Source organism: Colias philodice, chromosome 23 (genome assembly GCF_061535455.1).
Source record: "Colias philodice isolate Cphi_HAF_F1 chromosome 23, ilColPhil1 Martin Lab GWU primary, whole genome shotgun sequence".
NCBI lineage: Eukaryota > Metazoa > Arthropoda > Insecta > Lepidoptera > Pieridae > Colias > Colias philodice.
The window spans coordinates 4,189,982-4,262,070 of NC_143108.1; the positions used below are offsets into that span (position 1 = coordinate 4,189,982).

At 31.7% G+C, this 72,089-nt stretch overlaps 1 protein-coding gene and 1 long non-coding RNA gene across 2 annotated transcripts; both read left to right on the top strand.

The window, feature by feature from the left end:
* The first annotated feature begins 47,028 nt into the window (after positions 1 to 47,028).
* LOC149477988 (5-hydroxytryptamine receptor 1-like) lies at positions 47,029 to 51,112 on the top strand. The gene is made up of 2 exons (XM_089709975.1): positions 47,029 to 48,345; positions 48,583 to 51,112. Exons 1-2 carry the CDS (start codon positions 47,386 to 47,388, stop codon positions 49,321 to 49,323), a joined length of 1,701 nt encoding a protein of 566 aa, XP_089566101.1. The 5' UTR covers positions 47,029 to 47,385; the 3' UTR covers positions 49,324 to 51,112.
* Positions 51,113 to 68,514: 17,402 nt separating this feature from the next.
* On the top strand, positions 68,515 to 69,521 carry LOC149477989 (uncharacterized). Its single transcript, XR_016317503.1, has 2 exons — positions 68,515 to 68,783; positions 69,368 to 69,521. It is a non-coding gene; the product is annotated as an uncharacterized LOC149477989 (long non-coding RNA).
* Positions 69,522 to 72,089: the final 2,568 nt, after the last annotated feature.

Genomic DNA, 72,089 nt, shown 5'->3' on the forward strand with positions numbered 1-72,089 from the left:
GTATTTCGAATGTGAAAGTATTAATTGAACACTTTTAAATCGCATACTAACTAGTAAGGAAAATAAATACTAAAACATCTTATAATTTAAGTCGTTATTATTCACAAATGTAAATACGTTCAAGACTTTTGAACTGTAGACATTGTGCGTCAATTGTTGTTATTAAGGTGCCTCTATATTATTTTAATTTTAAATACTACTTTTTTTATTTCAAACATCAATATAATTTGATGACGTCAAATAATAAACACTTGATAAATATATTTATATATAGTTTATCACAACAGTAATCATAAAAATGAGTCGATAATTCTATTTCATAAGAACTCTACTATTTGTACAAACTGTATTTCATTCTAAGAACAGTATTATAAGTACTATCACTATTGAAGTAAAAAGTAACCATTTGTATGATATTTAATGACCCACACTCCCTATAAACAAGTAAAAAAGTACCTTAGCTTTTCCTTCGATTTGAAACCTGCAACCGAAGTTCAAGACTAGATAAGTTTGAAAAAGGATAACTTTCTTCCATTACAGTCTTTCGATTTAAAACCAAAAGTATAATATTTCAAGACGAAAAATCTTTAATCGTGTAGAAACCAGCATGTCCAAAAAACAAAAGTTTGACGACATGCCCTTAGAGTTTTAACTCCGATAGGAAAACTTCCTTGGAAATATTAATATAATAATCGAGTTTGTGACAAAAAACAATAAACAAAGTATAATAGAAGTTAATTACACAGTACAACAGAATACCAGATAGCTAAGGATTAACGTCCACTGTACATCCATTAGCAAATCACTGCGTCACATTACATTACTGTATTATTCTTTCAACGCGATTGTCCCGCGGGAAACGTGTTCGTTTTTCCGACACATTTCAGCTTTTTTGTTGTACTTGTACAAATCAGAAGTAAGACTGGACATTGGCTGTAAAACTACATAGTTAAATGTCAATTATATAAGTATAATTTTATTAATGTGTGACGTCATACATTAAACAAACAAAAAAAGCATTAAAAATTCGTAATATTTAAAATAAAAAGTTTGTAAAAATTTGGATATCAGCTCTACGTAAACTATTTTATACTTCGACAAGAATCAGTCGTTGAACACTAATTCTTCTTTTCGATATCATAAGTTTACAATTTATGTTTCAAACAGACGTTTATATTAATTTATTTCAAAAGATATTGCAGATTTTCATAAAGCTTTCGAAACTCATAAAATAATTGAATTTCACAAAGCTGCCATAGTTTATATCATTTTATTTATTAGCTCACTGTGGTTCAACTGTCGAGTTCTTGAGAAATATGAAACGTTTCGTGTTTCAATATTATCTCTTTATATAAGTTGAAATAAATAAAGTTAAACCTTTTTCTATTCGATATATAGCTTTTGAACTCGAATATATAAAATTATATTACTACATATTTTTACGAATTTACGTGATTTTAATTACCTTAACTTGACCCATGCACTCCATACGCAATAATTACAAGACATGACGTTATTACTACCTGTAGTTCATTTTACGCTCAAATACATCTACAATGAGTTCGCAATCCTATACAAGTATATACAGACACAGACCACAGTCTACAATACATTCCAGCTCCATATCTCATATCAAAAGGGGACCATTAATTGACCCATCTACTTATTCCATGAGACTAAACGAATCGCTCCGTCATGGAGCGCGATCAATCACACTGTGACACTATAACTGGCGGTGATGGATCCGACCTGTATATATTATCTTATAGCAGTATTATTTCCAGTGTGGATAAAGGACAGCGCTACATAGGTCGTCTAGCGCCATCACTTTCTCGCACTGGTAATAATGCTGCTATAAGACGTTGTTCGTTATACTTGTGGTACCGACTGCAGTGTTTGTGTCTGAATAATAGAACGAATGTATGTATTTTTGAGTGGAACTTTATCCATATAAAGTTCCACTTTAACCGCATATAGGTACCTATATGTACCTACATCCATATGTAGATATATATAGGTATATGCTGTTAAAGAATGTGTCAATTAAAGAGTGTAAGGTCAAGGTATATACAAAAAATTATGCACAATTATAAATCATGAAAATTATGGGAAAAATCTAAAACCTTGTAATCGCAGGATATACCGTTTATGCTTTTAAAAAAGCTTCTTGCTTTGATACAAAATGAAATCGGAACTGATATTACTGTTACTGGTTAGTGGTTATAGATTCTGGGCGTACTATGGAAAATAAAAATTAAATTAATAAGCACACACAAACTGTGTCAATCTGTACAAAACAAAATATTTTCAAAGTTAATAAATATCCTTAAATTTGAAAAATGACGTCCATTAAATATTTTAATTAAATAAGGTATAATAAATCTAGTAGCTATGCGAGTAGATTCCGTTTTGATTGGCCCTTTTATTAAAATTCTACTAACGAGTGACTGACGTTTGAAGGGCTAACAAGGATTCTCAATTTATTACCCTTGTATTTATTATAATAAATTCATTTTCTTGGTTTTCTATTCAAAGTGGATGATTACTTTGAGGAATAGTGGTGATAAAACTTGTATGTACAATATTATTATATGATTTCAATTTTGCTTTTCTGTAGTGACCAAGCATTAAGGAAATAATTGATAAATACATATTTTTTTTGTTCGTGAATTCGTCGTAAAAACGTAGAAGGTATTCTAATTTGAGTATCTGTGATAATTGACAACATTTCAAAATTTTAACCTACTTATTTTTTTATTTTAATCAAAACTAGATCAAAAATTATTATACACGTATTTTTTGCTTTTTCAAAATATTAAAGTTTTCATTCATCTTTTTGAGTTTGAAAATCATCTCATTCTAAAATGTCGTAAACGTCAAATGACGTCATACATACGGAGGAATAGATTTTTTCCTTTGCGACGTAATTTAGATTAAAAAAAAAAAACTCGACAGTTGACATTTAACATTTTATCACTCTTGACAGTTGACACTAAAATAAACCGCCATTCGCCAAGCTTTGTAATTAACTACACACCGTTATTTGCAAGTCTTTTCGAGTATCTTAAATTTTGATAGCTAACATAGATTGTTGTAATTTTATACTACACAATGAAAGTTTCCGAAGGATTTCAGTCTGCTGATAATAGAAACCTACCTTCAGTTAGTTATCTGATGATAATGGAATATATGTATGAAAACGATTGCTACAATGCTGCGGAAACTCGTAGTGCTAAAGCATTACTTGCATCTCGAGAATCTTACGTCGAAACAGCAGTAGGATACGTCGAAGTTAAGCGGGAAGGAAATTTGTGTATAATTAAATGCCGTGTAACACCAGAACACAAAGTTAAAGGGAAACTATACGTCGTGTCTGCTACAATAGATGAGACTGCAGAAAAAATCATAAAAGTTGAATGTAACGACTGCGCAGCAGCAGCAGGAGGGTGCAAACACGCCATTTGTTTTGTAATTTGGCTTGTTAAACGATCAGATGAGCCATCGGTTACATCAACTGTTTGCTATTGGACTAAACCCAGACTTGCCGCAGCTGTTACAGATAAGCAGTTTGTTTTGGCTAAAAATTTGGGAAGAAAAAGGAAAGTTCCTGAAGATATAAATGTGAATGTAACATTATCCACATTTACTAATGAGTGTAATCTGCGCAATATATCTGAAGGAATGATTTTAAAATATTGCCAAGAACAGCAGCCTGCACTGATTGATTTAACCGTTTTTAATTTAATGCTCCAGTTTATTCAAGATGTCCAATATGATCACAGTTACATGGCATTTAAATCATGGTATGCAAACATCATTACAGACAACCTCAAAAACCAAATAGCTGAAAAAACTAAAAAACAGGCTGACTCTAAATTGTGGCATGCAATGCGTCAGGGAAATGCAAAACTACAGATGGTGCATTAGTCAACAGTATTTTAGGGGGATATAAAGTGCCAGAGACTCAAGCTATTAAAAGAGGCAAAACATTAGAAAATCTAGTTATTCAGGAGCTTGAAATACAACTAAATATCCACATCGAAAAACAAGGCTTAATTTTACTATCCCCTATAATTGGAGTATCCCCAGATGGCATTTGCAAGGACTTTGTCATTGAAGTAAAAAGTCCAATGAGTCAAAAAGCAATGAAAAGGTACATAAACGAAAATGAAATAAAAGAAAAGTTTAAAGCACAAATTATGCTTCAGATGTTTGCTGCTAAAAAGAAAAAAGGATTATTTTGTGTAGCTGATCCACATTTTGAACAAAACAAAATCATCCACAAATACTGGATCCTTTATGATGATGATTATATGCAACATTTGTTAAGGGGTGCTGAAAATTTCTGGGAAACATATATTTTCCCAAAAATGTTGGAAAGTGTTAAATAAATAGAACTTTATAAAAAACAGTCTTTTATTTATAGGAAATTATGAAAATCATAGGCATATTAAGATTAAATAAAATAAGTATTTTACAAAACTACATACATATACATAAGTTTAAGTTTGAACTTAATAATTTCTTAGTAAATTTAACCTAAATGTCCTTACATACAGAAATGACACTGTTTAAAATTATTTTTACAGAATATTCATTATTTATATTTACTATAGAACTTTATAAATTAATCAAACCACATACTATGGTCACCACTTCATCTATCTGTTGAATTAACTTATTTTAACAATTTTTCACTATGGAACTTTGTAAATTAATCAAACCACATGCTATTGTTACCACTTCATCGATGTATTGAATTAACTTATTATTAATAACAGAATGTGGTTTTAACAATTTAAATAATCTTATTCTCCTAATAACCCTCTCTATATGAATGCGTAGACTGGCAATAACTTTACTTTGAATGGCTTCTTTTTTTGTTAATTTTACATTTTTTGCAACACTTGGTGGACGAAGAAGCTTTATGCCTTTTTTAGTCAATAAAGTATCAATATGTTTGAATCCCCGATCTGCTAATATTGAGCAGTTAGGTGGTAACACATCTAAAAATCTAGATACTTCCACTATGTTTGTATCAGATATCCTACCACCATGGCCAGCTGATACAAAAACAATGAAACCATCAGGTGTTGAAGCCAATAAATATTTTAGTGTGTTAGCATTTTTATACTGAGACCAGGTCAGTAATTGCTCTATGGGTTTGGATGGTTTTTCTATTTCTATTTCAAAACAATCTATTATGCAATATATATTTGAGTATTCTTTATTTTTTTTTAAAAGAAGATGGTAAGTTTCGTTTTACAGTCAAAATAGGGGGACAAAAAATCAATTGTTTAAAAAAATTAGATAGTACATAAAGAGCTTTATAAAATATACGCCATAAAGTGCTTAGAGATATACAAAACATGTCTGATATTTGCCTGAATGATAAATTATTTTTAATTTTGTATAATGTTATTATAATATGTATAGATTTTAATTTTAAATGAGACACAAAAAAGTTTATTAACCAATAATAATTTTGTGGTAATCCTATGTAATCTAATGGCCTTTTTTCAATTATTTCTAGCATGAAGGATTTTTGTATGTTTTCGTTTGTAATGTCAGAAACATCTACAGAAGTTGTAGTAGTAGTGCTACCCTGTGTTGATGGTATGGCATCATCAATATCAATTTGTTCACTATTAAAGTCATCATCATCTTGACAAAAAGATAATGGAGCTGTCTTAATTTTACTCAAAGAACAGTTAGTGGTGCGATCTGCCATTTTTGGTTTCACTTGCACACCTTTATTACAAAATAAAATCATCTTATTTTCTGTGACACTATCTATCTCCATTGGAATTGCTGCTGATGATGTGCTAGGCTGAGGTTCCCTTAATGGAGATATATTAGGTAGGAGGGACTGCGGTAAAGAAGCTTTGAGTTTGGGTCGTCCTCTCATAGTTGACCAATACATGTAGTTAGTTATATCTTCTTTTAACTGCAACAAATATTGATGTAAATAATGGATTGAAAGAAATCTAAGTTTGTAAATATATTGCCAGAAAAATATTCAAGTATACTATAATAGTTTTAATTAGTTTAATGAGAACACAAATATTGATTTGAGAATCAAAATCTATGTAAACAAATTTATTCAAAAAAACAATTCTGCTATTCTAAAATCTGAATAATGTTACATTGAGATGATCTTCACATATGTAAAGGCTACGCTTAGGGCAATCAACACCCACTGCTTTACACCAGTCTTGCTTGACGCACTGGGCACCACAAAAAACATTTTTTCTTTATGTTTAATAGAATTGTTCTTGCAGGAAGGAACAAAACAATATTTGGCCTCTTTAAAAGGTGTATATTTTTGATTTAGATTCATCGTGAGATTAAAATCCAAAACAAAAACAAAATAACACGTTCTAACAATACTTCGTTAGCTTGAAATTTGAATAATCACAAACAGTAAACAGTAAACACTACAACTATTGATATTAGAAATATGACACAGGTGACAGGACATGCCATTGCCATGTTAACGTCAAATTGATAGTTTTTTTTTTTTTAACATAGAAAATTAGGCTAGGGCGCGTTTTTATTCCTCCGTATGTATGACGTCATCATAACATTTTTCGTTTTTATTTAATTTCTCCTAAAATATGCGATAAAAAAATTAAATAAATTTTTTTCTGTAATCGCAATAGCAAAATAAAGAAACGGTTTTTTTCTTTCATGGCCTTATAAAAAATGAAATGTTGTCAATTATGCCATATTGAAGTGGATGACCTACATTAGCTGTTATTATAAATATGTATTTTTCTTACATACTTCATGTCATGTCTACTACCTACTATTAAAAGAAAATTTAATTCATAGAATACAATACACACTGCGGTATCTTTAATACAAGTACAACATCAGAATATGGACTACTTATACTTACATTTCATCATATCATACAATTAAATATAAATGATATAGAATTTAGCTCTTTATAGTCCAAATCTCTTCTTCTTCTCTCAGGAAATCTTACACTACAAATATAATATCGACCTTAAGTACAATAAAGATTATACTTGTATATTAGTGTTTGTTCGTGCAGCTTTTTATAACAGTTGTAGGATCTTTATTTTGCCCAAGATACAAAATTCATAAAGTTTAGTATAGCTCTAAAAAGAACACGACTTCGTAAAAGTTTTTTACAAGCGTTTCTTTAGTATCTTGTTCGGATATCTTCATAGGAGTAAAACCACTTTATATTGGCGTTGAAAGTTTGGCCGTAAATTACAAAATATTATGTTTTTTTTTTTCTGTTAGGACATGGGCTGTGGAGCAAGTTATAAATAGGAGCATTCATTCATAATGTTTCTGCATAGACAATCAGTCCTTTTTCTATGCATTTCCATTTTTTAAGCCGAATCTGACCATATCGTTTGAATAGGATACGCAATAGTATATGAATTTTAAAATGATTTGGCCAAATAATGGCTTGGGTACCTACAATAACGGATGGTCCACATAATATAACTATTCACGTCCTGCAAATCATTTTGCTCGAGATATCTTATTCCACAGGCTGTTAAGAATAATGCTCCTACTTGGCAACTGGTTCATGAGTCATGACATATACGTTGAACAATGCTTTTATAAAGTTTGTCCAAATTTTCATTTGGATTTGGAGACATATTATTTAAATATATCTACAGGAAAATAACAGACGTGAGATCTCGGTTTAAAAATAAAAAACCGGCCAAGTGCGAGTCGGGCTCGCGCACAAAGGGTTCCGTAGCAGCAAATATAATAAATTACAGTTAAATCAACCTATCTCAAAAACTATAAGAGATACTTTGATCAAACCAAAAATCGTTGAAAGAGTTAATTAGCATGCATCACCTCTATTTTTTTTAGAATTTTATACCCCGTAGTTATAAAAATAGAGGGGGGGGGACATACTTTTTACGACTTTGAGAGCTGATATCTCAAAAACCGTTCACTTTAAGAAAAATGTTTTTTAGAAAACTTTATATCATTTTAAAAGACCTTTCCATTGATACCCCACACGGGTATGTACATCGAAAAAAAAAATTTCATCCCTCAGTTACATGTATGGGGGGCCCCACCCCCAATTCTTTTTTTTACTATTTAGTGTCATATTTTTGTAGCGGTTCATACAACACATATTCCCATCAAATTTCATCACTGTAGTACTTATAGTTTCCGAGTAAATCGGCTGTGACAGACGGACAGACGGACAGACGGACAGACGGACATGACGAAACTATAAGGGTTCCGTTTTTGCCATTTTGGCTACGGAACCCTAAAAAGTAATAAATGAACATTAATAGGTCTCAGCGATTCAATTAATCGTTAATTTAATATTCTAGTTAATAAAATTACCAGATAATTAAAATTATTTACATTCCCTTCGAATAGAAAATAATTTTGAATAAACCTAAATGGTAGGTACGTCAATAAGGTGTTATAATTATTGCGTGGGTAGCGGATTTGGTATAAAATCGGTGAAATTCGAGGAATCGTTAATATATTTTCAGATAATTTACTACAAAACCAAACTAATCCAATCATTTAACTAGAATGAGGATAAATTTTTATTTTTTATGCTTCTTTAATTTAAACTTAACTTTTTTGTTAAAAATTTTAATGATTGTTTGCTACATAATAATAGAACTATTGTAAACCTATAAACTTAAAAATGGTTTAATTCATCAAAAAACAGCTCTGCGGAGTGAAACCAGCTCTCTAATTAAAAACAAATCGATATAATATCAACAATTTGGTAGTCTTTATTAAGAGTAATGATAATTTTATAACATGTAAAGACACAATAATACTACCTATACCTAAACAACAAGAAAATATATAAATTAAACATCAACACCATCCAATTATATATTATTTAAACCAACCAAACAAAAATCAACATAATTTCACGAGTACATAAAAAACCGCCCCTGGGTAAAAATGTAGCGGTCACGGTTACAATGTCCGGAAGAGTCGTGGTTACGACTGCTACAATGCGGGAACGTGTTGTGAATTTGTGCGTTGAATTTTATGAAAATGCCTATAGAGTTACGTAATAAAATAAATTTAAACGGAGTTTATATGTTTCTGTTGACTATATAAGTCACTTCCATGTTGTGTGAAATAAACGTAGGTAGTTGACGGAAAATTTTAAATAAATCAGAAGAAGAAGAAAAATACTATATCCACACCTAATTACTTATTTTTCTTTTTATATTGTTATAAAGCTGAAGATTTTATTGCTTTTTTTGTTTGTTTGAACGCGCTCATCTCAGGAACTACTGGTTCGATTTGAAAAATTATTTCGGTGTAGTGCCCATTTATCGAAGAAGGCTATTAAGGCTATTTATCATCAGGCTAAGACCAACAGGAGTGGAGCTCTGCAGGTAAAACCGCGCGGTAGTTTGAGAAATATAAGCTGTAGATGTACTCTTTTTTTTAACTTGCAATATTCAACTTAAGAAATAATAGAATAAACATTAGAAAGAAACGTAGTATTTTTATATTAACTTATAAAATAATACTTTCAAAACATTATCGAAATGCCAGTCGAGTAAACACTTTCACGTTTATCAATGTTCGTATTCTGTTTGTTAAATATGAACCTTGATATTTACTTAAATAATAAAGAAAATAAATGTATTTGCTTTTATTTATAGGCACTAGTTATTCATATTTGATTCATGCCTTAAAATAAATTGAAATAGAATTGTTGAAAGTGGCGATGGAGGTTTTTTTTTTTTAATTGTTAAACACAGCACAGCACAGCTAGTAAAATATATGTCTGGTCCAATTCGTGCCATGTTTTATACATAGGGTCTAAACTAAGCTACAGTCCTTATTTCTACGGTGAATGCTACGAGGTAAGCTGAATAACAGAAAAATTGTAATCTGAGTCATCATTATTTTTAATAGACACGCTAAAGACGATCTGTACTATCCTTATAACTACCTGTAATATTTTCATATAAAATAAAATACAAAAAAATCAAAAACGTATACGGAAAAAAAATTCTCAAACTAAAAATCTTGTACCACACTACAAAATAAAGGCGATGACAGCATAGTACTTAGTGCTATCAGTACCTTCCGCTCCTAATGGACTATTGCATTTTATTTGTCTACTAAAAATAACTAACCATTTTCTTGAACAAACTGAATTTTAGTCATTTTAAAATTGAGCATTTTTTTTTGTGTGAACGAAAGTAACGGTCCCTTTTCATCGACTGATTTTTTGCTAATTGAGAATTTTGTATTATGTAGTATGCATTATGTAAACGTTACGTATTGTATTTTATAATAACGTTGGTTTATAAAATAATATAATGAGAAGAAAAGATATTTCATCTCTGAAATGGAATAGAAAATATCAGAAGAAATGTCACAAATAAGAAATGTGTGACACACATTTCATAAATCACAGAAATACAAGTTTATTGAAGTGACAGTTTATATTATTTTGAGGTTATTTCAAGGAATAGGAAATCGATCACTACTTGTAGTAGGTACTTAGACGAAATAAAGTGACACAACTACTAGAACACATAGAATACATAACAATATATACTAGAATCTTTATAGTTTTAAGTTTAGTTTAGTTTTTGGATATTAATATATATATATATATATATATATATATATATATATATATATATATATATATATATATATATGTGTATATTTATCCATAACATCCACATAAAAACCACTAAAACTTACTGGATTGTCTCAACATAATTAGACCAACAATTACCTTCTAAATTTCATAACAAACTAAACACTACGGTCAATTTACCCTTCGTTTCTGGCTTAACGCGAGAATAAACTTGTGAATACAAGAGTAAGCTAAAAAGCATTATCAAGAACAATTTCCGTTAACGCCCTTTTAATAAATAACGAAGTCGGCTTAAAAGCTTCGCTTCTAGGTGCCAGATAAAGAGTTATTATAAAATACTGAACCACTTTAGGAAATAGTTACATTATTATCTCTAGCAAGTTCTTCATAATATTTTCAACGAATAGGGAATCATTTTCTTGAAAAGCGTAATAATGACTACGGAAATTCAAAACGATGTAACGTGAAGCGTAAAAAAGGATATGCTATTTTTAAAATGTCGAAAAAGTAAACTGAATTTCACGAAGTAGAATTTATTTCGAAAAATTAGATTGTTTCTCATGGTTCTGTTGAGATCTAAATAATGTTATAAGTCTAAATGCAATATAATACTATAGAAAATAGATCATACAAGACCCACAGGCATCTAAACGCTATAATACTAACTTCTAATGCCGTATTGCGTATTGGTGTAATAATGCCTCTGACTAAGAAATGACCTTTCTTCCCCGTATTATCTTACACAAGAAAGCTAGCTTAAAGTACATATTTGTTACTCGTCTGTAACCTAACCGAGTGTAAATAGAACAAAAATCAACACAGACAGTGAAATCGAATCCCGAATACTTGAAGATCTTACATCTGAATAGAATTGAGTGCAAACGTGATAACTATCTTCTGCTGTTGATAAAAGGAATATTAGGAGATAAAGAATAAAGAATAGTTTTCTTATTGAGACATGGCTTCGCGTATTTATATCATACAAATCTTAATAACTTTGCTTCAGTTACAAGAATGTTTATTCATCATTTTTACGCAACTTCAAAAAGGATGCTATGGTCCTATGTGTATTTTTATGTAGATGTTACTTATTTAAGAAAAGAAGCAAATCAATTTAACTCAATCTTAAACACTAATAGCTATAGATTTTAATATTATTATGTTATTTTTGAAGTCGGTTTAATGTATGCTTCAAAATAGTTTCACTGCTTATAATTCTACAAAAAAAGTCTTGATTACAAACACAAAACAATTGAAATTCATAACGATTACGAGCATCGAAGCCACAACAAACCACTTATCATTTCGCATTGATTGAATGGCACTAAAATGATTGTCCCCACGTAATGTGATACGCAGAAGTAGGCCAAAGTTCTTTATAAAGGTTACACTTCGTTAAGAGCATTTGAGTCCATACTTTGATGTGATGGTCGAGGATATGGAATTTGCTGGCGGGAGAAATTTATAGCTGCTCCAGGAGCTTTTGTTTTAGCTTTTAATAACACTGACTTTTAAGGTGTTAAGTCAAAACAAATTATGTTATTTTGTTTCAAGAAGTACACATATAATATACATATACCTATTACATTTAGGAAACACATTTTACGAATAACTGTATTTTGAATTTCAATTCAAAATGTGTATCGGGATGACAATAAATCACATAAATAGTTTCAATTGGGCAGTGGAGAATCAACTAAATTGTTTGGGTCTCGGGTCTTCAGTCAACAAATTAGCAGTTCGAGCATGGACATGTCTTAAAATTTATTTGACATTTCATTGTTTTATTTTTTTTTTTTTCATTTTATTTACTCATGTTTAAAATCTATATACAAATATAAAACTCAAAGGTGACTGATATAGTGATCTATCAACGCACAGCCCAATCCACTGGACGTATCGGGCTGAAATTTGTCATGCAGGTAGATGTTAGGACGTAGGCATCCGCTAAGAAAGGATTTCCCGAAATTCTTGCGGGAACGGGGATGCACGTACAAAGTCGTGGGCGGAAGCTAGTATTAATAATAATGATGCTAGTTTTAACTAGCCACTAAATAACTCACTTTTTATCGGCTAATTTGTAACTTTAGGGAATTCCTAAATTATGTTTATCTCGTTTATCTTATCTATTTGTATACGTAGTATATTATTATTAGTCTGTGTCTATACTAATATTGTTATTGTGAAATTTGATGTTCATTTTTCCTTCTGTTGATGTCACAATATGTTGTGTACGTCGTTATTTAATAGACACGATCAACATTTTTTATTCAAAAACAAAATGATTAAAACTTTTTATTAAAAAACACGAAAACAATCCTAATTCTAACATTATTTCAAAAAGAATACTGATAAGCTTAAGATTAAATAGATAAGATTATTAACAAGACACGAATATAAGAATTTTGTATAGATATCGTAATAACAAATTTTGTATTGCTTGCAGGTGAAGATATGACCTTACGGCTTACGCATTACGAAGGTAAGAAAAAACTACGTCTTTATATATATATACAAGTATGTATCTTGTTTCGAAAATTTCCATAGTTACCTATTAATTAATGTATGTTTTAAAATATTTCATATACTTAAGTGTTCATGGTTGAAACGATTTGAATATGGTTTCCATTGTTTTTCTATATTTTTAGTGTACCTATTACAGGGAGTGAATTAAATGAAAGGTATATTAGTTTTATAAAAACACAATAATTGTATAATACACTCGCATTAATGCAAATCTATAATTTTATCATTCAACACTAAAAGAAAGAACGTAGAGAATGGATTGCGTTATATGTAAAATATGACATTTTTGACATATAACAAAAATTTAATACTTTGGTAGGTACCTGACGAATTGAACTAAATTGCTGCTATATGTTTTCTCTAATGAGGTCTTATGTTTATTAATCCATAATTATTTATATAGTACATAATATTATAATAATTTAAAGCCTTTTACACTGCGGTATAATGTTCCGAGATCGCGATTATCTCAGAGCGTTATATAATTGAACACACATTCGCTAGCATTACACGATGTTAGGCTATGTAAATATTGATCAATTAACAAGAACCGTGATAATATTTAATTATCGCATTATTAGGCGTAATTTGTTTTAATTTTTAAACTTGTTTATGAATGATTTGGTAGTTTTATAACAGGTTTTGCGTATGTTTGTAGACTTGTTTTATTTGATCTCACTTGTACGATATATTATCTCATACCGATTTGGTTTGCGAAGTTTAAAATGGTAAGTGCTTGTATATGCGTAAGCGCACACATACAAATTGTTTTTGATATAAGTAGTGACCGAAATTTAAACAAAAATTTATTAGTTGTATCCAGATGTCATAGATATTTTACCTTTTCAACTGACTTCAAAAAACAAAGACTTCTGGAAGAACATTAACGAACATAGAGTAGTTAGTTACCTATGTGAACGAATCAAGTAAATATTATATAACACTGTAGCGCAATTAATTATTATTAACTATTTTCCTACCTTTTAATAGTAGCCTCGAATTTTCATAAACATCTCCCAAGTAAAGATGCACGTAATACGAATATAAAAATATATTCAACCGCACACTTGAAGTAATTGCTATACTCCAAATCTCGTTCAACTGCAACTTAAATAAAGAAAACTTTGAAGAGCTTTCTTTTATTTCTAAAACTCGAAACTTTACCTCGCGTTATATCGTTACCATAATTGGAGTTTCTAAAACTCAAATAGACATACAAATAACAGATGAGCTATAAAACAACCATTACATTTAAATGTTATAAATGAGTTCAATTGCTTTTTTAAACATAACTTAATTTTAAATGTAACGAACTTATACCACAGAATAGTTAATAGTACAGTCTTATACTACACTAGTGGTTCGCCCCGGCTTCGCCCGTGGTACATATTTCACAATAAAAGGTAGCCTATGTCCTTTCTCGGGTATCAAAATATCTCCATACCAAATTTCATGCAAATTGGTTGACTAGTTTAGGCGTGATTGAGTAACAGACAGACAGACAGAGTTACTTTCGCATTTATAATATTAGTATGGATTTTAAATGTTTTCAAGGACTCGTAATCTATACAAATATTATAAAGAGGAAAGGTTTGATTTTTTGTTTGTTTGTTTGTATGAATTGAATAGGCTCCGAAACTACTTGGCAGATTTGAAAAATTCTTTCACTGTTGGAAAGCTTCATCATTTCTGAGTGACATAGGCTAGGTTTTATCCCGGAAATCCCACGGGAACGGGAACTATGCGGGTGTTTTTTTGAAAACGCGGGCGAAGCCGCAGGCGGAAAGCTAGTACTTAACTATTTTCTAGGAGCTGCTGACAATTGATCTAATCGAATCTATCTATATTTTTCGAATATATTGTATTTCCAAGTGCAATAAATTTGTCGGGAAGGAAAGCATAAAATATTAACCACCTATAACCAAACAAAAAGGAAAGTCTGACAATAATAAAATGCAGAAAATTATACCAGTATTAGGGGATATCTAGTGCTAATATTATTATCTACTATTCAGTATTTGCATAATACAGACACCGATTATTGAATAATTACTACATAACTACAGCATATATTCATTAGCTCTTAGTAGCTGATGAAGCACCATATCACATACATTAATTTAATAGCTTTTTTATGACTGATAAATAATGGACCTCATAAAAATTACCAATAAAATGACTGTAAGAACTGATTTGTACTTAACGTATCATAAAAATAGTAGATATATAAATCTCACGCAGTTAGATAAAAACTTCCTGGAAGAGTTTTACGTACATAGTAACTACTTGATATGATCTGTGGTTTTACGTTTATGACGTATTAAGACCAACACCGCCAATTATTGCACGCCTCATAAGCGAAGCGTTGAGGTGGGTACTACTGTCACTTCGCGCAAAACATCTGATTTTTCAAACTTAAAATGTCTTTATGTATCATACATTGCACTTGTAAGATAATACATACACACACATATTAAGAAAAAACACTATTTTTAACGTTCATGATATTTTTGATGTCATTTTTGTTATTTAAACTAGTTAAAAAACAGTTTAAAAAAGTTCTGTCTTGGACGTCCGTGTGTCTGTATGTGCGGATCCTTTTTCTTGTTAACACGATAGCGACCGAAATACTTTACTAATCGAGTCTTTTTTTTTCTCTTACGCTTGAGTATGCTCAGGAATAGAACCCTTTCATTTTTCAGGGTCTGATTCGATGTGGTTTAATTGTTATTAAATAAACAAAAATAATTATTAATAAATATTTATTAAAAAAAAATTATGAGGCGTGCACTTTTGGATTTTCCAAATTATTTTTAATATTGGTCCGCTCCAATTATTAATATTGGTCTTAGCAGGATGACATATACCTAGCCTATCGGCTATAAGCCTTCTTCGATACATAGACTATCTAACACTGAAATGAAATTTTCAAATCGAACCCATGGTTGCAGATATTATCGCATTCAAGCAAACAAACTCTGTTTTATAATATGAGTATAACTGATAAACCAAAGACCATTCTAAAACCGTTTCTATAGATAAACCAAACACCATTTTAAGACTGAAGACAAGATATGATTACTCAAAATTTTATCGTTATCGTTCTGGTTAAACCCAACCTTGAGAATATATACGCAATTCCTCATATACACCATTACCGTCTGTGCATCAAACAGCTAAATTTAAACCACATCAGATTTGCTTACGTTCCCCGATATTAACCAATAGAGCATAAGACAGTTGAGAAAGCAGAATCGACATGTTTATATTGCATGTACAAATATTTAACGATTTCTGTTGTATTGTATTGTGTATGTTATCTTATTTGGATAATGGGTCTCGAAAATTAAGATTTTACAGGTAATGCTCTATTAAAAACCAATACTTTCGTTATAAAGTTCTTGAGAGATTACTAGCTACAGGTAGTAATAAATAAAACATATTTTGTTCTATTGTCTCTTACGGATAGGATGATAGGATGCATTTTACGTCTTGTAAAAAACGCACTTGAATCCTAAAGTTGGAGTTCTCCCGTCTACCAAAATTGTATATCCAGCATTAATCTGAAATATCTGTTAAATCACATTAAAAATATATCACATCTCAAGTGCGTAAACTATGTACATTACCCATTACGTAATATATTTCAACATCAGATTCAAATGATTATCTATGACTTCATTTTTAATCTGTGGCGTCATCCTTGTGACGTCTGCCGTCAGCTGTTAACGCAAAATTAATGTCACTTAAAAAAGCAGCTGTCCGCTTGGTTTCACTGACGTAATGTAGAAACAGATACAATGTTTTGATAAATCCTAATTGGTTGTTAAATATTAATTGAAGTTTAAATGAGGTGGGTAGTTTCTTTGTTTCTAATAGTTAATTGTAATTATTTATTGAAAATAAATAAAAATTTCTCTTTCCGTGCATAGTAAGAAGCTATTTTTCAAATTTTCCAATTATATTTCCGCCCGCGACTTCGGCCGCGTTATCAAAGAAAATCCCGCATAGTTCCTGTGGGATTAAGTATATGTGAGAGTAACAAACATCCATCCATCCATCCTCAAAAACTTCCATATTTATAATGTTAGTAGTACAGGTACAGATTTTCTATAATAATTTGAAAATATAAACAACTAGCGGTCCGCCCCGGCTTCGCCCGTGATACATGTTTACGTTTTCTCTACATAAGAACCATCCTCGTACTTCAAGGAATATAATAAAAAAAGAATTATCGAAATCGGTTCAGCCGTTCTCGAGTTATGCGCTTACCAACACATTTTGCAATTCATTTTTATATAATAAACAATAAATGTTAATTCAAATCGGTGTTAATCCTTCTTTAGTTATCAACGATTTCATGGAAACAGTTTGATTATAACAAAACAATCATTTTTGATTATAAAAAAAATGGAAATCTACTCATTATAGTAGATAATGTAAAAATAACAATTATGAAGTAGCTTTACCTTTTCATTACAAGAAGATGAGACCCCTTTTAGAATATTACAAAGAAAAATTCTACGAACTTTTAATGTAACTTTTAGGACGATATCTCATTTTAGTTCAAGTTTAACATGGAGTTATTTATTTATCTAAGTATACATAAAACACAGTAAGATTACATTTTCCCAATTCGATAGTTGTATTACCTACATTTATAACATTATTGGGTAGGTAGGTACATTAGAAAAGATTTTAAAAACTTTGCTTTTCATAACATATTAAAACAAAGCTAATTGCGTGAATAGAAACTTTATTTTGATCATGATGTTATAAATTTAATATAAACACTAAAGTATATTTTTACATGACTATATTTTTAACTTTTGAAATATCTGACTTCCGTTGAAAAGTTGTAAAAATAATCTCAAGCCACTAAGAACAAATTACCAAGGAATTAATCTTTGTTAAACAGTCTATTAGATACTAACACAGCGGATGTGGTAATCCAAATATCTAAATATTTATGTGTAATAAATGGATGGTAATTTAATTAAATTTTAAATTTACTTAGTGGTAAGCGTGGTGTTACATCAGAAAATTAACAAAAAATACTTATTCAGTTAATAACAGGCTCTCACAGCTCAAGCCGCTGGCCGATCGGGCTGAAATTTGACATGCAGGTAGATATTAAGATATTAGGACGTAGTAGGCTTCCGCTAAGAAATGATTTTGATAAATCTACCCCCAAGGGGATAAAATATTGCGAGAAATTTTGTGCCATGAAAATGTATCTTTTCCTTGCAGGCGAAGCTGCAGGCAACAGCTAGTGGTTAAACAATGATAAAACGAATACCTTTTGAGATAAATGTGTTAACAACGAAATACCTTTTCTCTATAATTTTGGAACTTGTAGCGACAAAAAAAATATAATTAGATAAACAATTGTTTTGTTTTAACAATAATAACAATACCAAAAAGAAACATACTTTTAATATCCATGCGATTATATTAATTCGTATGAATATAATATTAGATTATTGACATTCCTGTGATAAATTATTTTTATCAATTGATAATATTAATTGAAACGCTTCTGTAAAAATTAATAATAAGATAGGAACAGCGTGATAAAGCACGAACAAATTTGTACATCATATCAAAACAATCAAAAAATTAAAAAAGAAAATCAACAAATTATATACTAGCTTTCCACCCGCGGCTTCGCCTGCGTATTCTGAGAAAAACCCGCATAGTTCCCGTTCTCATGGGGTTTCCGGGATAAAACCTATGTGTTAATCCAAGTTACCCTCTATATGTGTGCTAAATTAAATTTTATTCGGTTCAGTAGTGCTTGCGTGTAAGAGTAACAAACACACACATACACATCCTCACGAACTTTCGCATTTATAATATTAGAAGGATTGTAAATCCACATCAGCTTCAATTAAACATGTACATATACTACATACCTACTTAAATTAAAACATACGTAAAGTAAAATTTCAGAATAACCTTTTCGTAATATTTCAAAGGCTGTAGGTAATTTGAAAATTCAAATATGTTCAACGACTTTTGATGCTGACCGTACTAATAACATAAAACGATCGAAAAACATCCGCGAAAGTATTATTCCTTCGAAACTTCGAGAATAAATTATTAATGAGGGTAGGAAATAATATGCATGATGGTTTCATTGGATAATCTCTTCTATAGAATAAAAGTAAATCAGAGTACCGTTTCTTTTTGATTAAATAAGAAAAAAATATTTCTTTAATAAGTTTAACTTTTATATATAAAACATGTAGGTTTATTGTTGTTGTTCGTCCGTTCATTCAAACGTTACGTTGTGGAAATTTTTACTTATAAAACGAAACACCTGTCAGTAAACACGCTCGCAATAATAATTCAAAATATCGGCTTGAAAAAGTACCTATTAATTAGATTTTATTTTACCATCTCTAATTTAGTACAAGCTGTACACAGTCCTGTCTTCAAGCAAAGTTTTTTAGCCCTTAGGTGTTAATTTTGTGTAAGTCTTTAGCGCAAATTTCCTAAGTTTAATATTCAAAAGATTGTTCTCTCGACAAAAAAGAATTATCAAATTGGTCCAGCCGTTCGCGCTTGATACCAAGGAAAATATAGATCTTTATATATAATAATAGAGATTATAGATTAAACAGATACATAATTAAATAAATATTTTTTTCTAAACTATTACTCATTTCAAAATATTAATCCTCAGAAACTAGAACACAAACTAAATAGAGTCCACAACACATACGTTTAAAAATTTAAAGCGTTTAAATAAACCACGCAACTAATATTGACCCTTTTAGAGAGTTTTGTCGTGTCATTAAATAAATGAATAATTAATTAGACACCGTCTAGCGTTCGCACTTGAAAATAAAATACTAAAACTCTTAATTTTAAAATAGTGTTTACTCCGCACTTTAAATTTACGGGAAACTTAAAAGGCGATTATATTATTTTAAACATCTTGCGTGGTTAGATTTAAAACAGGGCATTATACTATTTCTAGAGGTTCTTTTATTCTTTATTTAACTGTAACGTATCAGTCTTTATTTAACTTTATTTCAGACTAGCTTTCCACCCGCGGCATCGCCCGAGCAGTCAAAGAAAAACCCGTATAGTTCCCGTTCCCGTGGGATTTCCGGGATAAAACCTATCCTATGTCCTTTCTCGGGTATCAAAATATCTCTATACCAAATTTCATGCAAATTGGTTCAGTAGTTAAGGCGTGATTGAGTAATAGACAGACAGAGTTACTTTCGCAATTCGCATTTATAATATTAGTATGGATAAAATATATAATAGGTGTACTATTGTTGTAAACATGAATGTTTGTATGATAGCCATCGATCGAATCTGTGTGTAAAATTTTCAGAGACATGTAATAAATAGTCTGGCTCTACATTGACATCCAAACATACACATATTCCTTTTCATATTATTATTTTAAATATTATAAATTAATTCTAAATACAAAGATTTACATTGAATCGTTTCCTGTAGGAACATCATATATAAAAGATAATTTAATAAATAGATGATTATTCATCTATTTATAAAATTATATTTTCCTCGTATTTTTATAAATACGAGGAAAATAGTGAGAAAACCATACCTCAAAAAGTTACCTGTGTCTTCCGCAATTAGCTTCCCATATTTCAGGAAATTACGAGTCAATATGGAACTAAGAAATACCTTTTTCTCCGCATTTGTTCCCAACGAGTAACACCCTCAAATGTCACACTGTTACTCGATGGGATTTTTTTCTGAAAAAATTCCCAACCGGTCACACTACCAGTCACACTGTTACTCGATGGGAATTTCTTCAGAAAAAAATCCCAACCAGTCACACTGTTACTCGATGGGAACACACTGTTGAACTTAATGAAAATAAGAATTAAATCGGTTTTTTAAATTTTTATTAAAATCAACAAAATAACAACATTGGTAAATACAGTTACTTAATTACGGACGTTACACGTTAACATTCGTCATATTGCTAGTAATTCTCATTTTAATGTTTTAGTCATAGTAACAATATCTAAACACAATCGGCCTTATATAATATAACAGAGTAAATCATCACATTTTACAATAATTAGCAGTCCTTATTTCTAATATTAATTTGAACCTTTAAAGAAGAATTTTCTAAATATAATCAGCCTTATGTTTGTACCTATATGCATGTATCACAGTAAATCATCACATTTTACAATAATTAACAGTCCTTATTTCTAATATTAATTTGAACCTTTAAAGAAGAATTTTCTAAATATAATCAGCCTTATGTTTGTACCTATATGTATGTATCACAGTAAATCACCACATTTTACAATAAGTATCAGTTCTTAATTCTAGTGTCGTAAAATCTCCAAAGCATGGCCAACTGAAATAAGACCTTGTGTTAATTCGAGCTGCACTTCCTGAATAAACTCGTCTCTTGATATAGATTTCTTACCCCGTTTTCATTTTGACGGTTTGCTTTGTTGTTTCAGAACATTTCTGACAGTATTCTGAGAAGAATCTTCTTCAATTGTGTGCAAGAAATGCATAATATTCGGGTGTTTTGTTCCAATGGTCTTATTTAGTTTATTATGCCAAGATTCGAGTGCATTTGTTGTGCGATGGGCGTCACCAAAAACGCACCACACTTTTCTTTATTTTGCTATACATAATTTTAATTGTCACAACATACTTATGGCTAATTATATGTATTTGGAAAATTGTTTAACGTTCAAATTAACATTAGAAATTAGAACTGATAATTGTTATAAAATGTGATGATTTACTCTGATGTATTATATAAAGCTGATTGTATTTAGGTACCTCCCCCCCCTTATTACGTGGGACTTAAATATAGATGGCGAGATGTGGGTGTAATATTACACCTCTGCCTATCCCTTCGGGGATACAGGCGTGAGTCTATGTATGTATGTATGTATTTAGGTATTGTAATTTTATTTAATTATTTAAGAATAAAACGTTCAAAGGAGAATCACCAGCAATATGACGAATAAATGTTTTTAAAGTAAAAACCGATTTAATTCTTCTTTTCATTAACTACTGTAATATTGTGACTGGTTGGGAAATTACTAATAAGAAGTTCCCATCGAGTAACAGTGTGACTGGTTGGGAAATTAGTAATAAAAAGTTCCCATCGAGTAACAGTGTGACTGGTTGGGAATTTTTTCTTAAAAACATTCCCATCGAGTAACAGTGTGACATTTGAGGGTGTTACTCGTTGGGAACAAATGTTTCTCCGTATGGTATTACTATTTCCCAGTGTCAAGTAAAAGGTAGCTTTCGAAGATTACCGAGCCTTATTTGACAAAAACCTTACCATGTGATAGACCCTCTTCACAATGTGCAGCATTGGGCGAGTAGAGGCAATCACGTTAGTGAAGAGTGTAGACTGTAGAGGGCCTATTTGTCTATGTTCTGCCGTCACTGGTAGATTTTTATGCATTTAATCGCCGTTATGGCGGCAAATATCGACGATCATTTGTTGGGCCAACACTGCCCATTGTGAAGAGTCACCATTACCTTCTTTATATCAAGATATAATACGGACAAATAAAGAAGAACAGAGTCCATTTAGGAGCCATCGAGAACATTCCCACTTACAAACGTCACTGAAAGTTGGGAGCATTGTTTATAAACTCAGACACCTATAATAGACCATTAAGGTTGTTAAGCATATCACAACATTGTTTTTATTTCGCTTTCACGAGGCTTTTTCGTTTATTCAGCAGTTATGGGTTGAATTAAATTTAAATCTTTATTGGCATAACGTTGTTAATAATTATTGTTCGACAAAACAATGGATTCGTTTTAATGAAATGGCTCTAAAAATTAAGTCTCTCTATTCAAAAACATAGTGAGTATTTAGTAGCATTTAGTGTGAGAAGATAATATACTTACTTACTTTAAACATAAAAAAGTAGAAAATGCTAGGTTTAAACTCGGAATCACGGTATTTTCATGTGCAAAATTTATAAACAACATTTGTACCTACCAACAAAACCTTTTTTATCTCGATTAAATAGTTCATAGCCCCTCGATATTACGATTCACTCGATTAATAGATGAATTGAGGGACCCAAATACCAGACCCCTTTTCGTCGTTTAATTTATTTTTTTGCAGAAAGAGCGCCAAAATGCCTTCAAGTTAACGACACGAATGTCTGTCAACTTTGTCCTTATCTCCAAAAGTAAAATAGGACAGACTTCCTTACGCGTTTTATCTGAAATGACGATTCAAAAGCTTTCAAAAACTTTACTTCATATTTTATTAAAACATCGTTTGGGGAAAATGTTTTTTTCAATTATAGAAACACAATTTTTTTCTTACAGAAAATCATAAATTTATTTATGTATACAGTAAGTAGCCTTTACGTAAAATGTATCGTTAAAAACCACAAATATCAAATTGATCATGATAATAATGCCACACAATATAACAGACACAATATATTCCAAATAAACAAACATATTTGAATATTGTATAGCAGTACATTACCATTTACCACAGATTACGAAACAGTTACTATTTAAGTGTTACCAGTATGATATTATATTATCTGTGGCATTACCAAACTATTGAACTATTCTACTTACAAGTGCGAATTCAAATTATTTGAACAATAAACACAAGGCGTCTAAATCTGGTTTAAATTTATTGAGCGTTTTGCAGTGTTGTGAAACTATTCAACTAAATGTCTAATGGTTTGTATAATTTCTGTGTATTTGTTGATTTAAATTGTAAATGATTTGGGTTTATGGGAAAATGTATTGTTATCAAAGATTTTACGATGTATACTTGTGTGTGCTTGTTGCGTATTCCAATCAAGGAATTTAAATTGAAATACACATAAAGGTTTCATACTCGTCTAATTATTATTATTGAAAATATTGATAATACGTGAAAAACCAGCGAAAAAATTACATCTTATTTTGTTGAATGCTATATCTATATATTATATTTTGACTTAGGTCCAGCTTTTACTAACATAAAAAGAAACATTCATAAATTTAAACATACATGCAATCTTTTGTTTAATTGTAAAATTATTTAAGTTGAAAAAGGCAACCAATCTACTAAAATTGTGAGGGGATTCTAAAGCCTGTAACACAGTTTTGAACTAACACAGGCTTTAATTTCCCCAAATTTTAACTGTATTATTTTAAAACTTTTTCAATGAAGATTTTTTCTATTACTTTTTCAATTAGTGTGGCATCTCTGTCTTCAAAAGGTATCAAATACAAAAGATAGCGTGTACTTTTGTCCAAAGGTCTTTTAACTTTTAGGAAAAATATACAGAGAGACTTATAGTTGAAACCCCAACACAATGGTCTAGGTCAAAAACCCCGATATTTCATATTAGAAATGTATCATCATCAGTCTACTTTCCCACAGAAGGGCTGCTTTCCATTGTACTTTAATATTATAAATGCCGAACTTTATGAATATAATTCATATTGATTTCTGTATGTTTATTACGCTTTCACTAAAAAACTACTGAACCGATTACAATAACATTTGGCCCGTCGCTGAAAACCCGGAATAAGACATAGGGTACTTTTAATCGAGAAAATCCCAGTCGAACGGGATTTATGCGCTTCTTTCTTTGAAAACGCGGGCGAAGCCGCTAATATAATAATAAATCTAGTATAGGATATAATATATATCAGAATCACACATGAGCTATTAAAATACTTGATTTTGCCCGCGTCCACAGGTGAAAGCGCACAGCTAGTCACAGATAAATATTCAGTTTAAAAAAAATACAAAAATTACGGAAACGTCTATTCCGCACTTTGAAACGATATCTGTGTGAGTACAATTTAACAATTCACACACAGTTAACAGATATAAATGACAATTTAACTGGCTAGATTTCTTGCTCTATTTCTGAACGTGAATTTGAGATCCGAACTAATTGTTACGTTTATCGTTTAAAAATGTTAAGTGCGTATTTTATTCATTCTATGTTTCTATACTAATTAATTAATTATAGAATATAATGAGTTTGGGATTATTGTGACTAATTTGTAATTTAAAAATCGTTTTACGTATATTCAAAGTAGTTTGAAATTCTATTGACATTTGATTATTATTTGAACTTGTAATGTAGTAGGTATGTATATATTCATTATTGATGTTCGATTCGTGAGTAATTACTATCACCATAATTTTGCAGTAGTTTAGATAGTACCTATGTTATAATAGGAATATTGCATATAAATGATATACGTTACAATATTATGTTTATTTTTAACCGACGTCCCGGAAAACGACTGAAAACTCTCGATGATATTAAACATTTTTATTAAATCCATATTCCATACTAATATTATAAATGCGAAAGTAACTCTGTCTGTCTGTCTGTTACTCAATCACACCTAAACTACTGAACCAATTTGCATGAAATTTGGTATGGAGATATTTTGATACCCGAGAAAGGACATAGGCTACCTTTTATTGCGAAATATGTACCACGGGCGAAGCCGGGGCGGACCACTAGTCATAAATAAATATTTGATGATGATGATGATTGATTTGATATTTCGCATGATTTTTCGCATAACATAGTAGTACTAGTAGGTGTTAATTGTTAAAAAATGTTATGACGGTTCAAAAGTGCTTTTATAAGAAGTCTAGTTGAATAAATGAAAGTTTGAGTTTAAAGTATTATATTATCTGTGGTAGTAGTAAGGATTCATTTAACATTTATTTAACATAACATAACATAATATTAATTCTTAGATGATATAATTTACATTGATGCAATCATAAACTCATTCAAGTTTTTCTGTGCACCATAAGCACACAAACCGCTACATATGTTTTAATACTTATTGTTAGTTGTTAATCCTAATGAGGGTACTTAGAAAATTTTTAGTGACGAGCGACATCGGTAATCTTGCTGGCCGTGTAAACATACAGTATGCTCCTTTCGTGAATCTATAATTTTGTATTATGCTCCTTTCGTGAATCTATAATTTTGTATCATATTATTATTATTCATAGTCTGAAGAGAATCTAGATTAATACAGAGATTAGGTGTTCGCAAAAGTCCTAATAAATTCAAATTTCACTGAGCAGAGAGAAATTATAATTAGAATGTCAGAATTAATGAATTTACGACGGTTGCGCTCATTAATGTTTTGTTATTTGTATGTTATCATTTATATATTTCGCTTGTGAAATTGTTGTTATCGTGTACATAAATTATTATTACTGAAAATTATAATCGTAGTAACGGATTTAGAAGTTATTATTTTAAGTATTACAAGACTAGCTGTGCTCCGCGGTTTTACCCGCAGTGCTCCGCTCCTGTTGGTCTTAGCGTGATGATATAATATAGCCTATAGTCTTCCTCGATATATGGATAATCTAACACCGAAATTATTAAGAATTTTTCAAATCGGACCAGTAGTTCCCGAGATTAGCGCGTTCAAACAAACAAACTAACTCTTCAGCTTTATAATATTAGTATAGATATTGCTCTACTACAAAGCTAAGTCACGTTCTTTAAATGAGATTGAATCTGAGAAATTGAGAATAATTCCTGGTTAGTTTTACAACTAAAAATAAGAAACACTAACTACTTAAATCAACACTTTTCAGAAATTTTAAGAACAATAAAATACAGAAGTAGAAGTACCTAGGTTAAAAACCTCAATATATATTCAAATAGTACCTAATTTAAAGAGGCTACCTAGCTCATTGAGCCCTAGGTCATGTAGTAAATTATTTATTCTATCCGAAGTTAATTAAAAACCCAAATCAGGTGATTTGCATGCTAGTCTTGCGAAAACGTACTCAATTACACTATAAATTAAGTCCTAATTTCCTTAAAACCCAGCACGTACTAAAATTAGAGTTAGAATTTTGCGAATTAACACTGACTGTCTATCAAGTGACGAATTTTCCGCTTCCTCAAGTACTGCCAAAGTTTTAACGATGAATAATGATGAAATTCGCTCGACCTTGTGTGTCAATATAGTGGCATTTCAGACGGGCGGCGATTTTGTATATTTATCAGCGCACGTGTGATATTTACTATTTAGTTAATAATAGATTTAATTCAGTTTATTGTATACTATATAATATATAATTAAATAATCAATGTATAACAACACTTCTTATAAATATTAAATACATGGAACTAAATTATAATCTCTGCTAACAAAGTAATAGGCATAATGCCAGGAACGATATTTTGTATTAACAGATTTTAAATAGTTTTTTTTTTAAATATCCAAATACTCACACCAAACTACTGGTATACAAATTATTGCTGTACAAAAAAGCGCTTTATGTGTCACGAATAGGCTTTAAATTAGTATAACAGGAAAATTGGAATAACCCTCATCGACAATGTCTTTGAGATAATATTGCGAAGATATTTTCACATCTATTTGAAAGTAATGTGTGGAATGCTTGTGATTATTTCTTTCCTTTTAACATAACTAAAAGCAGAACAAGATATTTACCCACTTAGTGGAAATTTCAAGGTACCTACTTCAAATAAATTTTTGGGATAAAAATAAACAAGAACCTTACAAGAATAGAACATAATATTTCTTTAAATAAGTTTTGAAGTAAGTAAATTAAAACTTAAGTAGAAAATACAAAAAAAATGTCGCTTTCCGCTGTCTGTGTGCCTGTTATACGCTTAGAGGTTTTTTTTAATAGGTAGAATGATTCAAGAGCCCAAGGCGAATGTTTAAGTATACTAAAATTATATATAATTTATTAGGTTTCAGACAAAGTCGCGGGCAGAAAGCTAGTATGTATAGTATGTTACTATAGAAAAATTAATAGGAGCCCTAGTATACAGTTATGCGCTGAAATTACTTTTCAAGCATTTGAACCATTCACAACATCTCGTCGCGTCGTTTCAATGTCTGTAATTTTCGTCTCCGTATTTACAATCTTATGCTCTGAATGTAAGAAATTTTGTAAAATATGTTTAACTTGGATTGAGTTTGTTTCATTGTGAAATAACTGTTAAAAATAAGTATATTATTATGCATGAATTGAGTATTTTACATAGCGAAGTTTTTGACAATTGAATAATATTTAATTTAAAATTAAATATTATTCAATTTGTCAATTTTATTCGAACATAACAACAAAAAACTACTAATGGAATATTTGATATATGAATTGTAATCTATCAGACCATGACGAATATAATTTATTAAAGATGTATGGAGGTTATGGACAAATTTAGTTTTTGTAGATAGATATTATTTTAAGAAATAGTATTATTATCAGACATTCAATAAATTACAATATATTTCTAGTCATTCATTGTCTGAATAATTCAGACAATTAATATTTCGACGATGTCCAACTTTATTGAAAGTATGTGTACCGAACAAAACAATATGAAGGTATATAAAGCAATAAATTATTTTGTACGCATTGTAAAAAGGCTACGGAATAGCAGATCAGGGCCTGTAATAAAAATATGGATACATACATACCATACATCATATATCATTGGGTATATTTGTGTTTTATTGTATTTAAGCCCGCATCTGGCCCCAAGCCATAGTATAAAGAGACAAGTATGTTATCTTCGAACAGAAAGGTTCACAACAACGCCACTCGGCTCCTTCTCATGGACCGTTCTCGTGAAGGCCGCACCATTGCTGTGAGCGGTCGGTGTTTGTTTATACAATTATTTAAAATATCAACGTGACAAGTGAAAACCCTGCGTTTCGCGAGTTTAGGCGCGGGACAGACACAAGCGGCGCGGCGCGCATCGGGCGCACTGCCGGCGCGCATCGGGTGCGCTATTGGCTATTTCCAAAGTTCTTTCGTACAAAATGTAGAAGGACGTGGTGCAAAACAGGTTGAAATGAAATGAAATGAAATGAAATGAAATAACTTTATTATGGACATAATATTATGAAAAAAAAGATACAATATAGATGAAAAAAAAGGAACTTAAAAAAAATACATATGCCATAATTAGGCCAACCACTCAGTGTGTCATCACTGATTTTCAGTGGCCGCCTTAGGATGTCTTATTGACAGTGGATGTATTTCCGTTCGGTATGCAAACTGTATTAAATATAATTTAATCGATATATATACTTTATAAATATAATAAGTAAATGAATATGAATAATATACGTATATTGTGTATTAAATTAAATTTAAATTTGTGCACATAAAATTTAATATACTTAAATTTAAATAATAGTCATTAATATAATATATTTAGATATTGATACATACATATATATATGAAATTTGTATAAGTGAGTGTATACATATTTTGAAACAAAAAACTAATCAATAAAAGGCTATTGGATGGGGTTAAAATTTCTGATTGCGCTTTTGAATGTCGAGAAGATAAGACTTCAGTTTGTTTTTAAAAGAGAATACGCTTTGTTGGGAACGAATAGGCGGCGGTAGGTCATTCCAGCATTTTGAAGCTTGAAATCTAAAACTCCCCCTAAATGCGGATGTTCTGTGAAGAGGTATTTCTAATAGAGAACCTGCGTGACGAGACGAGGTTGAAGAGGTGCGCTTATGACACGGCCGCGCCCGCGCCGCTTGTGTTTGACCCGCGCCTTAGATATCGCGCGCTCCTAAACGCCGGGACTCGGCCTACTTGTCTCTTTATACTATGGCCAAGCGGTCTGAATGCTATATTTTGCACAAAGACGTTGGGTTGACCCTTGACCTTTGGACCATTTGAATATCTCTGCGCAGTTTCGTTAACTAATGTTTTAGAAATTAGCTGTACCCATGTGTGGTACATACTTGATGAGATTCTTGTTCAACTTTGTTTCCAATAATTAATGCAAGCCAACTGTAAACGTGAATCTATCAACTATTCTATAGATAATAAAAATAGTTTAAAATCTAAAAAAACACGCTTTAATAAGATAAATTACTGTATATTGTTTCGTCACCGATCCTTGATAATTGTACAGAAAATTGAATAAAATCTGTCCGTTTAAAGTGGTTTGAAATCGAATTCGATTCGATATTCGATTACATACAAACACGTAAACTAATAAAATCGTGGAAAAAATAATTTATAGGATTTACAGTAATAAGATCAAAGTACAGAATTACTTACTACAATATCGATTTAAATTATGTGATACTATTAATATTCTAATCGCGATATGAGCTTTCCGTGGGTGTGCTAGCATTTCACTGCTTTCACCATGTTTCTATAGCCTCTAATAAATCATAGTGACAAAAGATGTCGAATGGCCTTCGTACGAGCCTGTGCCATTGTCACCACAGTTCAATATATTTCAGTAGAATGGGCTAGAAATATACCATATATCCTATCCGTACATTGCCAATTATTATAGCTTTTGCGTAAGCTTTCCATAAGTAGTTGGTGCAGTAAAGTTGTTTTTTTCCAATAATTTCGTCCTATAATTGTCGATACAAAAGTTCAATCAAGCTGTACCAATTTTATTTTAAGCTCGAAAGCTTGATATTCGTGTTGTAAGATCGAATTTCATTCGTGATTTTGTCAACTTTGATTTTCAATTCAATCGGCAAATTAAATTAAAAACACGTGTGTGTGAAAGAAGAGTAGTTAAGCCCGACAAAATCTATAAGCTACAATCTATTTCTTGTTTGTACTCCTACAAAAGTTACGATATAGAGTTAGGATATATGTATATAATTATAGAATAAACATACATGGTTACTTCTACCACCAATATACCTACTCGTGTGTACAACATAAAAAAATAAAACAATATAAAGAATAAACCATCAAAATCTATAGATCACACTGTCGAAAATCGAATCTTTTATGTAATTTGGGCTTTAAAACAACATGTATTGATGTAGATTAAAGTTGCAATTGGAATTGCACGCAGCACATGTTTTATTGATCATGCTAGAGCTAACGATGACTGACTGTTGATTTGCTGAGGGACTCGAATTGTTTCATAACGGGTCTGTGAGATTGATTTTTTACGGATATCTATGTTTTGTATGCGTAAATTGGGTATGAAATGTGTTTTTGAATGACAAGGTGTTTGAAAATTGGGTTATAGTGAATTACTTTTAAAGTTAATTGTGTTAAAAATAAACTGAAGTGAATTATAAATTTATAAAGAATAGAAAAAATTCGATCACGAGGCGGGACTCGAACCCGCATCCTTCGCGCCATTCCTGAAGTGAATTAGTTACATTATAGAAAACAAGTGTGGAGAAGCTTGTTTTCTAGAAGCTTTGTGCGCTTTCTTTAAAACTTAATAAATCCACCAAAACTCTCTCCTCAAGCTCAAGAACCACACTATTTATAAAAATAATCAAAATGCGTTGCGTATTTAAAGATTTAATCATACATAGCTAAAGACAGACAGCTGCTGTAAGCGAATTTGTTATATATTATTATGTGATCGTGTCAAATCCTCACAATACACATGCAATTGCATGTTGTAATTAAAAACCTATACAATGAGCTTTTACACTTGCAATTTATCACTCACAAAGTAAGTAAATATATAAATAAATATTTCAGGACAATTTTACTACATACTAAGCTTTCGCTTGTGTTATGGAAACCAGATGGCTGATAAACATTTTTAAATGAATAAACATATGTATAGATAAATAAAAAAAGTACCTACTTACAAACATTTTACTTTACAAAATCAAAACGTTATTGTAACACCATGACATTATCGTAGAAAAAGTTTTTACTTTGATTTTATCTTCCATCACCAATCACACGATCTAATCTTCGTAATGAAAACATGTAATTTCGCACATCACTTGCATATCCCACGAACGAGAGCGTTTTTCTAGTTTCATTACTGTGTCCATCAATCAAGCTGGTAATTGAGACGGGCCCGCCCCTGTCTACTGGACGAGATAGCCATTACTTATTGGCGAAACTATCGATGTATTGCAACTTTGGAAATTAATAGACTGTTCTTTGTTTGGCTATTTTGAGGGAAACATTTTGCTGTAATATGTATGCGTGTGTGTGAGGGGTTCGATTCGGTTGAATTGAATTGAGAAATAAAAATGTATAAATGTTTTGTTTGGTTAGACTACTAAAGTTTACCACAGATTTCTAAATAGTTAGAATTAAAACATCAAAAGTAGTTCGCAAGGATCAATACATTTAGAATACATAAGTTAGATACACAGTAGTATTTTTTTAAGATTCAACGCGAGATATTATATAAATGATAGATTATTATTTTTGAACTATTAGGTCTAGTCTATCTCCTACTATGAAGCAAAAATAAAATAACATGCTGGTAAAGAAGACAAAGCACTGATGAATTATTTGATAAATACGAATGTAATTATTGCATAGTTTCATTGTGGTTTCATGTTTCCTATTGTGATTAACAATTCATACATAACTGTTAACAAATTGACACTAAAGTACCAAATAAACATATCACTATATTAAAAATTGAACGCGTCCTGGAATCCCGTCATGATCGTTAATTCATCTAAAATTTTCCATACATTAGCAACTCACTTCACACCAAGTCCTATTTTCGTACCCCCTAAGCAACAACTGAAAAGAATTTGATTTTCCAAGAGCTCCTTACGATATCGAAATTTAACACAATAAATATTGAACAGCAATTTTATTCTACCCCTTGTTTCGGAAGTAATTCGTGCAGATGATGGAATGAAAACAACCCTGGGTCGTTCATTTTGTTCATTTTAATAGAAACAAAAGCAGAAGCCGATCACAAAAATGATTGGATATTTTTCAACTGTATTCTAACTTGACTTGACCCGGCGTAACGGGTCAAACAATTTTATACCTACTGTGTATTTTGTTTTATTTAGAACGACGCGTATATTTTAGTCATTTCTATATCAAACAGTAACGATATTAAAAAATACAACAAAGATTTATTTCAATACAAGAAAATATGCGCTAACTGTTTACAATAAAAATAAACGATAAAATTATACTTTTAACTCTATATCATAATCGATAACACATACAATAAGTTGTAATAATTTATGATGAAATTATGAATCACACCTATCTCAAAAAAGTAAAATTTCGTTCGTAAGTCGAGATAAAAAACAGTTCATACCAAACCATACATAAGCATAAACACTGCTAGCTAGGACAAAGCGATTGTATTCTAGTTAGAGACCGCAAAATCTCTGATTGAAACAGTTGCATTAGCCTAACCACAACATGGCAGCTAATATCGTCCCATGTTTATTTTGTAGGTCTTTCCAAACCTTAATATTCAACGTTTTATCATAAATGCGATTGTTTCTATCGATCTGAAGTTATGTTTTTTGTACACCAGACGATCGTGCCTGGTTCCACTCAGTTTGACCCGAGATTAAACCCACAGTTTGAACTAAGTAAAACATTGCCTTATTTCTTCGGGAATACTGCATATATGTAACAATGAACATCTTCTGTTGAAAGAATATTCAAAAAGACGTGTGGCACTCGGGGACTGCCGCGGTAAAGCTATTGCATGCAATGCCTTCAAGCCACACCTCCGTGCCCGTCGGAGTGGGGAGCGTGAGGTTTTTTCGTTACGGAATTTCTCGATTCGGTCCTCGCGCTCAAGGCCCGCGATAGAAGCTATGCAATAGCTTAAAAGAGAGAAATAATAATAAATGCCTAAAATAGAAAGAAAGACAAATCATTTAATAACATAAATAGTTGAAAAGACTACTCAAAACAAATTACAAACTTACAAAATATATTGTAAAACCTTTATAATACATACTTCCATAAATTTTACACGTAAAGTTTCACGTGTACAAAAATATAGAAGTATAGGAATAAGTCGACCTAAATAATATTAGATTGGTCATAACTTAAGGCATCATAAAATAAACACTAGCCCGAATTGAATGGATAGGAGTGTGATCTTGACGTGGGAAGATATTTTATTGATCAATTATCTTTATTCCTTTAGAGACTAACGGTTCGTAGAGATAATAATCCTCATGCCACGTTGAAAATAGAAAATGGAAGATTGCAATGTTATATCTTCTATGTGAGAAGTATCGTTTTGTAATTTGGTAGGAAGATGGTTGATAGACTACAGGCCCATGTTGAAAAAATTATGGGTCATTTGACCCACCACCTGACCTATCTAGAATGATATAAGAGCATAAAATTATAAGATTCAGCACTATGACGTCACTCGTAAGCTGTCCACCTGAGTGCAGATGAGAATTCGAAAGTTCAGGTAGAGATTTTCTCCCCTTTTCTCCATGATTTTTGTACGGCGTTGCGGAATAATGGCTTAAAAGCAGTATAGAAATACTATGACACAGATGCCGTACAAAAATGGTGGTCCACAAAGTCGGAATTTATTTTTATTTTTCGACAGTTGCCGGGGTAAATTTGGTCATTTGATTTTGTACGGCATCTGTGTCATACTATTTCTATACTACTTTTAATCAATTATTCCGCAACGCCGTACAAAAATCATGGAGACAAGGGGAGAAAATCTCTACCTGAACCTTCGAATTCTCATCTGCACTCAGGTGGACAGCTTACAAGTGACGTCATAGTGCTGAATCTTATTATTTTATGCTCTTATATCGTTCTAGATAGGTCACCTGGTGCGTCAAATGACCCATAATTTTTTCAACACGGGCCTGTAGTCTATGACAGTTCGTTATCGAATATGAGTTAAAAAGGCAGACTCGTACCCATTAGGTGATGGGTAATCGAAATAAAGCACAACACGTCAACGAATATAAAAAACTGCGCAATTCATCGTCATCAAAATACGCAATAAAATGCAAATTTTAAGTTTGTGCATAGAAATAAAGGACAAAAATGCGAAAGCGTCTTGTGATTAGTGCGAAAAAAAGCAGGAAGATTTGGTATGGTACCTATATACTATAAAGTATATAATATAGACGACGCATTCTAAATGCGCGCTTGCAATCATTTCTCAAAAGAAAACCTAAAAAGCACCTTATGTAATTGCACGATCTCATAGAAAAGACGCTTCCTTAGTAAATACAAGTAACCTCTTATAATAACGAGGGCTGATATAAACACTTTGATGTGAAAGGATGTAGATAAGGTTGGCCCAGCGATTTCTATTATCTCGCAGTATTATCGTTTTGAGGCTTCGTTATAGAGGATAAGTCTTTGGAATTTTGGTCGAATATTCTGGTTGTTTTTGAGTTTTTTAGAGGCAAAATGTTGATGGTATCTAATAAAAACTCTGAAGTTATGGTTGTTTTTTTTACGAATATATTTTCAGGAACTTGTTCCAGTTTTGTATTAGAAAATATCACTAATACCATACTTTTTTGTTTCTTTATATATTGTCGATCACATATTATTGAGAGTTGGTACCTCACTTGTATATTATTATGTAGTAGGTAGATTATCTTATATATTTGGATTGTTTAGAGGTTTTAAAAGAGGAAGGAATTAATCTTTGTTATAAAATTGTAAGATTATAAATAATTAAAAAACTAATCTTTACGTAAAAATAATTAATCATTTTATCAAAGCATTATTCCAGAAAACAAAGCTCTTTTGTATAGCCATTGGCGAGTCATTAAATTTGTTGTTTGATATTTTCAAAATAATAAGGCGGATAATACAAGGTTTTTAATTATATCCGCCGTTGCCATTAGCAAGATTAAAAGGTACTGTATCAAAAAACTCGTATTTGTAAAGAATCCCTCAATTAGTTCCTTTGTGACCAAACACAAAGACGAATTAGACGATACCTATTAGAACATTCCGTTTGTATAGACGTGTATTTTATTTCTTATATAAGCAGTGAGAATTATCTTCTTTTTAGGGACCATAATATGAGCCACTCGGTGATTAATAATAATTCAATTCAATAATTTTATTTTCCAAAATAATATGATGATTATATAGAATTGCCCATAATCATAAATCACTCTCAAAAGCACCAGTTGCAGTTGCCGGTTTTATAATTTTCTTTCTTTCTTTATTTCATATGAAGTACGTAGTTAAATGAAACTCACAAGGTAATTTGATCCACACCGCGGTAAATTATTGTACGTAGCCTTCCGTGCCACTAGACACGGCGCAAATAAAATAATGCATTAAATCGACAACGCAAAAAAGTCAAACAAATTTTTGCATTCACTATATAAGTAAGGATATCTTACCTTGAAGATCGATATACCTAACTAACATATTAATATAAACTTAGTACGATATATTATAATTCAGGAATAAATAAGAAATAATTTAGCTTTATAAACATTCAATTACGCAACCATTAAATCAACTTTAAAAAATAATTAAATACGCTTGTGTATCTTATTTGGAAGTTATCATGAGTTTTGGGCAAAATTTAAACAGAAAGGCCTAAGGCGAAAGAAAAATACATTCGCGACGGTTACCGGTGCCGAAAATAAATCCTAATTTGTTTGAATTACGAATTTATCCATAAACCATACTTCGTAATACAAATAACTGAAAAGTTTATTCCATACTTTAATATAACTTTTATCATATTGAAATGGTATATTTTATACGTCAACAATCACCCACACGAAGGATTTAGAACGATTTATTTAATGCTTATAATGTGGGATAAAGGTTTTTTGGCACTAAAACTACCAACGATATTGGATAATATTCAATATCCAGATAGATTTAAACTATATAATATATCAAGAAACTAAAATTTTAATACATCTATAATAGGTATAATATAGATTGTTCGCCCACTGCGGACGTGTCTAAAATTAACAAAAGACTCATTACGATTCATGACTAATTTACTTTTAAATTAATACATTTTCAAGTTGACATACGCTTCTAAGTATATAAAATTGACATTTCACAAATATCAAAGTTGATACTTTCACTTTCAGTCTATTCTTAACTTCCCTATGTACATCATAATGTATCAAAAAAAATGTACAAATCCGCTAAGCCATTATCAGAGATTCACAGTAATGTAACTGACGTGCGCGTAAACAAAGCCTTTGAAACTCGGCGATCCTTCCAAATTCCCACAGAATTAAACTTGTATGTAAATAAAATGTAGGGTGAACCACGAATTTAAGGCGAGTGCTTACGGTTTTGAAACTCCTCAAGCCACAGATAACTTTTAAACGGAACGTCAAAAAATCGGTTTGGAAAAAGAATATCGGGTAATAAGGAATGGCGGTAAAATTAATGATTTTTTTCCAAAATAAATAGATATTCATGTTTGTTTTACGATCATAATACGATTTTACGAGTTTTTTTAATATACATATAGCTATAGGAGTAGTAAAGCAACTTAATTTTAGGTGGTCAGCCAATTTTTTTATAATCTAAGGTGTTAAGAATTATCTATAGGTAGTGTACAAAAATATCATGAAAACAGAGTTTTATTATGAACGTGATAACACTATATGTATAAGTTGTCAATGTGTAAACACTGAGGCTATGAAGTCATACAAAGTTTAATTAAAATAATAAATTTAATAATTTTGTAAAGATATAAGGACCTTGTAAATTGCTTATTTGTAATCACAGTAGGTAATAATAAAACAAACTCTTGGTCATCTCTGTTAGTATTAGCCTTTAGTAAAAAACTTTTTGTTGCGGTTTTTTGTACCGGTATTTAGGCGCTTTCACAACTCTGTACAGCTTCGTGAAATTAACCAAAATATTTTTTGTTCAAATGTATTTACTTTAAAAGATGTACAATTGAAATACTCGGCGGGTTTATGTTTTATTATTTGTATATTGTAGATAATAATAGCTTAAAGAAATGTTTTTACTTTACTTTTAATTCTACATGTTTCTAATATTTGATGAAAATCCATTAGATATAAAATGTATTGATAACGATTGTTTATAATAAGAAGAAGTAAAACGGTCTGCGATTTCCTACGATTTCGTTCATGAACGTATGCAAGATGCGGTTGCTGCCGCGACATTTGCAAAATTGTTTCTTCCATGCTACGCTCCTATATTGCGTAGCATGATATTAAGCCTTCCCGGCTTTCTAAAACTATCTATTATATAAAATACTATTGACATTTTCATCTTTATATACAAATTCTCAGAAACTAAATAAAAACCTCTTTTCAATCCTCTGATAATAATATGGATGGATATTTGTTACTCTTTCATGCAAAAATATCCCCTTGAATCTGAATTAAATCAAAGATTATATCTAGTCTAGATTATCACATAGTATAGACACTTTTAGTGAGTACAGCCGCGGGCTACAACTAGCAAAACAGTGACTTAATTAACACTCCACTTCGTCCACACAGTTACATTATGGTAATAGTTTAAACATTATTTAGTTTCGTGAACTTGTATGAAAAGTCCTAAAGCACTTTAACTACGCTATAGTCACTTTATTAGAAGTGACAACAATTACTGCATGTAAATTGTTTTAGGTCCTACATAGAGAGAGTATAAGTATTTATACATTATATTGTTTATAGGTACCTACTAGCTTTCCGACCGCGGCTTTGCGCGCGTAGTGAAATAAAACACGCAGAGCTTCCGTTGCCGTAGGATTTTCGGGTTAAAAACTATCCTATGTCCTTTCTCTGGTCTAAAACTATGTTTGTGCAAAATTTCATCAGACAGACAGAGCTACTTTCGCATTTATAATAAACATTTTATAAACATAAGTAATGTCCCTTTGAACTTTCAATGCATTTTATTTTTTATGAGAAAACAGGAATTAAAGAAGTATTTCAATTTCACGTTCTTGTATCATAATTTTCCTTTATTTTGTATAATACTTGAATACAATCTCAACCGCTAAAATTAAAAATTGAATACACCATTCTCAAGCTACAAATAAAATGGGAATTTCATCAATAGTTGGCAGAATAAAGAAGTCTTTCTATTCCAAGATTATTTCCTTTTCTTGGATAGCCAGCAATCTCCAACGATTGGAAATTAACTGAAAAACGATAAGAAACATCGCGGAAGCCATTTAAAGCACAGATAAAAGTTTTCTATTACTGCCTAGGATTTACTAGATCTTGAAAGAAACCATTGATTTATTGAGTTATACAATTAAGCTATTTACGCGATTTGGTTGGATTAAAAATAATGTTCATTTTACATATTAATTAAGATAGAAAAAACTCAAATCAAAGATACCTACCTATTTTATGAATTGCGTTTTTAAAGTGAAACTTCTTTATGCGCGTTGAGTGTAAATTTATAAGGTGGCAATACCGTCACGTCATGAGAGTAAGGCGACGATCTTGATATCTTTAAATCTTGCCAAAGAAGTTTTACTTCTGACACGTGTGCTGGGTACACACGCTCTTTTTTATTTTATATCAAAAGAGAGGAGAAGTAATTGTACACGCTGTAGAAAAAATATTATTTTTCCTTATTATTAAACAACATTGAAAAGCCCGTGATTGTAAAAACATTTTTGCGCCGACATGTAGGGTAACGGCACCAGTGGTCAGCCTCATAACAGCTTTTTGAAGTTTTGACAATTGCCATTTCTACAACAATCGTCGAATAAAAAAACGTACAACATGTATGGATTTATTGTTTATTGTAGTTTCGAATCAGCGTTAATAAAAAACAATAATTCTCTTAGTAAAATATATAATTAATTTTAAACAAAAAATGGCCCAGTGTCCCAGTGAACAGCCTCTAAAAACCAATAAACAGCCTTGTTGAACCCAGTGTTCAGCCTTTAGTAAGTATAACTAATTATGAGATCAAAATAAACAATGTTATATCAAAATCAACTATATAAATCACATCTTTATAGCAACGATTCACTTAGCACAAAAAAATGTATATCGCACATAATACAAAAATATTTTTTTAAACATACTATTACAATCTCTTTGTGTCTTCTTATTTTCTAGGAACTTCTTATTATTTATCATAAAAACAACAATAATTCTTTTTAAAAAAATCAGCGATATTAGTTTATAATATTATGTCCTATTGATGTATCTATAATCCACAATACATATAATTATAATCAACCACAGGAGGATCTCTTTCGGAGGATACTGTTGTCTTGGCGGCATTTTTAGCTAGAAAAAAGGGAACAATAATAACTTTTGGATATGAATACACATAATACCATTATTTCAGGTAAAACTTAACTAACATGAAGTATTACTTATATATTTAAACACAAACATTCGCATTTATACTTAAAATATTATTTCAATAACATCGTGGCTGAATACTGGATCATTGAGACCACAGATTGAGACCCAGTGGTCAGCCGCTTGAAAAAAATATTTTGAAATGCGGCTGACCACTGGGTTTTCTAACAATTAGGAATAATCCCAGTAATCAGCCCCAGGGGCTGTCCATTGGATCTTTCATAAAAAATCAGTATCCAATGGTCAGCCCCTCAAATTTTTAAGTAAAAAAACAATATTTCTTATCAAATTTCATAAAATTAAATGCTATAAGTAATCTATAAATTTATTATCTATAAAACACAATCACATTTCATACTAAAATATGTTATTTCTCACCTTTCAAAAGAGCACCACGTGAAACAAAAAATATTGCAGACATGACACTTCTGCTCTTGTCGGCGGACAGCACCTGTACGAACGTGTTTACTTCTCTCCCCTAACCCCCTGCTGCTCCTTTCGCGTGATGCATGAACCAATAACGAAACAGAGCTTCTATTTAAGTGCGCGTGATTTGGTTATTTTGATTACAGCGATATTTATGGCCAATAAACAACGCAATAGGCTGATCACTGGTGCCTGGCTGACCACTGGTGCCGTTACCCTACCTATTGAATCTTCCAAACAAATCGCTAGCCTCGTTCGACTTTATTCCAGAATCCTTTCATTGAGATTCAATATAATATCCTAAACATTTGTTTTTATTATCTTGTACTATTTTCGTTTGAATTAAATTTAATTAAAAAAAGAGCGTGTGTGCGTGTCAGAAATGAAACTTCTTTGGCAAGTTTCAAAGAAAAAATAATTTTCACTTCAATTATATTTACATTTTACTTAGCTTAAATATTGGCGATGCACACAGTAATAATTTCATAAACAAAGGAAATTACAGATGGAAAAAAAATCTAAAAATGCATAAGACAATAATTGAATTGGCTCTTCGATACGTACATATAAAGTGAAATAGAAGCATAAATTCAATCATTTTGGTGATTTTTAGTAACCTAGAAGTGTTAGGCCTTTTGAAGCGATAGGTACATAGATTTGAATCCCCTATCAAGCATGTTGTTTTATTTCGTAACTACTTAAAAAAAATATTTTTTCATATTTATTTCTCCACTGCTTTATACTTTAAATGTCTTTACAACTCGCATTCTGAGTTCTAGACTCTTTCCTCATGAATTTTATAACCTGGAATCGCCAGCAATTATGTTGAACTCAAGAAATATGGTCGTCTGAACACGCACTAGTAAAAATATAAAAGCGTTGATAAGAAGGTATGAAATTCCCCGAATATCGTGAATTTATTTTAGGTTATATTTTTCCTCGATGTATTTTTACGCAGTAGAAAGTATAGAGAAATTGTAACGCGAAATTGATATAGAATTTCGCTTTTTATATGTCACTAGCGGTCCGCCCCGGCTTCGCCCGTGGTACATATGAAAAATAGATGTTGGCCGATTCTCAGACTTACCCGATATGCACAGAAAATTTCATGAGAATCGGTCCACCCGTTTCGGAGGAGTATGCAGACTAACATTGTGACACGAGAATTTTATATATAAGAAGATTATTTACTGAATTCTGATATATAAATAGATAATACTTACCTAATATTAATGCTAGATGTGAATAAAATGTAAATACCTTACGCTCTTAGTTAACATGTTTTAACTTATATTACATGTTTAACTTTGTTTCATATTTGTTTAAGAAATGCGAAATACTATATTTTACCTCAAAACAATACTACGATCCCTTATGTTTTGATTATAATCATAATTATAATCCTATTTGATCTTGTTATAACGATGACGTCAGTAGTTTTCGTTACAACCTCCATCAAGTAATAATTACAACATTATCGCTACCAAAGCGGTTTAACGGCTCGACTAAAATAACAATTAATGTTTTGTCACGCAAAAACTGATGCATTATTAATATCGGGCCGAATCTACGAAGTTAATTAGGGTCGTCTAATATTACAAAGGAGGGACCTCATTTCCATATAAGCTGGCCTAAGCGCTGTACCTTTTGACTTTTCAAAGGGCTTCAGTTAGGGAATCGTACATATACAATTTGCGGTGGATGACTGTTCAAATGTGAAGATGAAATTAAATAATATGTTTAACTTGATATTTTATTTATTTTGTGTGAGATATTATGTACGTTTCAATAATTCATGTTTCTTTAATACTCGGAATGTTACTATGAAATTTTGAATATTTTAATTAGTCTTTCAATATCATATTTGTGGATTATTGATAATCTTCGTATAGTAAAAAATTCAAAAATGGGATACGAGTAATGTTAAGTAACTAAATGCCGAAATCTAAATATATATATAAAACTCAAAGGTGACTGATATAGTGATCTATCAACGCACAGCCCAAACCACTGGACGTATCGTGCTGAAATTTGGCATGCAGGTAGATGTTTGACGTAGGCATCCGCTAAGAAAGGATTTCCCGAAATTCTTGCGGGAACGGGGAAAAACGGGGATGCACTTACAAAGTCGTGGGCGGAAGCTAGTCATAATTAAAATCCTGTTATTAGTACCTACTAAATACATGCAAATCATTAATAATAAACCAATGAAAAGTATTAGATATATTAGTCTAAAATTGAAATATTAATCAACCAACTTTCTAACTCAAATATGTAATTATATTACAACCTAAACTATTATATAACCAAATACGGATGACACATAATATTTGGCATATGAATGAATCCTTAATAACTCGTAATTAACATAACATTTATTTACGCAAAGTTAACATGAGTAAACGTATATTTCCTGAAATCTCATATAAGTTTATATACCTACGAATAATATATTATAGTTTTGCTTGAAGAATAAACACTATTTCTCAAACTAGAGATTTGCTTGAGAAATAAACGCGTCTAGAAATATATTGTGATAGAACTTTTGACAGAAATAGAGCGGTCCATAAATAAGATAAGGCTGTAAATATACGTGTAGTTATAGGTTATATAAAAATAACAAAGTGGTATTCGATATTACTATGTACTATGTTTGAGGTGACTCGGGGCTAAGCGCTGTAACTGACACAGATTTTTATTGCAAACATTGGTAAATGTGTTTTAGAAAGTCATTTTCTATAGTCTCTACCATTCGTTAAGCTTGGTGGTTTAGCGGTTTGTGCATGAAATTTTTGCGTATAAAGTAATATATGCACATTGAATTCTATATCATATGAATGCATTGACATAAATTTGTTAAAGTTTATTTGTTTGAACGCGCTAATCTCAGGAACTACTGACCCGATTTGAAAAATTATTTCGGTGTTAGATAGCCCATTTATCGAGGAAGGTTTTAGGCTGTATATCATCACGCTAAGACCAACAGGGGCGGAGCAATGCTAGTTCATAACAAAAATTACTGTTAGACTGATAGAGCTGTACATATAAAATTACAACATTATTTTTACTTGTATTTGCGTACAGATATAGAATTTTAGATCATTATCTAATTGAGTTTTCAAAAATATTGGTTAATGCGTAGGTCTCATCTTAAATTGTATCTGGAATCTAATTGAGATTCAGCATTCGTGAAATCACGCTGGAAAGGGCAAAGGTTGGATTTATGAATTAAAAAGATAATTTCTAGGTACATTCATTATAAAGTAATATTCATGTTTTACACTGTTAAAATACAATTAAAAAAAGTTTTTATTAATATTGTATATCACGGCTAAACATGAAAAATCTGAAAAAATCGACGACCTAGAACAAAATTTTAATCCGATGTAAATACCAGTTGGTACGCTAATTGGGTCTTCAATTAAATAAAAACCTTAAAATAATATGCCTCTACCGATCGTTAGAATAAAAAAAACTCTTAATTGAGTACAAACAAGTGCTTTAAGTAAAATATAGATATAATAAATAATCTAAACGAAAATAAAAACATGCTAAAATTGAACGTGACAACAAAATTAACTTTTACCCAAACGTTAAATATTTAAAACATAATTAAGCGTACGTGTAAAAACTTGCAACCCTTATTAAAATTCATATAATTAAAACTTGTAAGTCAATTACTAAGAGTTAAGATACACACCCTTAAAACTTTCATTGTATTTAATAATTAACAGGCAGAGTTGACTGAATGTACCTTATTATAACTTTATAACCCAAATATCACAGAGGTTATTAAATTAGGAGTTTCTTACGTGAGACCCCTGTGGAATACTAATGTGGCCCTCCTTAATATAGGTATTTCGTTCACCAGCATTGAAATAATGAAATTCTGATTTTAGAAATACATTATTAAATTTGAATGAAATACTCATTTATTAGAACAAACATTCATAATTTTGATGTTAGTAGCAGTATAAGACTTATTAACTATTCTAAGAATTATTGAATGGAATTTCAATAATTCTTAGATTTCGTGTACTACGTTAGAAATATGATTTCTAATAAGGATATAATGACTAGACACCGTCCAACTTATACAATTTTTGGGTCCTAAATACTTATAATAGCCTTTCTTTTAATGTAATTTATCATCGTGTTACAACAGGCATTTGATTTCAATCAATATTCATCTTGCGAAGTTCCTTTTTCCCTATTGAAATCCAATAAAGACGACAATTTTGAAATTAAACACAACCTTGACATACTTTAGGACATCATATACCCTAAAATCAATACTTTTATTTGGAGAAAAGTATAACCAGCAAAAGAAAAGCTGTTTAATAAACAGTAAAAGTGTCGGACAATAAGGGATTCGGTCATTATGCCTTTATTCCTTGGATTTTCCTGTTGTTCGTGGGAAAAAATGCGACATTACACGATTACAATAGCGGCGGGAGGAAGTGTGACCTACTCCAGGCCTTTATTATCATTTGATGGTTTATTTCTTTTGATAGTCGAGAACCTTGTAAGTTCTGTATTCTTTCCTGATATTTGTTAATTTGCTGTTATTACTTTATCAGATGTTGAAGTAAGTTCTAAAGTTTTCAGTTCAGTCTACTGAGTTTTAATGAGTAGGTATCGTTCATTGTATTGTATATTTAATTTTTATCTTGAATTCTGAAATAATTTAATTTGTATTAATATTCTCAAAATTTATAATTAAAAGTTTCTTATAATAATAATTTAAAGTTACATCATTAGAATACTTAATTCGGTTTGATGCCTACTCTGCAAGTTTTATATTGAAATAATTTCGTAAAACATTTTACTTTCAGTATTTCGGAAGAAGTACGATCAATAGCATCACCAAAACATGTAATATTTATTTCAAATCACCATCCACTCCATCTTGCTGGATTTCAAAGTTAAATCCTTCATTTAACTATAGTTTGGGTTTCAGGCCTTTAATCTAGGCGGGGATTATTGCATTATTCATATACGATACAAACATGGCTATTCAATTTTCTACGTAGTTTTTATCCGGGTTTTCGAGTTTCAGAGAAATGCAATATCGGGTCGATTCGAATTGTAAAGCCTTTTATAAAAACTTGTATCCTCGTGATTTTTGTAAGGTATTAGAGTTATTTTTGTTTCTATATATAATTACATATAATATGGTTGTTTTTTCGTAATGCTTATAAAAATAATAATACTCATTTTATTACCTACCTTGAAAATTTTATCTTCTACTACGTTACAAATATGGTTACTAATACGTATTCATTGCCTGAGGAACCTCGAAAAGAGTTACTAATACATTTACAAAAGTTTCCTTTTTCAATTAAACGTTTATAATATATTATACTTTCATTCTAATAAACCGTGGTTTAAATATTCATAGCTACTAAATTAAAATTGCGTGGTTAAATCACGCGTTAAATATTTCATACAAAAGATGTCGGTGTTAAGAAAACAATAAATTATATTTACATAACACGGCATAGCTTTATTCTCATCAAGCTGGATAAGTTAAAATGCAAATGGGTGTCGCACAGGGGTCTGTTCTGGGGCCTATTATGTATAAACGCGTGTTATTATGATATGCTAATATGAAACTACTTTTCAGAACTCAGAATATTTATAAGGCTTTTTCCTCAAAACAGACCTACACTAAAGAAACTTTAATGTATGCGTTTTTATTTTAATAACGTATTTAAATTCGGTTTTTAGTATATTTGTGGAGTACTTTTCTTGAAGTTACAGATAAAACATAAATATTAGATTATAGTATGTATAATTGTAATAATTTCGTGAAATAATATATCAAACATAATTGCTACTACCTTTTAATTTCCGACCAAGTTTGAACAAATTGTCAACGAATTAAAGCGCTTAAATAATATGGCAAGCTTAATCGTGTCCTTCCTTATACGCTATTGTAGTTAGATATGATTCAGGTTAATGTTCCTAACTCCATCTTTGTCTTGTAATGGGTAGTTAGGATTTTAAGACAACATTATTGCTTCGAAATGTATGTACTTCGGCAGATATGATCACATTAAATTTTATTGTCCTTTAATGCGTCATGTCTCCTTAGTTGTTAAATATGGCAGTTTGTATGTCCCTAACAATGTGTTATATTACATTGGAATGCTTTTCTTACAGATTTAAATTTATCTAAATAACGTATTTGAATTCAGTTTAATAAATTTCGAACGTAAATCTAGTTACGTCGAAAAAATCTATTTAGAAAAAGAAATGTAGAATTATCCATGTTGGTAATATTTTTGCGTGAACATTTCTTAAACACAGTTTCTTTTCTTTTCAGGTCGGAAATTTACTTCCCGATCAACGGCACTAATGAAGCAATCTTCAGGCGGAATATTGAACTAGCAGCCACTCAAACCGCCTTTAAGTGCAATAAAACAACACGCCCTAACCAAAGACAGGCTGCGAGCAATACCAAACTTTATAACCAAAACAAAAGGAAGATAATTCTATCACGTAAATACACAATCAAATGGCTCTGTTCGGAATTGGAAAGACAATCCAAGCGATATGTCAATTAAAGCCCATTCACGATTGTAATCAATTGCGACACTCGAAGACCAAACAACTCCACGACGAAGTTTTATATCAAACTTGATAAGCTATTTAATTTCGATTCGAAGAAGACAAATCGTATAATTTCGAAGGCCGAACCTGATGTATGGTAATACCAAGGCAATTATAATCGCCCAAGCCAGGGACTCGTATGGCGGCTCCAAATAACTCGCACTATCCACGGCCTAGCTTTGTTACTTTATCTTCGTGTCTTCTCACACTCGTATCTTTAGTATCGCAAGCAGACTTGGCGTTCACCTCATTCGATTTCAATTCAACTTTATCAGGAGTCAACATTAGCAATCCCAATTCGACGCTCAATTGGTCCTTCTACGAAAACAACGCGACTGTCGTGAATCACTCGCACATAAAACATTCTAAGTATTCGACCCTAGTTACAGTCCTTTTGGCGGCAATTTTTATGATCGTCATTTTTACAACCATAGTTGGCAATATTTTAGTTTGCGTCGCCGTTTGCTTAGTCAGGAAACTGAGAAGACCGAGCAATTACTTGATCGTTTCTTTAGCAGTAAGCGATCTTTGTGTTGCTATTATGGTAATGCCGGTAGCGATGGTTTATGATTTAATGGGTTCGTGGCCATTTGGACCTGTAATTTGCGATTTCTGGGTGTCAAGTGACGTCTTATCGTGCGCAGCGAGCATCCTCAATCTTTGTATGATATCTGTAGACCGTTACTATGCTATTACTAAGCCTTTAGAATATGGGGTGAAACGAACGCCTAGAAGAATGCTATTCTGTGTTTTTATTGTATGGATGAGTGCAGCTTTTATTTCGCTTCCACCAGTTTTAATATTAGGCAATGAGAAAACAGAGACTTCGTGCTCAGTTTCACAGAATCAGGGTTATCAGATTTACGCTACATTTGGTTCATTTTATTTGCCTCTCACTGTAATGGTGGTTGTTTACTATAAGATATTTAGCGCTGCTAGAAAAATTGTAAAAGATGAAAAACGAGCGCAGTCTCATTTAGAAACACATTGTTATTTGGAAATCAATGTAAAGAATGGCGGGGCGACAGAAGCTAAACTTCTGGGAAGTCAACCAACGCAAAATCCTACGCGAGGCTCTACGGCGAGCACAAATACAACTGTAAGTTTTTTTTTTTTTTCAATTAATGTCAAAGAAATAAAGTATTTCAATATTTCTCATTACTTTGAGTACATTCATATTTCAATTTCAGTAATATTAAAATCTATTCCCATTTTTATGTTATAAAAATAATTAATAGCCTGTGTTATAACTTTTATCTCAAACATATCTTGCCTTTAGTTGGACACATTAAGTAAATTGTTAAGAATTAATCATATATTTTTTCTTATATTTCAGTGTAGTATGGATAAAGCAGAAAATACAATAGGAAGGTGTTTTTCGAGTAGAAAGTCGAACGAATCACAATGTCCTATGTTGCAGCCGCCAAAGACGCCAACCAAACCAATACACACGATAAACCGGCCAGGCCAAAGAGACTCAACGCCAGAAAATAAAGAGCAAAGCACGGAAAACAAACGAAGACAGTCCAATGAAAACAATCAAAAATTAAGTACCAGTAGAATTCGCTCGTCATTATCAACATTTGCTCAAAAGAGTCACATTGCGAAGGATCTCTTGCATCCAACTAATTCTCCGCATCAGAAGAAACTCCGTTTTCATCTTGCGAAGGAACGCAAGGCGTCCACTACACTCGGCATCATTATGTCAGCCTTCATTATATGCTGGCTGCCTTTCTTCGTGCTTGCCTTAATAAGGCCGTTTGTGAACGAAGATACGATCCCGGACGCAGTGAGTGCACTCTTCCTGTGGCTAGGCTACATAAATAGTCTTCTTAATCCTGTCATTTATGCGACTTTAAATAGAGACTTTAGAAAGCCGTTTCAAGAAATTCTGTTCTTTAGATGTTCTAACTTGAACCATATGATGCGAGAGGAATTCTACCATAGCCAGTACGGTGGTCCAGAGCCACATTACTGTGTAAATAATTCGTCTAAAATCCAAAACTACGACGAAGGCGTCGAAATAGTTTCGGCTGTTGACAGGGAGGAAACGCGGGCTACGGAGAGCTTTCTATGATTGTCAATACCCCAGGTCGATCCCAAAGACCTAGATACTGTGATCTAATTAAGACTAAGTAAAGGTGTAGTGTTTACTTTAAACTTTTAAGCGTTAAGTATTATAAACGTTGTACCAATCAAACTAGTCGTAGTACGAGTATGTACTGATTTCTTTTGTAACATAAGTCATGTAGATTTAATATCAGTGGACGGGGTATCGCTTGACCAAAGAGTCGTAGCTGATTGAAGAGATTTTGTAAAGTTGTGAATATTTCATATTTAATTAGTTCTAAGTTATGTGACTGTGTAGTGAGTTAAAATGTAATACATGTGATAGTAGATAGTAGATTTGTTCTGTTTGTCCGTTCAGAGTATATTTTGTTGTAACCCTAACCTCATTCTAATTCTGGTAGTTTAACGGAACGCCGCATCGCATGAACTTAATGCGAACTATGAATTTAATTAGAAATACCAAACTATGATGTGATAGTACTAACAAGAACGCCGGTGCGCCTCTATATTATTATTGAAGTCTTGCATGTTACTTGGAAATGTTACGTCCATACAATTTTATTCAGTTTTATCAAACGCAGAGAATTTATACAAAACTGTATCAAATGTAGGATTTTATTTATGTAGAACAAATGTACAACCATAGATAAATATAATGGAAATTGTGTTTCTATGTTTTTTTAATCAATCCGAAAGGTACTAATATTTTAGAATTAGGTAATTCGATTTTTCTAATTCACACACAACATTTATATTAATATATTATCATCATTAAAATATAAGTTAATTTGTATACGTTTGTAATAATGGTTTTGATATTCCATTAAAAGTCAGTATTGTAAATATTGTTCATATTGCGCGTAAGTAGATAATAAAAATAATATAATTAGTATATAATATTATAACGTGGACATAACAGATACCGTGGGGAAACTACGCTTGAAAAAAAATAATTTGACAATTCAATTTGATGTATTAATTATAACGAAGTAAATATATCTAAAGATGTAGTTTCTTTCCATAGATATTGAATATCGTGTGACTATTAGAATTTTTTAAACTCGTTTCGTCATGTATAAATTTCTATAGCTATATAAAATGTTTTATAAAATGCCGAATTCTGCCGTAAATTTTATATTAAGGGATGAATGTTTAGGAAATAATTTCATCGTTTAGCGAATAATTTTTGGTCACAAGACTTATCCTAATGCACGTAGAGAAGTGCACTCTACACATTAATTGCAATACAATTATTTATAGAAATTTCTAGTGAAACACCGTTTATTACATATTATTTTAACGTAAAGTCCAATATGATTTTTGTGCAATAAACCCTTTAATTGTAATGTAAATAACTATACCTAAGATGTAAAGTACAAAAAACTGTTTTATTTGTACGTTTGTAACCTCGTAGCTCAAGACTCATTTTGTACCAGTTTCAATTATTGATCATTTTGTTTTATATTCTTTATCATACATATTTACTTCTAAAATAAATGTAAAGTCCTGTCATACGAAAGCGGGGTCCAACAAAATATTGTAAAAGCATTTCACACGTGTATAAACCAGTCAAACAGAAAATATGTGGAATGTTACTCTTGCTATATTCTAAAACGCTCGTATATAATATATCATCTTCAAACGATGTTTTGGAAATAAAACTGTTTACCGACTTTTAAAGAAACGTTTCGTTAATAATTTGTAAATTTGTTTTTTAATTCGATCATGTTTCTTTATTGTTTTTATCTCTTGTTTTAAATTATATTATATTGTTAAAATCTGATTGATTCAATCACTGATTTCGTAAGCTTTCAGATTGTAAATATTCTGGGTATTAAAACCTTTGTCTTGCTTTTACATATCACTGTTAATTATTTGACTTATGAATATAAATATTTAATCTGAAATGTACAAAGTATAACGTATTTTCATTTCATAAGATATCACGTACCACGTTTACTTTCAATTTCTAACAATGTTGTACAAACTAAAATTTTATAACAGTTTTATTTTCAACACAAACACAACATATTATACTTATAAGTTACATTCGTATAGTATAGTATTCTAACGTAGAAAAACAATTTCTTGATAATATAATCACCATGTATATTTCCTTTGTAGACCCCTAAAGTGATGAATTAAAGTTAGACTTTCATAATCATTTTGTTTTATTTCCTTATCCCTATATTATTTCCCATTTGGCCTATCGATAGAGAAGTCAATATACTGTAAATTGGTAAGTATCAGCGAAATAGAGACAAATGAAAGTCATGTCGGAAGACATTACGGAGTTTCACAGCTAAGGACGTCACACACACATACGAAAACAAATTTCAACAATGAAATTATTAAGCTTATATATTATTAAAATGCTTGTTATCAAATTGTTTCACTGATTTTACTAGGTACTTATGATAATTTCGATTCTTTTATTAATAGATATTATTAGATAACCTGGGCAATATCAACTGAAATATGGGTTTTCAAGTAATCAATATAGCATCATAGGTATATTAATATGAAGGATTATTATTGACTCAATTTTAGAAATGAGAGAGATTCATTTTTTTCTGTATAACAATATTCTTTGAATTAACTGTATCATCTCTCTGATGTTGAACTAACAAATCTGAACTTAGGTAGTAGAATTTATTCTGCAAGAACTTTTACCAGTGGTTAACTAATGTAGAGATGCGTATAATTAAACAATGCGATAAAAGCTAACTACTTAGAATATAGTAGAAAAATTCTGTTGTAGAACATTGTACCTTGCATCTCCTGATCTATAATTTCATACACGTAACATAGTTGAAATACATAAACGAATTGAAATACGTATAGGTATGTGTCTATTTGAACACCACTGTGTTAGTATTAAGTTTGTTCCATATGACCTTAATTCCTCTGCGTAGCAAACTGCCAAAACTTGCTAATTATGTGTACAGAAACAAGATAATCACTATCCTATATAGTTCATGTGTCTCCAAGCGACCATTTCAAAAGGTAATATAATTATAACACTAATAAACTACGGTAAATAGATACCCATGAAATTTTCATAAATGTGACAGCTCATGCTAAAACTTAAGTTTCAGTATTTTAATTTACTATAAACACATAATATGTGGTACAAAAATACCAGGATTATTGTATAAATTCCGAAAAAATCCCTTTGAGTAGTCGTTTAAAGAATGTCTTGAACTCTCACAAATCAGAACGCCGATCATTGCCATTACTGTGTAAGAAAATCGATCAGGGAAAAAGACGTGACTTGCACTTTCCCCTACAAAGGGGACAAATTCTTTACAAGACGTAATATAGTAGGAAGCTACCATCATTATTATTAATTAACCCACGATCTTACAATAATGTTTATCAAACGTCGCTTTGTTAAATTAAACAGTGATTAATGTTAAAATTTGAGCTTGCTCGATTAGTCGCAATCCATCATTTGATAACACATGTCACATTTACTTAGTTAGCGTTGGGAAATCGACCAAGTTTCCGTCGAAGATGTTATATCCTGCGCCTCGAGTCCCTACGTAGTTTAGTTGAAAGAAAATATATATATATAGGAAGCGTAGGGGTAAAGTGGGTTAACAAGTTTGGGTGAATTTATAGCCATAAAACATTTTTATAGATAATAATATGTAATTTTAGATATAACTAGTGGTCCGCCCCGGCTTTGCCCGTGGTACATATTTAGTATCCTATGTCCTTCTCCTGGCTCTAAACTACCTCCCTGCCAATTTTCAGCTAAATCGGTTCAGCCGTTCTTGAGTTATAAGTGGAGTAACTAACACGACTTTCTTTTATACAATATACCTCTATAGATATAAGTTGAATATTTGAAAACTTTTGTGAGCTTTGGACAAACAAAACAGTTGCATCAACACTTAAAGAATTAAGTATCTCTAGGTAAAAATATAATATAATACCTGCAACTGAATAATACTTAATACTTAAATCTATAAATAAATCCATACTAATATTATAAATGCGAAAGTAACTGTCTGTCTGTCTGTTACTCAATCACGCCTTAACTACTGAACCAATTTGCATGAAATTTGGTATAGAGATATTTTGATACCCGAGAAAGGACATAGGATAGGTTTTATCCCGGAAATCCTACGGGAACGGGTTTTTCTTTGAAAACGCGGGCGAAGCCGCGGGCGGAAAGCTTATATCGACAATTCAATGAAACATACAGTTAAGTACATATCATTAAACCTAGATTACTACTTCAACTCATTCGCAGAATTTCGATCTCGCACATCATATATAATTCAAAGACAGACTATACTAACATCATCTAATAACTGTCGTCTTGTCACCCGTTATCACATGACCATGAGATATTGTAACGAAATACATTATTTCTCAGTTATTTAGTCGTGCGAGATAGATTATATCGCACCCTCGTTATGGGCTGACACTTGGAAAAATGAAACATCGGACGTGGGCCCGCGAAATACGTTTTAAATGCTGTTTCATGAGATAGCAGAATAACCCCCGGTTACAATGTTTTCGAGTAAGGGATAGGTGATGAGCGGGTTTTTTGGGTGGTGTAGGACTTTCAATGACGGTAGTGAATTAATTATCTTTGTAATTAACATTTTAACAAACTTTGACAAAGAAAAATTATTTAGGAAATTATAGCACTGCGTCAATTTTTTTGCTACGTCGTGCGGCGAGTCCAGCTAAAGTGGAATTTCTATCATAGGTTAAGTATATGGTTTCCTAGAATGCAGTAATTGTATTTATAGCAAGGTGGATATAATTTATCAATTAAAAAGAAAAGAAGACAAATGCATACCTATTGTGTGTAATATCATCTTCTTTTTCTCTTATATATAAAAATGAATCGCAAAATGTGTTGGTAAGCGCATAACTCGAGAACGGGTGGACCGATTTCGATAATTCTTTTTTTATTATATTCCTTGAAGTACGAGGATGGTTCTTATGTAGAGAAAACGTAAATATGTACCACGGGCGAAGCCGGGGCGGACCGCTAGTTTATTAAAATAACACTCGTAACAAATTAACTAAATCCAACAATATTTGGAAAACAAACCCACCATTAATTTAAAATTCCAAGAATCTCCTTACAGCTCTGTATACAGATGTATAATGAAAAAAACTCATGGACGTACTTCACATGAGTTTATGCTACAAAGATTATGAGCCGTTGCTAACAACGCTCGAAAAACCTTTGAAATCCACCATTATTCATACAACTTTGATACGAAACAAGCATGCTTGTTACACATTACTCGAATTTGCTTGATGCTACACTATTAGCTTTATTTACTGTACTTTATCACGCAATCTCTACTGCGTTTTTATTTATTACTTCTCCTTTGTAGCCGTATAACGCTCTACGTCAAACAATAATTCGTCTGCTCGAATGTTATTATATTATTGCTTCATACTTTACGCACCAACGTTATATTTTAGTGCTACTCTTTCGTACTTTATGATTCCATGTAGGAATTGGATCATAACATTTATAATATTCATAATATTTTTAAAATTGCGTAGTAATGCGAAATTCGGGTTTCACGATCAAATTATTTGTCGCTTGTATAATACATATCTCAAGAATCTTTTTTAGGAATGTTTAACACAACAGAATTTTGTTTTTATGAAATACAAATATTGTCTTTTATTTACCTTGCTACGCGTTCGGTAAGAAATTCTCTACGTAATGTAAAAATAAACGCGAATAGAAATGAAGGACAAATTTATTCAGCTGTGCATACATAGAATGCATTGCGCTGACAAAATTATATGTAAATTCCTAAGAAGCCGGGAACGAGTCAAAATACGACACCTACGTATACAAACATACAAGTAATATATTGCATTTCCCACTTTCCATTCACAAATGTGTTTAAGTTTACATTAGTTTTATTTACGATTGTAAATAGCAATAGAAATGTTGTAAATCTTCATTGCAATAAATTAAGATTAAGCGTGGGCGAACGGTATCTATTAAATATTTTATACTAAGACTACACCAGCGACTTCATTCACAGACTAAGAAATAGATAAAGATATTTTTTACCGTATAAAAGCAAGTACTAATCTTTTGTCAGATGTCAAGCGCCCACTTGTAAACAACAAAAGACAATGAATTTGTACTGCTTAATTTTAAGATCTTTACTTTGATTTTTATATTTTCTAGAATATTTTTAAGAGTAGTTATCTTTTGAGGAGTCGTACCTAGTTTAAGTGATAAAATACTATATACTATATTATACACAAAAGGCAGTCTTACAGCAGCAATAGGTAGCCAATTTATTACAATGATATATTTAAAGGCTAAAGGAATAAGAAATAAATTTTCATCTTGTAAAATCTGAACGAAAATTCTATATTTAATTCATGGAACATTGCCTAATGCCTTAAGTTTCACTGCAGCAATTTCATTCCTATACCCTCTTAAAAGAAAAATGTAGCACCTTAATGTTTCAACAATACAAAACATCGTAAATTATAAGCCAGTTTTACATTCGCTGTGATTCATTCAAACGATGTGTGACGTCAGAGTATTAATCTTACTGTTACATAAATATTTTTTCGTATACAACCGTTTACATTTCACTTGAAAATTGTTTTGTTTCCTCTTAACCTCTTGCTATAGGCAAGAGCTAGAGAGCAACAATGTTTGCAACACATTTTACGAGACCTTGTGTTTAAAAGCCTCAACGAGCAATTAGTTTCTGTTTTAGAAAATTTTTTAGTTCATGAATACCATATAAATTACAGTTCTTAAGTGAAGTCCCGTGTCCCCTAGTGGGGTAAGGGGCAGATGCATTATGGTAATTTACTGATCGATTTTTTATAGAGACAAGTAGATGACCAGTCTTCTGTGTCCTGCCAGACCGAGAAATTTTTTCTTCTTCTCCACCGGGAATCGAAGCCAGGACCCCACGCTCACACGTTAACCACTATACCAAGGCAGGCAAGGGAGGTTGAAGTTTGAAAAAAACATTTCGTGGCTTATGTTGGCAACCCTGAATGGGCAGCTCGATTCAAGGTTACACCATAAATAGACAGCTAGGAGAGCTTCACTTGTCAGACAATGAATAATTCAGTGGATGATGTGAGATTTTTACTATATTTTGGATAACATGGCTCTTGATTGCGTGATCGGGGAAATAAATGGCGCGGATTGAAACTGAAACGCTTGCCTTGCATCAATCACTGTGGTTTTGAAGGATAACTGAATAAATTATGTAAATCCCGTAAACGACTTTATAAGGGGTTATCAATTCGGGCCGCATTCTCGTCAATTAGTTGTACTATTAATGCAATTTAATTTATTACAAAATAGTGGCAGATTCGTTTCTTGATTAATTGTTTGTCTGTCTACTTGTACAGAGTGCATATTTTTTCTTTAACTAGTAGAAAAATGCATTAAGTAGAATAGACCTAGTTTTTGACAACTAATATTAGGGTTGTAACGGAGGCCTACTTAGCGGAGGCGGAGGCGGATGCGGAGGTGAAGATGTTCGCCTCCGCGGATGCGGAGGTTAACGGAGGCGGAGGCGGAGGTGAAATTTGTTGGGAAAATTTATAATTATTGTATACTTCTACAAAATACTGCTAAATTTCACTAGTTTTCGGCTTCATCACGTTATTTAAATAACAATACCTAATAATTACGCAAAAAATTACTTAAAACAATCACGGCTCAATTGCAACTACGCGGTACCGAACGCTTTGACAAGTTGATTCCTGTTATTCATTCACTCACACTCCCACCACCCGCTTGGCCGTGTTCCCGCGGCCACACCCCGGACACTCCATACAAAATTATCGTTTTGACAGTCACACTGTAGAGACTGCAAATGTGTGTATTAACGCACATTTGTGACTAGCGTAAAAAAAATTCGCGTTTTTCTTATGAAATACATCCGTAAACAGCACAATATCTTACCATTTTCTACGAAAAATGATAATCACAAATCCAAAATAATAAAATTACTTTAATTCAATTTGATTAATGTTGTCATTCGTCAATCTTCGTTGCGTATCGTCCTTGTAGAAAAATGCGGACCATTTTTAGGCTTATCGTGCGGGGTGAGGTAAGTGTTTCATTTTGGCGGGGAGGCGGAGAGTGTCCGTTCTGTAGCGTTTAGCTACTATTATGTATTCTGTGCCGTGGCTTAAGCAAACTCTCGACCATTTCATTTGAAAACACGCAGCCGAGCGGCTGCGTCGCCTAGCGTCGCTCCTTGCGCGTTGTTTGTGATCGTAAATGAACTTCCGATATGACTCCGCATAAATTTTGCGGAGGCGGATGCGGAAGCGGAGGTTAAATTCTTTGCGGAAGTTCCGCAGTAACGGAGGCGGAGGCGGAGTTCCGTTACAACCCTAACTAATATGTTTAATGTAAAATAACGATATTATTTGTCACTCAACAAAGTGGGTCAACTAGAGCTTAATAAAAATAAAATCGCTTTACCAATAGAATAACAATTTCAACGCAATTAAACATTAAGAGTGATGGTCAAAACATGTACACATAATATGTAAGTCTCAAGGAGACGCACATTAATATCGTAAAAGGCTTTTCCGCCGGGATCAAAAGGCGGCAGTCCGAATTGCTAAGATGACAGCGATGACACGTGACGTCATAGCTGTAGAGTGTAGAGCGTAGATGTGTACTCTAAGATAAATGACTATTTTCTGGTTTTATTTTCCCTCTACTCTTTTTTTATCAGCTTTCCTGTGCGTTCGACGAAAAATTTGAATAGATAAGACCCTTTACCATTTGTATTAGGTGTCTTTACTTATACAGTAAACATTGTTAAATATTATTATTATGAGGTAAATGACTCTACCTTTTTAGTGTGAAGACTCTATGATAGATGTATGTGGTCTTCTATACGTCTCTGACTTAAGGGCGTATTCAGAAAGAAAGCTTGAAACTTATAAGCGCTTATCGGCGCTTGTCATGTTCATATATTTTCCTGTCAGTGCTGTCAACCCGCGCAGGAAAATATATGAACATGACAAGCGCCGATAAGCGCTTATAAGTTTCAAGCTTTCTTTCTGAATACGCCCTAAGTCTCTGAAAAGTAATAAAAACTACAGAATTTTTTGAGAAAATGTTGTATAAAGGAATACCTTCTCTGGTTTATTTCCAACTACATTATTATTTATTATCTTATGTAAATAAGTTGCTCTCTACTTAATCTAATCCTTGATGTAACCTTTGAAATGGTGAACGAGTTAAAAAAGATTTAACATTTACCTTTAATTCCGTTTCTTTCAATTAACAGTTCATTCATTATATGTAGATAACCCACCATGTATAGCAGTGGTGGCTCAGTGGTGAGGATCTCGGACTTCAAATCGATAAGTTTTAGCCAGGCGAGCATGCAGGAAATAAATTGATATTTCCATTTATGTGCGTGCATGTTGATAACATTAGGTACCACTGGTCAAACGGTGAAGATAGCATCGTCAGGAAACCGACATGCCGAAGAATCAAAAGTTCGAGCGTGGCGAATTATGGCCTGTAGCCTCATAGGAGGCTCGTGTCTATGTATATGGGCTGATGATGATCATGATGGCATAGCCCACATTAAAATGTAATGTGAGTGACTTAACAAAAGTCTACAAAAAATACCAAAAATTCTATTTCTCTAAGCTGAATTCATATTTCCCATTCAATATCCAGGGATGAATTTTTTATGGGATAATAGAAATATCTAAAGAGGGACGTGCATAGGTTTTCTTCATATATATTTTACTATCTTCATTTCATTGTCTGTCTCTATATTTATTTTAAATGTGAATAGTTTTAAAATAAAGTACGTCTTAAGTTAAATAGTATTACTGCGAACCGTCTAAAAGGTCAATTTTTTACGCGAGAAATTCCTTAATAATTCTAATTATGTTGTTTTGACTGCTTAAAAGTGCTGAATCATGGGCAAAAAGTTAAATACTCTAGATAAACCGCGTGTAAAAAAGTGTTAAATATTCAAAAGTTATTATTAAATTTGCTCAAACTATTTTAGTACCATGAATTAAACGTAAAAACATTATCTTTACCGCGTATTAATATAGACCGTATATTATGTTTCGGTTAAAAAACATATTATGTACCAATATTGTATCATCTACAATTATAGCAGAACTAAAGCCTTTAATTCGTGACGAATATCGTAATAATAATTAATGTAGTTTAAAAATAAGAAAATGAAATAAATTTATTTGTCCATTTTATGTTTTACAAGAAATAAAATACACTTGATTTCATGTAATGATTGCATTGTCACCCATCCATATCTAGTGTGCAAAATTTCAATGAAATCGGGTTACATACAAACATACAGGTAAAGCTAATAAATAAATAAATAAAAATAAATAAATATTTCAGGACAATTTTCACACACGGCACGATCTGATCCCATATTAAGCTTTTCGCTTGTGTTATGGAAACCAGACGGCTGATAAACATACATATATAATTTTAAATAAATACTTATGTAGATAATTAACACCCATACACAGAGCAAACATCTATGTTCATCACACAAATATTTGCCCCGGATGGGAATCGAACCCACGACCTAAAAGAATAAAAGCGTGTTATAAATGTAAAATTGCTATCTAATCGACAACCAAATTGGACCGATGTTATATTTTCATCTCATGACATTAAACTTGACCCAGCACGAATTATAGGTCACATCTTGTTCCAATTTAATGAAAAAGTTTGTAAATTTTTCGCAAATGTTTGGGCGTATTTTGAGATACCTACGTTCGTTATTTTCACTCTATTCAGTGTTTTAAAGAGCCTGTGTTGTAAATTCTTATCTATTTAGGCCGTTTTAGATTTGTGTTTTATTTAGGCATTTACTATCTTGCAAAATTATCAACCGACTTCAAAAAATGTATCAGGTTGTCAATTCGACTGTATATTTTTTTGCTTTGTTACTTCGGAACTTTCGGCTGGGTTAACCGATTTTGATGATTCTTTTTTTATTCGAAAGTTGTGTGGTCCCATTTAAATAGTCTAGTTCTGTCAATTTGAAAACGGTTTCGTTTTTTGTAAAGAATTATTATGTATGTCTTAATACATTTTCAGTTTCTCAAACTACGGACTTACTGTAACAAACTTCAATGTTATCTGCTCTAGTTTATTGTTGTTGTATATCTTATAAGTGTTTTGCTTAGGTACCAAGATATAGTAATAATACTAGTATAATATATTATATTATCTGTGTTAATATAAAACTGTTCTTCAAATACAGTAAGACTTATTAATTGTTAATTTACAATAACAATTTGACTCCGTTTATTTAATCGAGTTCATATAAATAAAAAAGTTATGTCAACGCATGAAATAAATTCTATGTCTATTGGGACTTGGATTGAGTCCCTTATGGATGCCCATCTATTCGATTCATTTAACGATCAAGTCTATCAAGTAGGTGATCAGCATTCACTGCTAAAACTGGATTTATTTTTATAACCCTCTACGGGACTGCAAAAAGATTCCGTTTATTGACCAATCTTGAAGAAAAGTAATTTATAAGAACTGCTAAATTAATACCATTGGAAGTATAAACTGAGTAAATAAATAAAATCATCGGAAACTTCGTTTGAAATCGTTTCAAAAGTCGTTGTAATTTTTCCACTTGAATTTCCACCCTAAGTCTGGGAGATATCTTTTACAATAATATTTCTGACCAAAAATAAATATAAATTTAAAGTTTATTTTATTTTATTTATTAGGAAGGTCATCCAACACGTGTTTAAATCTATAGTAATAAGTATAATATTATGAAGCTGAAGACTATGTTTGTTTGTTTGAACGCGCTAATCTCAAGAACTACCGTTCGATTTGAAAAATTCTGTGTTAGATAGCCCATTTATCGAGGAAGGCTATAGCCTTATATATCCTTATATATAGGCCATATATCATCACGCTAAGAACAACAGGAGCCACGCGGGTGAAACCGCGAAGCGCAGCTAGTATTTGATAAAGTTTCACGCTTCACGTTGGAATAAGTGAAAATTTACTGGTTGCTTTAATGTGAAACTATGCAAGTTTAAACTGAAAGTTTTCTACCAGAATATCAAACTATTCGCAGAAGCCAACTTCACACAGTTATTTACTTCCTTATTGATTCTAGCCATTTATATCTATAGTTCTATTATATATCATTAGTATAGAATTAGTTTGTTGTTTGTTATAACGTTCCAGAAAATTATTTCACCGTTGGATATATAGGTACGTGATCCCTAAGTGCTATATGTACCACGGGCGACTCCGCGTAGACCGCTTGTAAACTACATAAGAGAACATTATACAGCATTTAAAATGGAAGCAATGACGTCACAGCAGTACACATAAGACGAAGCTCATACAAAGAACATACCAACATTCATAGCAACCAATACATAGCATGAGTCAGCAAAACGATTCAACTCGTCAAGCCTTGCTAACGACGACTATTCCTTCGCCAAACTTAATATTTAACTAAAGCTATACACATTTTCCATTTCCATAATGGATAAGCGTGACTCATCTGAATAATGCTTTGAAATAAAAACCTTTGCTAACCTCCCTAATATCTGCTTTCGGCATAGATTATCATATTTTCGAAGCCTTATGAATTTTCAGCTGGTGAAAAAATATTTTCGTAATCAAATTTGAAAACTGTGAATAATTTTGTAGACCTTTTGATGAATGTATTTGTAAATTGCAATTATATATGGTTAGGTTGAAAAATTGTTTTCTTTACCTGAAAATCTGTGAGGTAATTGGTTTACTCTATTTTACCTACCAGAGTGAACCTATTAAGAAGGATATAAAAATGATACCTAATTAAAGAGAGCTATATTTTACACCCTCACTACTATTCACAATAAATTACTATCACAATTAGTCAAACGAATGTAAAGAATGACTATTTAGTGACTCTAATTCGGCACGGCATTAATTTTTACTTTTTTTTCCAGACAAAGAATAAGAAGAGGATTAAAAACTTTAGTATAAATTTACGTTTCAGTCTGACGGGAGAATCACCTTTTTACAATGAAGATCACCTTAACCCTCTGTAGAGGATTTAGAAGTATTTATCTTTATATTATCTTCATTGTAATTCTTTATCATAAAGACATCTCATTGCAGATCTTTCCTCGCCAATAAACCAAATGAAAAGACAAGTTCCAATCTATCAGAAAGAATTGAAATATTTAATTCAAACGATTTATGCGTGCATATATCAAACAAATCTCAAGTAAATAAATTGGTTAGAAAATCTGCGAACCGTTGGAAGCGGTAAACTGTTTACGTTCGTACCGAAAACGGACAGGTAAAGGATTTCCTGCTTTGAAATTGTACGGAAAAGCAATTTGTGAGGCTTGCCCAATCGTGTGTACTCGCCTTCATTGTAACACTTTTAACGTGTACGATGTTTTGATTTTTATCCCAGAGCAAAGATTTTTATTGATGTAGTTATTTGGTATTGCAGATTTTTAGGAAAAATCTAAAATTCTTATGTTCAACTTAATCAAGGTTAGCTCTTGTGTAAAAATATATGTACATTGTATCCTCCACTAAACATTTAATAAAATATAGATTATATAATATTGTTAAACCATATTTATTATATATTTTACTGTACATAATACTAATCATATTCAGTTCTATTCACACCATCTAAAATGCAAATGAACTTTGTAATAACGCACCTCATTGTCAAACAGGTTTAAACTTTTGAAATATTCCTTGTAAATTCTCAATTTTTGTACTGACTTTCTACGCAAAACTTAAATAAAGATATTTTAAAATGCGGCTGGTGTAATTGTACTAAAAACTAACTGAATTACATTTATTTTTCCAAGCGTAGCAGCGCTCTTTTCCTTTTTATTCGACCGCCGAAGAAAATAACTCCAACCGTGACTTGATTTTTATAAGAACAATTTACGAAAAAAGTGACCTGAAGCGTAATAAAAACATTTGGTTAACTTCTATATAAATTAAGGTTAGGTTTTCATTGGATTATTTCCCTCTTTTTAAGTAAAAAAGCTAAAAGTCGTGACTGAAATACTTTTGCAATGTCTTTATTTTCAACATCTACAACGATAAAATTCAAACTGGAAATAAAATATAAACTCGAATAATAAATTCTTCTTCGTATATTTCTTTATTTGTTCATATTCATACTAATATTGCTAATATTATAAATCTGAAGAGTTTGTTTGTTTGAACGTGCTAATCTCAGGAACTACTGGTCCGATTTGAAAAATTATTTCGGTGTTAGATAGCCCATTTATTGAGGAAGGCTATATATATATCATTACGCAAGAGCAACAGGAGCGGAGTGGACTGCTTGTAAAACCGCAGGGCACAGCTAGTTATAATATCAATGGTGTTAAATCTTACATACATCTTCAATTAACGTTTTTTAATAGAGAAGTAATGATTGCTAACTAGTAATTCATTCGCTTTTCTTATACTTTCCGTCCCAAAAAAAAGATTAATTTTTTCGATTATTTTATTCACGTACTTTGTGTAAGAATCTTAGTTAATCACTACATAGTATAAAACAAAGTCGCTTTCTCTGTCCCTATGTCCCTATGTATGCTTAAATCTTTAAAACTATCTACGCAACGGATTTGGATACAGTGTGATTATTGACGAAGATTTTAGTATGTAATTTATAAGGTTTTAGACAAAGCAGGCGAAGCCGCGTGCGGAAATCTATTAAATTATAATACATTCCGAAATATAATAACATATATTGTATCTATTCTCGTTTAATTGAAGTATAATTATTGTGTTAAGGACTATTGAAAATCAAATTACTAATTGAGCTTGTTACCAGGAATCGGCTTATGACGTCAGACATTGATTGTGGCTTTGGAAATTCGACTTATAGCAAATAGATGCAGTGTATTATTATACATAGGAAGAAATAAAGAAGGATCCAAGCCATCTTAATAAAAAAGAGCGTGTGCCTTGTGCACGTGTCAGAAGTGAAACTTTTTGTCAAGATTCAAATATACCAAAATCATCGCTTTACCCCATGACGTGAAGGTATTGCCATGACGTTACTTATAAGTTTCTATAAAGTCTTGATTTAACTGCAGTACAGAGTTTTAAATTTTTTTTCCTTCTCTATGGTTTAACGCTAAAACAAGTTTTGTAATAAGACTTTTACTAAAACCTAAAACCATGGTTTTAAAACGTTCTAGGCTCGGTTATTAGTTAGTCCGTTTTTTATAATAAGATAGAGGCTCTAAATGCTGTACGTAACAAGCTGATGTAGATTTTTTGGGTTGTTTTATCTGCTATAAATACATGGCTATTGCATTATAATGAATTCAAGTTCTATACTTGTTTTGTTCAAACTGTAAAGCTCTAACAATAGAGTGAAAGCACTACATGTATTACTCGGAAATTCGGACATTCAATATTGGTGAGCGTACTATGCAGAGAGGTTTCGATGGCCGCTTATTTACCTAATAATTTTGGTGTTTAGCCGTAGAATATAAAATTTTGAACATTATCCTACTTATATCATATAACTTACAAAAATAGTTCAACTTGTTGGTAACCTTTTCACTAAGTAGTGATATTTTCATGATTATCTTATCAACATATTTACAAACTTTAAATATATTATTTAGAAATAAATCTTACTGATGTATTACTTTGGTCACCACATTCCTTTATTCTACTGCTTGCTTGCAATTCTGCTGATTATTGATACAAATACAGTGATCACTTTTCTTCTATGCGACTAAAATAAAACAACTATAAACCTCGTATAGGTAATCCTCAAGTAGTAAGACATAGGTATCAAGCCGATTGAGATGAATTACCAAGGAATCTTACGAATTGGTTGCAAATATAATACTTATTCATATAACTAGTAATACAAAACAAACCTAGAAATGATTAATAAATAATACTGGCTATTACTTAGTGATTAAGCAAGAAATATCTGATAGAATTACCCAACTCATTTATTATAGTAATCGTAAATAATTCTACTAACAAATCATTCTTCATTATAGGGACAAATGGGCAGACAAGTTGGTAATTTTATTATGTTACGGTAACACGTTAAAAGCCTAACTTTTCCCGGATGAGAATTAAGGAAAAATAGAACTAACTGGGTTATAAGTTATAATGAGAGGTGTGCGGTGCAGGGTTGGTTTTAATGCAGTTTTGGAGTTCAAATTTATTAAAGTTGGAAGGGCAATTTGTATTAAATAAGCTATACTACGGAGTATAGAGGTAGGATAGAGGTCTGCAGTTGCACAATGCACATACCTACTAAATTATTATGTACAATAATTTTCAGTTGAGTTAGTACGTTTTAAAAAATGTTTTGCGCTTTCAATTGCACCCTTTAATATGAAATGTAAAATATTGTAAATTTTTTTTCTTTTTCTGTTTTCAGGATGAAACTGGTGCCTGAATTTGGGGAAAATTTCATTTCGAAGAATACATAATTGTTTATGTATAAAAACTTTTTATATGAATAATAAAACAACAAAAAAATATTTGAAGTTATTTATTTAACAAAAGTTTCCTTATTTACAACATATTTCCCTTAATTTTCTAAAACCTAGACTGCGAGCAATTAATCTATTCATCGTCGGTGATGATCCTCGTAGTCCTGGTGCAATAAACTCTGGATTCTTCATTACCTATAAAGAAAAGAACGAAGATATTAAAAAATAATAATATAAATAAGCCAAAAATTCAATCCCACTCTCAAAAGATTAAAGTTTTATTTCCCCGTTAATCCCCAAATTAAACTTGTTTAAATGTAATAAACTCCATATTAAATCCGCACTCGAACTTTCGATAATGCCCGAGAGAACCCAAGATATAAATCACAGAACAGGCTTGATTTCCCGACTGAAACTCCATTATCCCTTCAATAAAGTCACAGATTTGCCAATAAAATTTAATTGAACGTTGTAAGACAAATGCCTCCGTAATTTGTATAGAAGACAAAGGATTTTAATTCAAAGTATGAATACTTATACGTGTCTAATTTGATTTGAAGATTACTATCCTTGCAAATTATATAATAGATTTTACTGAATTCAGTATGAAATTAAACTCGTGAAAGGTACCCATATATTATAACAATAACCAAATAGTTTGGTAAAAAGTTTCAAAATGAATATTTATTTCATTGAAGGTTATGAAACTAAATGTAAAGAAATGATTCTATTCAACCCCTTAAAAGAATTAAACGTAGATTTGATTAAGATAATCTTAGTTCCTATTAACTATCTCTAAAATATCCCATATCCCATTGATCCCATCAAAATTATTATATATAACTTATAAGGTGTTCATATTACATTCTCCAAATACCATACTCGAATAGCAGTCGTAATGAACGTAGCACAATGCCGAGGGTTATATCCCATCCTGCCTTCAATGGGAGTGGGATTATTGATATTCAATGGTATGTCAAGTTTTCCTTATTTTGCCGATATTGGAGTTTGACAAACTAAGGTTACACTGTATGTGGTATGTTAGGTTATATTTTGTGAAATGCTTTTTTGGTATATGAAATGAGTTCCACATTTGTGTTTGGAAAAGTGCTGTACATTGTGCAGTAATATGAATAGATTAATGTTTCTAGTATTGTATTGTATTGGAGAGTTCATAGTTAGATATAATTTACGTTAATTGCATAAAAGAAAGTCCTGTTACTGGATGTTAGTTATCTACCAGGACTTTAATTATAACACCTCTTTTAGCTCAAAAATGGTTGATCTTATTTTAATATTTTTAAGATACTTTTTAGGTACTTAAACGTTAACGTTAACTGGTAGAGCCGAGGCGATCAACTAGTTTTTTATACATGCACATACCTACTTCTCTTACATTTATATAATATAATTATGTAACATAATATCTACGATGAAAGAACAGGATAGATATACAGGCATTCCCGAACATAACACGTACACGAACACGTTAAAAGATTTGTATTCCGATATGGAATGTAAAAATGTGTGCTTTAATCGCACGAACAAGCTTACGAGTCCACAGCTATCGGACAGCTATTCAGTTTAATCGAGTTTGAATTTCACTACAATATTTTATTTTATATTGTTATCGACATTGTAAGAGATAATTTTAATGATCGGTCCGGTTCCGGACTTGAAATTGTATTTTTTAGATCTATTTAATATTTTTTTTATAAATAGCAGATAATGAGGCGGGAAATCAAGCAAGTGTGCCGAGCAGACGTGTCAGAAGTGAAACTTCTTTGGCAATTTCAAAGATACCAAAATCGTCGCCTTACTCCGTGACGTGACTGTATTGCCATGACGCGACCTTAAAATTTTACTCTCAACGCGCCTAAAGAAGTTTCACTTTGAAAACAAATGCATACCTATATATTTTTTTATGTGTACCTACATAATATATCGTCGTGTGATGCTTAAACTTTACAACACTTATACTTATAAGAAGACATATTAGTTCAAGTTCTGGTAAAGGAATGAAAGTTCAAACAAGAGGTCTTTGTTGTACGCAGTGACATATCACACTAGCGGATTGCGAGCGGTTTCAAAGCGGAGCGGGTGCGCAACGAATACGTTGCGGGCGCGCAACGAACACGCCGCGGTTGCGCAGCGAATTCGTTGCGGACGCGTCATTTTGTATACTCTCGCACAAAAGCCAGCCCTTCCGCCTTGCCTAACTTCCATTCAATATTTCCATCGTTTCTGTAGCACTCAATTTTTTAACCGTACTGTGGAAATGCACTTACTTAACAGTTAACTAAAGATGTAATAACAACTGGAGTTGTTAAAAAAAGGTGCTATAAGGGTAAAACCGCGAAAAATTGTACATGAATTATTTTTTCAATGTTCCCATTTTATTTCTCATATGGCATCAACGTTTTTTGACAACAAGTGTTTTGTTAGATATGTAATAAAAGGTATGCTTGTGTTCTTTTAGATTATTTCATAAAACTCAATCTATCTCTTGCAGAAATATTTTATTTTATATTTTTTTTACTGGCTCCACTTTTCTGTCCATATAAAAAATATTTGTCCACCTAACACCCTTGTGACAAAAACTGATAACCCCTACGAAATGGTATGACTGACTCGCATTTTTATGAAAAATTTAAGTTATTCGGTTCTTATTCAACATGAAGATAAAAATCTTTTAATGCACAAGGCCTTAATCTTTTTTTTATTATTATTTAAAAAACTGTCCACTTTTTTTATACGTGTGTAACGTCACGTATGTAACGTCTCTAACTGCCATACTATAAGAATTATCAGAATCCTTCTCTTATTTTATTGAGTGGCAACACTATTTGGCATGCTGGCAAAATTTAAAAAACAAAGCAGCCATTTTTTCTTTGAGAGAAATGGTGTTTTGTATTGATGTGAGATTTGTCGCTCGAAAAAAGGGTATTTAAAGTGTTCGATTGCGAGGTAAGTATATATATTCTGTCTTATTATTATAAATCTTTACGTAGGTTTACTATAAAACTAAAGAATCAGACTACTTCGTGGTTCTTAGCATTCACAATCGAGTAGTAATTTTAATTTAAGGTTATGTCGCCCGCATTTTTTGTCATGATTGTAACGATGTGTAACGAAATGTGTTACGTTACAGTCATGACATATTGTTAGGCTTAGAACACATAGGTCTATTAAAAAATTGCGCGAAAAAAAGGACGATAATATTTTCAAATCTAAATGGCTGAACGGATTTTGATGTGCAAGATATCATTGGATTGGTCTTTATCTATAGTTTTCCATTACCTTAATATGTTTTACCTGATTGTACAAAAAAAAGAATAAAATAAAATAATTAATAAAAAAAATAAAAAACTGACACTGCAAATTCATAACACGCAGTCGGAGGCTATATAAGATGTATAGAATGGGTAGAGGCCAGTAATATTTTGTAGCCTTGTAGCCTCCGACTGCGTGTTATGAATTTGCAGTGTCAGTCGGGTTTTTTTAAAAATTTTTTATTAATTATTTTTTCAAATGAGAAAATCAAATTACAGATGGCGTTGACGAATGCCGAAAGGCAAAAAAATATCGAGAGAAGTTACAAGTTCAAAATCCCGAGAAATATAAAGAACTACAAACGAAAAATGCAGAAAGGAATAAAAAGCGGAAAAAATATCAATTTTTTTCAATACAATTTTGATTTATGCATCTTTTTGTTTTAATTCATTATTTTATGATATGAATTGGTTTTACCTACCTATATCTCCATTTTTTCCTGTCGTGTGAGTGTAAGACACCGTGTCGACGTTAACTTTTTAATGCTAGGAAGAAAAGATAACTGATATATGTACTAAGCTTTATAATGGTCATGTAAGTAACATTCAGTCATGTATGTAACGTTTGTTATGATGTCATGAATGTAACGGTACAATTTTTCGCGGTTATACCCATAAAATTGAATTACTAGGACTTTTAGAATGTACCATACATTCCAAAAGTATGTAACGACTGACCAGTATAATCTCTCCCATAGCAACGTATGTTATAAAGAGATTTTGTGAACCTAATTATGAGCAAAGTGATAGTGAGTTGCTGGTTGCTTGATAAAATTTTCTATTCACTGCTATTTATCTAATAATAAGATAGCCCTGTTTTAGTTAAGGAGCTTTAACATTTATTTCACTAATGAACTTTCTTAATGAGCAATTAAGTTATCTGATTGCATTTCGACCAAGATTTAATAGATAAAACAATACCCTAAACATTAACATGTTATGAAACTCGTAAAAAATAATGATCTCATAATTATTATACTATCACAAGTTATAAGTAACAACCAGCACGGATTCCATTTTGTTAAGGACGCGTTTACGAATCTGACAAAAATACGCAGTTTTTCAGTGCATTTTGCGGCGAAATAGTACAAAACCAAATATAACTAATAATTACCATAAATAGATTACTCCTTAATCTTTAAATGGTACTATATTTTAAGTCGAAAATTTTGGTTTATAATATTGAAAAAAATAATTTCCGTTGCCTCTTCACCCAAAATTGACAATATCGTGCTGAATAAACGAACATTTTTCTTGTATTTAATAAAACAAATTGATTTATTTAAAAATATTTTAAGTAAGTAGACATGTCTAACTCAAAAAGGTACTAGATAAAACTATCAAAATGTTACAAATAGGCTGAGAAAAAAATGAAAATGAAACCTTATTTTTTCACATATTTAGTTGTAACGCGTGATACTTATTGGATTGAAATAAGGGTTATTTTACCGGCGCATCTTGATTTATTGCACAAAAATTTGTAATGAAATATTTTAGTCTGCGCTCGGCCGCCGTTGTGAGTGGACACTGTGACGCTTGTAAGCAGCTCCTCGTTTACGAAAAGATCACTGTACGAATACAAAATATTTCACCTAATAAACTTGATCCTTCACGCATTTATTTTATTTATAGATTTTATACTTATGGGATTATAAATTTCATATTTAGTTTCTGACTTGATGGAGTGACCTGAACGTATACTTCGAAGACTGCTACTGGAACTAATAGACGAGTAGAGCTAGGTATGCCGAGTTTGGGCTCGTTTTGTTAGTTATGTTGAGACCTTACCTCCGGACTTGATGGAGTGACCTGAAGGTGTACTTCGAAGACGGCTACTGGAACTAATAGACGAGTAGAGCTAGGTATGCCGAGTTTGGGCTCGTTTTGTTAGTTATGTTGAGACCTTACCTCCGGACTTGATGGAGTGACCTGAAGGTGTACTTCGAAGACGGCTACTGGAACTAATAGACGAGTAGAGCTAGGTATGCCGAGTTTGGGCTCGTTTTGTTAGTTATGTTGAGACCTTACCTCCGGACTTGATGGAGTGACCTGAAGGTGTACTTCGAAGACGGCTACTGGAACTAATAGACGAGTAGAGCTAGGTATGCCGAGTTTGGGCTCGTTTTGTTAGTTATGTTGAGACCTTACCTCCGGACTTGATGGAGTGACCTGAAGGTGTACTTCGAAGACGGCTACTGGAACTTATAGACGAGTAGAGCTAGGTATGCCGATTTTGGGTACGTTTTGTTAGTTATGTTGAGACCTTACCTCCGGACTTGATGGAGTGACCTGAAGGTGTACTTCGAAGACGGCTACTGGAACTAATAGACGAGTAGAGCTAGGTATGCCGAGTTTGGGCTCGTTTTGTTAGTTACGTTGAGACCTTACCTCCGGACTTGATGGAGTGACCTGAAGGTGTACTTCGAAGACGGCTACTGGAACTAATAGACGAGTAGAGCTAGGTATGCCGAGTTTGGGCTCGTTTTGTTAGTTACGTTGAGACCTTACCTCCGGACTTGATGGAGTGACCTGAAGGTGTACTTCGAAGACTGCTACTGGAACTAATAGACGAGTAGAGCTAGGTATGCCGAGTTTGGGCTCGTTTTGTTAGTTACGTTGAGACCTTACCTCCGGACTTGATGGAGTGACCTGAAGGTGTACTTCGAAGACGGCTACTGGAACTAATAGACGAGTAGAGCTAGGTATGCCGAGTTTGGGCTCGTTTTGTTAGTTACGTTGAGACCTTACCTCCGGACTTGATGGAGTGACCTGAAGGTGTACTTCGAAGACGGCTACTGGAACTAATAGACGAGTAGAGCTAGGTATGCCGAGTTTGGGCTCGTTTTGTTAGTTACGTTGAGACCTTACCTCCGGACTTGATGGAGTGACCTGAAGGTGTACTTCGAAGACGGCTACTGGAACTAATAGACGAGTAGAGCTA

Coding starts and splice junctions, on each gene's coding strand:
- LOC149477988 (XM_089709975.1), top strand. CDS start 47,386: ATGGCGGCTCCAAATAACTCGCACTATCCACGGCCTAGCTTTGTTACT. Junction 48,346..48,582: donor CGGCGAGCACAAATACAACT/GTAAGTTTTTTT, acceptor CTTATATTTCAG/TGTAGTATGGATAAAGCAGA.